At 38.8% G+C, this 72,089-nt stretch overlaps 3 protein-coding genes, 2 long non-coding RNA genes and 2 pseudogenes across 5 annotated transcripts; 4 read left to right on the top strand and 3 right to left on the bottom strand.

The window, feature by feature from the left end:
* Positions 1-3,977: 3,977 nt before the first annotated feature.
* On the bottom strand, positions 3,978-7,508 carry LOC119986762 (annotated as a pseudogene).
* On the bottom strand, positions 7,508-14,734 carry LOC119986761. Its single transcript, XM_038831439.1, has 2 exons — positions 14,522-14,734; positions 7,508-11,316 (listed from the first exon to the last, which is right to left on the bottom strand). Exon 2 carries the CDS (start codon positions 10,903-10,905, stop codon positions 7,666-7,668), a length of 3,240 nt encoding a protein of 1,079 aa, XP_038687367.1. The 5' UTR covers positions 10,906-11,316; positions 14,522-14,734; the 3' UTR covers positions 7,508-7,665.
* A 2,717-nt stretch (positions 14,735-17,451) lies between these two features.
* Positions 17,452-19,042, top strand: LOC119987385. The gene is made up of 3 exons (XR_005465443.1): positions 17,452-17,635; positions 17,750-17,824; positions 18,760-19,042. It is a non-coding gene; the product is annotated as an uncharacterized LOC119987385 (long non-coding RNA).
* Positions 19,043-24,404: 5,362 nt separating this feature from the next.
* LOC119986755 lies at positions 24,405-27,507 on the top strand. The gene is made up of 2 exons (XR_005465339.1): positions 24,405-24,894; positions 27,049-27,507. It is a non-coding gene; the product is annotated as an uncharacterized LOC119986755 (long non-coding RNA).
* A 14,410-nt stretch (positions 27,508-41,917) lies between these two features.
* Positions 41,918-45,851, bottom strand: LOC119987455 (uncharacterized protein At5g41620-like). Its single transcript, XM_038832377.1, has 3 exons — positions 45,405-45,851; positions 44,485-44,610; positions 41,918-43,681 (listed from the first exon to the last, which is right to left on the bottom strand). The coding sequence occupies exons 1-3, from the start codon at positions 45,585-45,587 to the stop codon at positions 42,170-42,172; spliced, it is 1,821 nt and encodes a 606-aa protein (XP_038688305.1). The 5' UTR covers positions 45,588-45,851; the 3' UTR covers positions 41,918-42,169.
* Positions 45,852-52,977: 7,126 nt separating this feature from the next.
* Positions 52,978-53,698, top strand: LOC119987360 (annotated as a pseudogene).
* Positions 53,699-55,700: 2,002 nt separating this feature from the next.
* On the top strand, positions 55,701-59,030 carry LOC119986537. The gene is made up of 2 exons (XM_038831125.1): positions 55,701-57,774; positions 57,832-59,030. Exons 1-2 carry the CDS (start codon positions 55,701-55,703, stop codon positions 59,028-59,030), a joined length of 3,273 nt encoding a protein of 1,090 aa, XP_038687053.1.
* The last annotated feature ends 13,059 nt before the right edge of the window (positions 59,031-72,089 follow it).

Genomic DNA, 72,089 nt, shown 5'->3' with positions numbered 1-72,089 from the left:
ATATACACATACTGTACGCATATACACACACAAATACACATGCCATATATATATACATACACACCACACATATACATATATACGCATACTGTACATATATACACACACAGAGACACACATATATACCCACATGCTATATATACACCATATATATATATATATATATACACACCATATAATACACACACAAATCTATGCGTACACGCATAACATATATACTGACAAATGCATATATATACATACAACATATACATTCACACACAGACACCATATATGAATATAATATGCACTCAGACACGATATATATATATATATATATATATATATATATGCACCACACATACACACAAAAGAGATCAAAACAAACTCAAACAACATCTCAGTGGTTCATCATCAGTATAAACAGAATATAGGCGTATAAACACCTCTAAAAACATGAACAATATACACATATATAAACAGGAATGATCCATATAAACAGCTTGATATAAACAAGAGCTCATATAAACAGATCCAAAAGAGAGACAAAATCTCAATCACTCATTAACATATAACAGGCACATCAAACTCGAAATAGGAATCAAAGCATGGATCTAAAGACATGGATCAAAAAATGGATCTAAAGACATGGAGCATCGAGTACAAATGTGAATCCAAAGAACCAAAGTGTATATGGAATATTACCTTCTTAGAACAATAGAAAATCTCACTTTTCAAAGTTTTCCTTGAGTGACGAAAGACTCTCTCCTTCTTCTTCTATTTTCCTTTTTCTTCTCTCTTGGTTTCTCCTCCTCACCGTTTGCTCTCTTCTCCCCCCTACTTCCCCCATTGCCTCCTCTCTTTTTATTCTTTTTCTTCTCCTTTTCTCTACTAGTGTGCGACACCCCTCCCTCCACCAAAACATAGTCTTCTCTTATTTGTCTTTTTTCAAACATCACCGAAAGTCTTCTTATTTGTTCCTTTTTCCTTTCTTTTTTCTCAATTTGTGCCGCACCTTTCTCTATTGGTTCCCCACTTTCTCTCCCACCTTTTCTTCTTTTCTTTCTTTTTCATTTTTTTTTCACCTTCTCCTCTTTTGTCTTTTCTTTCTTTTTCTTTTGTCCTCCCACGATTTTCTTCCCTCTTTTTTGTCCCTTTTGACTTTTATTTTTCACACCACCTCCCTCTCCTATCATTGTCTTGTTTTTTCCTAACTTTATTTTATTTTATTTTTATGTTTTTTTGTTTTCTTTTATTCCTAAATATTTTCTAGAGTTATGATTCATTAGTGGGCTGGACCAAAATTTTGGGAACTTGTGGGCTTATGGATCAAAGAAATGGATTATGAATATTTGTGTGTTCATGGGCCAAAGAAATGAGTTTTATAGGCATGTGGGTACAAAAACGGGCTTTTGAATTTTTGTATTGTTTTTGGCCGGACGAAAATCGGTTACTACAGTTGCCCCCCTTTGTATGTCTTTTATGGAATAAAAGGCAAACAAAGGTGTAGTTAACCGAATTTCGTACGGAAAGGATAAGGAAAGATGCTCGGGATCACTGTAGCCATTCCCGGCTTGGCGAAAATCTGTGCTTGGGATCACTGTAGCCATTCCCAGCTTGGCTGATGGTGCTCGGGATCATTTGAAGCCATTCCCGGCTTGGCTATGCTTGAATGAAATCCCACTTGGAGCGGGTTTTAACAAGGTGTACGGGATCATAGGGCCATCCCCGGCTTGGCCAATGCTTGAATGAAATCCCACTTGGAGCGGGTTTTAACAAGGTGCACGGGATCATAGGGCCATCCCTGGCTTGGCCAATGCTTGAATGAAATCCCACTTGGAGTGGGTTTTGTAATTTGAAAAAACGGTGTGCACGGGATCATAGGGCCATCCCCGGCTTGGCCAATGCTTGAATGAAATCCCACTTGGAGCGGGTTTTGTAAATTGAAAAGACAATGTGCTCGGGATCATTGGGCCATCCCCGGCTTGGCCAATGCTTGAATGAAATCCCACTTGGAGCGGGTTTTAACAAGGTGCACGGGATCATAGGGCCATCCCCGGCTTGGCCAATGCTTGAATGAAATCCCACTTGGAGCGGGTTTTAACAAGGTGCACGGGATCATAGGGCCATCCCCGGCTTGGCCAATGCTTGAATGAAATCCCACTTGGAGTGGGTTTTGTAAATTGAAAAAGACAATGTGCACGGGATCGTAGGGGCCATTCCCGGCTTGGCCAACAATTTTGTTTGAAACCTCACTTGGAGTGGGTTTGGTAAATTTTAAAAAAGGTTTGCACGGGATCATTGGGGCCATCTCCGGCTTGGCCAAAAAAAAATTTTTTGTTTGAGAAAAAGTGATCGGGATCACTGTAGCCATTCCCGGCTTGGTTGAAAAGGATTTTTTTTGTTTTTTTTTTTTGAAGAAAAGGTGCTCGGGATCACTGTAGCCATTCCCGGCTTGGCTGAAAAGGGATTTTTTTGTTTTGTTTTGTTTTTTTTTTTGAAGAAAAGGTGCTCGGGATCATTTGAAGCCATTCCCGGTTTGGCTGAAAAAGGATTTTTTTTGTTTTTGTTTTTGTTGTTTTTTTCTCTCTTTTTTTTTTTTTTTTGAGAAAAGGTATTCGGGAGTTTTTGTAATCTCACCTTGACAGAAAGATGTTCCGAGCAGATGATATGCTTTGATTTGAGGAGAATGACTATGCCCAGGCTGTATCGTCTGCATAAACCTGTCATAATACAAAAAGGACAAACCATATGCAAAAATGATGCATGTAATGACCTATTTTGCTCAAATATGAATGTCTCATTACTGAGTGAATGCATGTTCTCTCAAGGCTTTGCCGTCCTCAAGCACGCGTACAGTTGCGAATTGCTAGAACAAATCTGCTTCTTTGTAGGGTTTGACTTTCTGACTCTGGATTTTCAATGCATCTTCTCTATGCTGATTAGCAAAAGCCTTCGCTCATTCCCAAACCCAACTCTTGAGCTATCTCTTTTCTTCTTCTATGCTTATTTGCATATGTGCCCACTTTTGAGTTCAAGGCTGCCAATTCATTTGGATTTATTTTCATTTCGTTGTGCATGTCATATGAATATGATCTTCTCTTTCCTACTAATGCTTACCTCGGCTTCAAGTCTTTCACTCAAATCTTTTCCAGCTCAGGATGCCAAAATCTAATCAAATTCCTATCAAGAGTAATGTCCTAATGCATATTCCACATTTCCTGTCAAAACTTTATCAGTGATAAATTCAATAGTATAGCCATGCATGTCAATTAATGAATGCAGGTGATAAACTTTTTGGAACATGGATTGAGAATGGAGTTGGGGTATGAAAAAAAAGATGCCATAAGTGACAAACTACAGAAATGAATTTCTTCACTATTTTTATTGAAAAGGATGGGTGCCAATTGACAAAGGTATGTACAAGAATGTAGAGAAGTCAAAAGAAGAAGGGACAAACCCAACTTCTCCAAGATGAAATATGTAATAATTCAAAGATTCCACCAAAACTGCCCCAGTTTTGGTGTGCACCCAATTAACAATGATCAAATCTGACTCGTCTGAGACTGTCTCTGAGTCCTCCATTTCTGCCAACAAACTTCTCATTCTGTTTAACGAACGAACAAATGATAGCATAAAGAGCATCCCGAGAACTGCCCCAGTTTTGGGTACTTGCCCAAATAACTGTCCTCCAATCTGGCAACGACGAGGTCGATTCTGTACTCCGCACCAATGTCAATGCAAGACAAGTTAACAACCAACAGACTCATGTCTCAACCTCCTTTCTTCAAACAATCTGCAATCGAAATTTGCAGCCATAATTAAAGTACCCGTGAGGGTTTTCACTTCAATAAAATTTCTTATTGTCCCTAATTTTTGCCTAGAGCACCCTTTCAGGTTTTCACTCTAGTGGGATTTTTTCTTATTTTGTCCCTAATTTTTGCCTAGAGCGCCCTTTCGGGTTTTCACTCTAGCGGGTTTTTTTTTTTTTTTTTTTTTTAAGCATAATACCGCCTGAGAACATCAACATTTACTGGGTGAGGCAAATCATCTCCATCCATCCTTGTCAAAATTACCGCTCCACCAGAGAATGCTTTCTTCACCACATATGGTCCCTCGTAGGTAGGAGTCCATTTTCCACGGTGATCCTTTTGAGGTGGCTGAATCATCTTTAGTACCAAATCCCCTTCTCTGAAACAACGAGGGTGCACCCTCTTGTGATGTGCTATTATCATTCGCCTTTGATAAAGTTGTCCTCTACAAAGTGCCCCTAATCTTCTCTCCTCAATAAAATTTAGATGTTCATAACGGGTTCGGACCCACTCAGTCTCGTCCAAATTGGCCTCCACCACTACTCTTATTGAGGGGATCTCTACTTCAATGGGAAGAACAGCCTCTGTCCCGTATACTAAAGCAAAAGGACTTTCACCAGTGGATGTACGTACAGAAGTCCGGTACCCATATAAGGCGAAGGGAAGCTTTTCATGCCAATCTTTGTAATTCTCTGTCATCTTCTGGATGATTTTCTTGATATTTTTGTTAGCTGCCTCAACAGCCCCATTCATCTTGGGACGATAAGGAGATGAATTATGATGCTTGATCTTGAACTGCTCGCATAAATCATTCACTATCTTGCTGTTGAAATTCGTGCCATTATCAGTAATAATCCTTTCGGGAACCCCATAGCGACATACAATATCTTTTTTCAAGAATCGAGCGATAACGTTACTTGTCACTTTAGTATAAGAATTTGCTTCCACCCACTTTGTAAAATAATCAATTGCAACCAGGATGAAACGATGTCCGTTGGAAGCTTTGGGCTCGATAGGACCAATAACATCGATACCCCACATTGAAAAGGGCCAAGGTGCTGCTAATACCCGTAGAGGGTTCACTGGGACATGAGTTTTATCAGCATAAATCTGGCACTTATGGCATCTGATCGCATATCTAATACAATCTCTTTCCATGGCAAGCCAATAGTAACCGGCTCGCAATATCTTCCTTGCCATTGAATATCCACTCGAATGAGTACCACATATTCCTTCATGAATCTCTTCCATAATCTGCTTGGCTTCATCAGTATCCATGCATCGAAGAAGCACAAATCCCGAGCTTCTCTTATACAATACATTTTTATCCAAGAAGAAAGAGCTTGAGAGCCTTCGGATGGTGCGTTTGTCATTATCTGAGGCCTCTGGAGGGTATTCTCCTTTCTCCAAATACTGCTTCACATCATAATACCAGGGTTTACCATCAGGTTCTGCTACTACATTCAAACAATGTGCCTGAATTTCACGTTTCTCAATCTTGATAACCTCCACTTCTCCTCGAGGGTCCAAACCAAACATGGCTGCCAAAGTGGCCAAAGCATCTGCCATCTGGTTTTCTTCTCTTGGAATATGATCAAATTCCACACAGTCAAAAAATTTGATCAACTCTTTGATGTGTTGATAATACGGGACTAACTTGGCATCCCTGGTTTCCCATTCGTCACACAATTGCCTGATCACCAATTGAGAGTCACCATAAACCTGAAGCTTTTTAATCCCAACATCAATAGCAGCTTGAATTCCCATGGCACAGGCCTCATACTCAGACACATTATTGGTACAGTTGAAATAAAGCTTAGCAGTAAACGGGGTAACTTTTCCCTCTGGAGAAATAAGCATAGCCCCAATCCCATTACCAATGATATTAGAAGCGCCATCAAACAACATAACCCATCCGTCCATATCTTTCCGACTCTCCATTTCTAAGGACAAGATTTCTCCATCTGGGAACCTTGGATTCATAGGCAGAGAGTCATCAATCGCCTGCTCTGCTAAGTAATCTGCTATTGTACTTCCCTTCACTGCCTTCTGGACAACATACAAAATATCATATTCTGACAATAGCATCTGCCATTTTGCAATCCTCCCCGAAAGAGATGGTTTTTCAAAAATATACTTGATCGGATCCATCCTCGAGATCAACCAAGTAGTGTGATAAAGCATATATTGCCTGAGCCTATGCGTAGCCCATGCCAATGAACAACAAGTTTTCTCCAACATGGAGTAGTTTGCCTCACAACTGGTGAATTTCTTGCTCAAGTAGTAGATCGCATGCTCTATCCTCCCTGATGAATCGTGTTGCCCTAACATACACCCCATCGAATTGTCCGATATAGTTAGGTAGAGAATAAGTGGTTTCCCAACAACCGGAGGCATCAAGACCGGTGGATTTTGTAAATACTGTTTAATTCTCTCAAAGGCACTTTGACATTCATCATTCCATTCTGATGGGTTATTCTTCCGAAGTAACTTAAAAATTGGCTCACACGTAGTTGTCAACTGTGAAATGAATCTTGCAATGTAATTGAGTTTCCCTAAGAAACCTCTGACTTCTTTCTCGGTGCGAGGGGCCGGCATCTCTATAATCGCCTTCGCTTTATCCGGGTCTACTTCAATACCTCTCCTATTGACAATAAAACCCAACAACTTTCCTGAGGTTGCCCCAAATGTGCATTTCGAGGGATTCAACTTCAATTGGTGCCTTCTCAACCTCTTGAACAACTTCTCCAGGTTAATCACGTGATCTTCATCCTCCTTTGACTTAGCAATCATGTCGTCCACGTACACCTCAATCTCTTTATGCATCATATCATGAAACAGAGTAACCATTGCTCGCTGATAAGTAGCTCCCGCATTTTTGAGACCAAATGGCATGACTTTGTAACAAAAGGTACCCTATAAAGTGATGAAAGTAGTTTTCTCCTGATCTTCCGGTGCCATCTTGATCTGGTTATATCCTGAGAATCCATCCATGAAGGAGAACGCAAAATGTTTAGCAGTATTGTCTACTAATATGTCAATTTGGGGTAAAGGAAAGTCATCCTTCGGGCTCGCCCGATTAAGATCCCTGTAATCCACGCACATCCGAACCTTACCATCTTTCTTTGGGACTGGTACGATATTTGCAACCCACTCGGGGTATTTTGCCACAGCGAGGAATCCTGCATCAAACTGCTTTTTTACTTCATCTCTAATCTTCAAAAGCATCTCCGGCTTCAATCTTCTCAACTTTTGCTTCACTGGCAGACAATCTGGTTTTAATGGCAATTTATGGACCACTATGTTTGTATCAAGTCCTGGCATATCCTGATATGACCATGCAAAAACATCCTGATATTCATGTAGCAAACCTATCAATTTGTCTCTATCTCCTCCTTCAAAAGCTGCACCAATCCTAACTTCCTTTTTCTGATCTTCAGTTCCCAAGTTAACAACCTCAGTAATTTCTTGGTGTGGCTGAATTATCTTTTCTTCTTGATTAACTTGTCTCAACATTTCTGGCGATATCTCAAATTCATCCTCAGAGTCATAGTCAAATTCAACATTGTTAATGGGTGCCCCAAAATCTGGTTCATTAGGTTCATCCTCTTCATTATCATCAATTTCAGTCCTGTTAAAATGGAATGTGTGAAATTTGGAATTTTGGGAGTGGTAGATGAAATGAAGTGAATAGACGTGAGAATTGTGAACAAAGATTTTTATTTATGATAAGCATAGCAGAATCATCTGAAACATGAGAACATACTAAGGCCATACTATGCGAATTCATCAAAAGACAAAGTAAAGACATGCTCATCACAAAAACCCAATCAGTGGCCGTGAGCTAGACCACAGATTATAGTGCATATGGAGATTACTCTTGAAGGTTGTTGATAGAGACTGGCAATTCGAAACTGGTCCAGTTGTTGAGCTCAAAACCTGGAGGCCGAGGGACAACATAATAAGACTTAGCAGCAAAGTTCTGATCCTCCTCTATAACAGCGACATGAAAATCTTCAAACTGCTCACACAGCTCTCCAAAATTTGCCCCAGTTCGACTCGTTTCCACTTGATCAACAGGAAGATTAAGGATCAATTTCCCTGGAATTGCCCCTGCATTGAGAGGATTGACCTTTTCCAAGAAGTCTCCAAACACGAAACTGTCATATAGCCAGGGGATTGAATTTTTCGGAACATCCTGCTCTCGACCCTCAAAATGAGCGATCCGTTTTGCCTGTTTCTCAGCCTGGATCTGTATCTTATCAGCTCTACTTGGCTTATACCCAAGACCCCAGCGCTCAGCTTGTTTCAATGCAACTATTGGCTTCTTTATCCCCTGCTCCTCTTTGCCTAAACCTCCCCCTGGTCGGAATCCCATCTTCAACATAATTCTTCCAATAAACTTAGCCACTTTTGATAAACGGGGCTGCACCAGAAACTGCTCTTCCTTCACAAAACTAGCAGTAGCAATCTCAAAGGATTGAAATGAGCTTTCAATCCCCTGCAGGGCCGCATCAATATGGAGTGAGTTTGAAACGCTAGCCACCATCCATTCCGACTGGCCTTTAACAATGTAGACTCTTCCTCCGTGAGCAAATTTGAGATTCTGATGTAAAGACGATGGTACAGCACCAGCAGTATGGATCCACGACCTACCTAATAGGCAACTGTAAGTCGGCGATATATCCATCACCATAAAGGGGACATTGAATGTAACATTTACGATCTCCAAAGGGACCTCGATCTCCCCCATTATCTCCTTCTTGGTTCCATCAAAGGCTTTAGCCACCACTAGTACTTGCTTCAAATATGATCTGTCAATTGGCAGCCTATCAAAAGTCTCCTTTGGTAGGATATTCAACGACGATCCATTGTCTATCAAAATACTTGCCACTTCAAAACCCCTACACATGGCCGAAATATGCAACGCTTTGTTATGGCCCATCCCCTCATCTGGAATCTCCTCTTCAGTAAATGATAATAAGTGAGTTGCGAGCACATTTCCGACAATCCCGTCAAAAGATTCTATCGGTATCTTTTCTGACACATAGGCCTGATTCAACATTCTCAACAACACTTTACGGTGTGGCTCCGAACTCATGATTAATTCTAAAATGGAAATCTTTGCCGGGGTCTTTTTCAATTGGTCTACAATCATATACTCGCTTTGACGGATAATCTTCAGAAACTCCTGAATTTCTACATCAGTCACTGCTTTCTTAATTTCCTCACATACAATATGATCTTTCTTCAAATCTTTCAAATTCTCTTCCGCTCTTACAACGTCCTTTCCCTTCCTTTTCCTTTCAGCTTCCGCTCCTGACATTGGGTCACCTGACTCCTCGCGAGAATAAACCCGTCCAGTTCGGGTTATCCTACTCACCCCTGAGATGTTATCCACAGCAACCTCAAGATCATTTTTCTCATATACCCACGGAACAACCTTATCATTCACGTAAGAAGGCTTTGAAGGATGTGGACTTTTGACAAACGGTTGATCTTCTAAAAAGTACTGCAAAACAATTGGCTTCGTCCTCCCACCAGGCCTTGGTCCTTTATAGAATTCATCCCCAATAGCATTGACTGCATTCAGGCACCCTGACTTCACACCAAATACTACTTTCTTGCTATCAATCAAATCCTGCACCTTTGCTTGAAATTGAAAACAATTCTCCAGAGAATGTCCCTCAACTCCTTTGTGAAATTCACAAGTCTTCAACTCATCATAACCATCGTATCTCAACGTCAAGTCCAACTCCTCTCTTTTAATAAGTCCTTCATTTTCCAAAGCACCCAACACCAAACTCAAAGACATAGTTACCTCTGCAATTTTCCTCCTAAACTCGCCTGAACCCTCAACAGCATTGGTACCTTCATTGCCATGATCCGGCAAAGGGTTAGTGGTCACATCGGGCTTCCTGATCCCATCAAAATTCAACCATCCAGAATTGACCATATTTTGCACAATTCTCTTGAAGGTCAGACAATTTTCAATTGAATGTCCAGGCGAATCCCCGTGATAGGCACACGTCACCTCAGGGTTGTACCAATGAGGATAAGGTGGATTCTGGGGTCCTCCTCCCGGGATAGGTGCAATAGCTGAATTAGACAATAACTTGTCATAACACTGGGCATAAGTCATGGGTATCGGAGCGAACTGCTCTATCTGCCTTCGGGGTCTAGGGTTATTTTCAAAGTTTTGGTAATTTTGGCGGGGTGGTTGGTAAGCTTGCTGAGGTGGCTGGTAATTTTGCTGAGGTGGTCGATAAGCTTGCTGAGGTGGTTGGTAAGTCTGTTGAGGTGGTCGATAAGAATGCTGAGGTGGCGGGTGGGAATTTGAGTTTAGGTGGTGGTTATATGAACTAGACAGCCTGGGAGCATTGCTTCGCGGCCTGTAATCAGAAGTGGGAGACCCATAAGTGGGATTGCTGCTATAATTAACGGTATGCACCTCGTTTTCCTTCTTTTTCATCTTCCCTCCCTTCTGATACTCTGGCTTCTCAAGCATGGGGACGCTAATGCTAATATTTCCTCTTTGCATGCATCTCTCAATACGTTCCCCTGCTCGGATCATTTCTCCTAAACCTGCATGCCCCCCTCCAGCAATTTTTGAAGTATAAGGCTCTCGAAGTGCGTCAATGAATGCATTAACCAGATCTTGTTCCGCCAACGGAGGGTGCATCTGGGATGCTAAGTCTCTCCATCTATGGGCCCAATCCCGAAAACTTTCTCCTTCCTTCATGACAGTACACTGAAGATCATAGATGGTGGGGACCTTCTCCATGTTATGCTCGTACTTTTTAAGGAATAAATTAGCCAGATCCTCCCAGGTCTCAACAGAAGACGGATCTAAGCTTGTAAACCACCGAGTTGCGCTCCCCGTCAAACTTTCCTGGAAAAAGTGAATCAATATCTTTTCATCATGAACATATGGCTGCATCCTCCGACAATACATGGTCAGATGATCTAGAGGGATTCTAGTACCATCAAAGAGAGTAAAAGCCGGAAGCTTGAAATCAGGAGGAATGATCAAATCCTTCACCAGACATAACTTATGGGGACTTAAAGCGCCAACAAGCCCAAATCCTTCAATTGAACTCATCCATTTTTCCATCTTTTTCTACTACTCTACAGTAAGACCCCTTCCTCCTTCCTCTTTAATCTCTACAGGCATGACATACGTTTTCTGCTGGGAATCCAGTGATGGAAATCCACCATCCCGGGCTGGCCCAACTACCGGCGCACTTCCTGAGAAGTTTATTGTCGCGTTGTCATAAAGCTGAAGCATGGGCTCTCCTTTTTGTGCTGAACTTTCTGCAACCGCTTTTCCTTTCATAAGCTGTGACATCTGAGTAATCAACATAGCCATTTGTTCTTTCAGATCTGTAATTTCCTGGCTCTGCTTCTGGATCAGTTCTTTCTGCTGTTCGTTCTCCATTGTCCTAGCAATTCGTAACTGTAATCTGGTGCGATAAGGATGACGGTGATATGAATGAACTGATGCTTTTTCTTTTTTACGTGCCACCTAATGATGAAAGAAATTTTATTAATTGATCAGTTTCATTATTTATGCTTATGCATGATGGTGGATTTATGTGTTCACTAATGCGTATGAAAGTAGATGTGGTCAAGTATGGATAATAAACAAGTGTACAAGTATATATGAACAGGTATGGATGATTAGCAGATGTACAAGTATATATGAACAGGTATGGATGATTAACAGATGTACAAGTATATATGGACATGTATGAATAATTAGCAAATGTACAAGTATCATAACCTAGGCTAACGTATACATTGCAAATGTATAAAAGATGTACAAGTGTGTTTTGATGGATATACACATACAGGTATGTATCAAGTACATATAAACATGTAAATGAGGAATAAAGGTATATGGTATTTAAATGTATAGAAAATAAATAGAGTTAAGGATAGGAGAATCCCCCATTGTTCCTAACAAAATCAGGTTCCTACCAATTTCTGAAGGTCTCGAACCGGATCTAGGGTTATGTAATGTGCATATGGGTGGCATATCTAACTATAACGCGGCTACGCGAGAGGCCACTGGATCAGGTTAGTTCACACCCCATATCTGGAAGTGGAACCCATCCCCCAATATCTTGAAGGGACGTCAATCCAGGAGGATGTCTTTCCTTGCTTACGTGAGGACAAAATCCATCAAAAGCAAAGATCAACCCTCACTAATCACTAGTAGGACCCGGTTTTTATGGGTCATTTGTGTGCATGTGAATAGTGATGTGTGTGCGGGGGAATCATACCATATCCTCAACAAACCCTCAAATTTTATGAAACCAAAAACCTGTTATTTTATCTACAATCATGAACAAACACATTAGATTCTTCAAAAATGTTGAAAGAAACATGTACAACAAAATAAACAAATCAACCAAATAGAAAAACAATAAGACAACAAGGCCCGACCCCTTTGGTACAACAACCAGATTTCCCCAGTGAAGTCGCCAGCTGAAGCAACCGGCTTGAAAAACAATGAAGTCGCCACCAATTGATTTTTAGGATGCAATTAGACATCCGTTCTGGTCTACGAGAAAAATGGGCAAGGGGGTCTATTGAGCATGGGGAAGGTGTTAGGCACCCCACAACTCCCGAAAACGGTTACCTTTGAATGTTTTCCTATTTGGCTCTGATTTGTTTTTGAAAATCCCATTTTGATGGGTCTTATTGGAAGGTAATGAAAAAAACCCACTTGGAGTGGTTTGGACAACAAGGTGCACGGGATCATTGGGGTCATTCCCGGCTTGGCCAAGGATTGGAGAAAACACCACTTGGAGTGGGTTTGGATATTTGAAAAAAGGGGTTGCACGGGATCATTGGGGCCATTCCCGGCTTGGCCAAAGATTGGATAGGGTACCACTTGGAGTGGGTTTGGATATTTGGGGAAAAAGGATTTTTTGGGGACTTGGTTGATGTACCAAAAGGGCCCACAATCAAGAAATATTTAATTTAAGTCTTACTCACAATTATGTTCTTCATGAGAAAAGAAAGAATCCATTTATGGCTCATTGAATGGGTCAAATATCTTTAAACCCGCCGTTGAGTCCGTAAATAAATTCTCCTAATCCCTAAAAACACATTTGCTTTCCGGATCCACGAAATCCAAATGTTTTCAATGAATGCCAATGGAACCCCAATATCTTGAAGGCTCTTTGGTATTTAATCAAAACATAAGGATTCCATAATTTAATCTTGATGTGTTTTATTAATGTGAGACGGCTTGGATTAATCCAATGACTAACGCGTTGCATTTATTTTCATGACATTCAAATAATCCTAGCATACGTCTAAGCATCATGGCATGGTGTGAAAAATCAAAATCCTAAGCATGCATTCTAATGCAATCATCATTCACAAAATCATCTCCTAATGTTTATATGCTTCTAGCACCCTAACATATTTATGTATGTATTTCTATTTTACATCACTATTTTTATCCTATTACTAGGATTACTCTTTACAATTATGTACACAAGACAAATATAAAATATTATACAACAATTGGGGTGTTGCCCACGGGACCCATTGCTCAAATCCGGCCCAAATCCTCTAAGTTGCCCTCCGGCCCAAGCGTCACAAGCCCGATCCAAGCCCAACAAACACAAACACAAACACAAGAATGGTCAAATGGGATCCAACGTCATAAAAACTCAAATCAAATTAAGTCCATATACCTTATAAATATGCATACATAAACACAAATATACAAATATACAAACTGGAATATACCCATATACAAGCACATATACAATCTATATATATATATACACACGCTGTATGTACGCATGCACACACCCACCATATAATACACACACATGCTCACAATATATATATATGCAACACTGTATACATATATATATACATATATATATACACACCATCTGCACACAAATATACACACACCTATTGTACGCACATACCCACACACACACAACATATATATATACACTGTAGACCAAACACATAGATATATACCACAGTATATATACACATACTGTACGCATATACACACACAAATACACATGCCATATATATATACATACACACCACACATATACATATATATGCATACTGTACATATATACACACACAGAGACACACATATATACCCACACGCTATATATACACCATATATATATATATATATATACACACCATATAATACACACACAAATCTATGCGTACACGCATAACATATATACTGACAAATGCATATATATACATACAACATATACATTCACACACAGACACCATATATGAATATAATATGCACTCAGACATGATATATATATATATATATATATATATATATATATATATATATATATATATATATATGCACCACACATACACACAAAAGAGATCAAAACAAACTCAAACAACATCTCAGTGGTTCATCATCAGTATAAACAGAATATAGGCATATAAACACCTCTAAAAACATGAACAATATACACATATATAAACAGGAATGATCCATATAAACAGCTTGATATAAACAAGAGCTCATATAAACAGATCCAAAAGAGAGACAAAATCTCAATCACTCATTAACATATAACAGGCACATCAAACTCGAAATAGGAATCAAAGCATGGATCTAAAGACATGGATCAAAAAATGGATCTAAAGACATGGAGCATCGAGTACAAATGTGAATCCAAAGAACCAAAGTGTATATGGGATATTACCTTCTTAGAGCAATAGAAAATCTCCCTTTTCAAAGTTTTCCTTGAGTGACGAAAGACTCTCTCCTTCTTCTTCTATTTTCCTTTTTCTTCTCTCTTGGTTTCTCCTTCTCACCGTTTGCTCTCTTCTCCCCCCTACTTCCCCCATTGCCTCCTCTCTTTTTATTCTTTTTCTTCTCCTTTTCTCTACTAGTGTGCGACACCCCTCCCTCCACCAAAACATAGTCTTCTCTTATTTGTCTTTTTTCAAACATCACCGAAAGTCTTCTTATTTGTTCCTTTTTCCTTTCTTTTTTCTCAATTTGTGTTGCACCTTTCTCTATTGGTTCCCCACTTTCTCTCCCACCTTTTCTTCTTTTCTTTCTTTTTCATTTTTTTTTCACCTTCTCCTCTTTTGTCTTTTCTTTCTTTTTCTTTTGTCCCCCACGATTTTCTTCCCTCTTTTTTGTCCCTTTTGACTTTTATTTTTCACACCACCTCCCTCTCCTATCATTGTCTTGTTTTTTCCTAACTTTATTTTATTTTATTTTTATGTTTTTTTGTTTTCTTTTATTCCTAAATATTTTCTAGAGTTATGATTCATTAGTGGGCTGGACCAAAATTTTGGGAACTTGTGGGCTTATGGATCAAAGAAATGGATTATGAATATTTGTGTGTTCATGGGCCAAAGAAATGAGTTTTATAGGCATGTGGGTACAAAAACGGGCTTTTGAATTTTTGTATTGTTTTTGGCCGGACGAAAACCGCTTACTACACTTGGCACACCTGCAAATCATCATCACCTTGGGCCACTTTTTGGTGACAACAACCTTTTTTGGCACACCCGGTGGGACCAGAGAAGAAACATCTGAAAACTACCATGGCACCACGCTCTTGCTTGTCAGGAAAAGAAACAATCACTGGGGAGAATCCATAAGAGGAAAACCCACTGGTAGAAATGGAAGAGGCTGCCAATGATGGTAGCACTGAAGAAAAGCAAGAGCTCATTGAAAGACCAGCTGGCTTATCTAATAAAGCCGCCATTTGTTTGAACATTTGGTCAAAACCATCAAAAATCTGGAGGTACGTTCTAACCAAACAATTGAAGATGCCATGAAACAGATGGAGCGAAAGTTGGAGCAGAAGTTTGAAGATATGACTATGGGGGGGCAATTCCCATAATAGAAAGGAGCAAACTACCAGGCTGATGGTGGTTACAGCAAGTACACTCCTCCTCCAATGCGCTCTCCATTTGGTAATGGTTAGAATTTCAGGCCTATCACATATGGAAATACTAATCCTATGAACAATCGAACTGCCTATGCAACCACTGAACCTACTGGATTAGAAGGTAACGTTGCTGCAGGAGTGGGTACTGCTCGTAGGATTCAACCTATTATTCCACCGAAAACACCACCTGTTGATCTGGAGACTCTCAGACAGTTAGTTCAAGATCTATATGGCCACGACCTTAGACAGGTTGGTCGGCCAGAATATCACAAACCCTATCCAGCTGCTGTGGATAGAGAGAATCCTTATCCAAAAGGATTTAGAGTACCTGATTTCACTTTATTCTCTAGAGAAGAAGGGCTGTCCACCATGGACCATATCGGTCGTTTCACTATGCAATGTGGTGAATTGGCAAACTATGATAACTTTGACAACCTTCGTCTCAGGTTATTTCCAAACTCCTTGACGGGAGCTGCTTTTACTTGGTACTCCACCTTACCAAGAAATTCCATCAATACATGGTGGGAGATGGAACGGTCATTTCATACTCATTTCTTTAGAGCTGAACCAGAGGTGTCTGTGGCTGAACTATCCAGATTGGTGCAGAAGGCAAGAGAAACCACCAATGCTTATATTGCTCGTTTTAAAAGGCTGAGGAATAGATGCCGCATCTATCTGCCTGAGTCAGAATTTGTCAAAATGGCCCAGCGAGGATTGGACATTAAATTGCACAAAAAAATCCAAGGTATGGAATTTTATGACTTTTATGAGATGGCAGCAAAGGTAGCAGAGTATGAAGAATTGTTGAAAGAAGAAAGTAGGAGAAAGAAGTCTTCTATGGGAACTTACTACCAGGAGATGGAGATGGCTTCTCCAGAGGTGACTTCAGAAAAGAAAGTGTGGGTCTGTCCCGCATTATCCAAATCAAAAGCAACTGAGCCAGCAAAGAAACAACCCATGGGTGGTTACATCAATTATACTTTTGATGTTACCAAAACGGAGGAGATTTTTGACTTTTTATGGCAGGAAAAGTTTGTCACATTTCCAGCTGGACACAAAATACCATCTCAAGAGGATATGAAAGGGAAGGAATATTGCAAATACCATGACCTATGGTCTCATACCACCAACAACTGCTGGACACTGAAGAACATGATTCAGGAGAAAATAAACAAGGGTGTCTTACGATTCCCTGATAAGGAGTCCATGCTGGTAGATGAAGATCCATTTCCTCCAGTGGCGACCACTATGCATGCAATTGATGTAGATCTTCGTGACTACCTGGAGCTTAAAAGGAAATTGAAGGAGAAATCTCAGGTATGGGAACCAAAAGCTCATAATTTTAAAAATTCTCAGGTCCACAAGGAAAAGAAGGGATGGAAACCGCGCTACATGCAACCACCAGCCAGCACCATTACCAACAGATGGCAGTTGGTGAAGCATAAGAAGTTTCCAGCACCTCTAACTAGAACTCAATTGAGACGAAAGCAGAGGCAGTATGCTGCCTATATGAGGAGTTACTATGTGGAAAATAATAAAAGTTGTGAGATGAAGTTAGAATGTTATAAGGGTTTAAAGAATAGTTGAATTAAAGTTAGGGTCAAATAAGCAAAAGAATAAAAAGTAATGGAAAAATAATAATAATAATAATAACATAAATAAACAAAACAAAACCAAAATAAATAAATAAATAATAAAAAAAAAGTAAAATGGGTGAAGGCACAGATGCCTTCACCCGAGTAACATTCAATTAAAAAAAAAAAAAGAGGTTGCTTTGTTTCTTCTCAAACCACACCACGGCAGCTCCATTTCCGGCGAATTTCCAGCGAAGCTCCGGCAGATGAGGGCGCTCCAAGCTTGAAACCTACACCCACACTCCATTGGGTTAAAGAAAAGAGAAGGATTAAGGTAAATTCTTGGTTCTAGGGTTAGGAGTTAAATAGGTTTTGGGGATTTTGATTCAAAGAGAGTTTTCTTTGTTCAATAACTTGAAATTAGGCTCTAATCTTCCTATATTATTAGGTTCAAGTGTGGTTCTTGAACCAATTCAAGTGGAGACTTTGCTTTCTTGATTTGGTGAAACTAACAAGTTTCAAGGTAAGATTTCTTGACTCAAATTGTTCCAATTAAAATTGGGTTAGGATGAAAATAATATTGTGATGGAATTTTAATGGTTTAACCTTGAAAAATTAAGGTAGAATGTGAATATTTAGAAATGGGTTGGATTGTAGAATATGGAAAGTGAGAGTTGAATGGGTTGAGGAATATAGAAATTTAATGAAGCTTATTTTATTGAATAGGTTAGTGAATTTATGTGGAGAATACATTGCGGTTGTGGTAAGAACTTGCAATTCGCTTTGAGGTAAGGAAATTCCACCCTTTGCTATTCTCTTTGAATATGTCTCCTATTAAAAACATTATCGTTTCTCATTGTTCATTATGATTCGTTCTTGCCCTAATTGCACCTAAGGGAGAGCAACCCCACTTTGTGATTTCTTCGTTGTATGATTTGAGTTATATTGCATACCGTACTTGTTCAATCTTCCATTGAGCATGAATTATTCTTGAACATGCATCATGTAGTGTATATATATGTAGGTTGTATGTATATCCTATTGCATCGCCATGTTGGACACGCATTGTAGTTGCATGGTAGATGTCGGGTATAGACCCGTATATCTCCTAGGTTTGAGTGATGTGAAATATGGAATGTCGGTGGGCCGTTCAGGGTTCCTATGAGTACGGGAATGCCGATGGACTGAGTTAGGATTCCATATATGCTCGAAGCACCATACGATGATGTCATTAGGCTATTCAAGATCCCGATATGTATAGGGATGTCGGTGGGCCAAGTTAGGATCTCGTATGGTGTGGCATCTACTACTTGTGTTGGTGTACATGATGTTAGCTATCATATTGTTTCATTTGTGCCTTTCTTTATTATTTCAGCCTTATATTATTCACTTACTCTTTATTATTCCCTATTGAGCCTTTCGCTCACCCTTTTCCTTTTCTTTATTCCCTCCTTGCAGGTGAGTCTAGTTCTGGTACCAGGGTTGCGGATCAGGAGGAGCGTGCGTGACATGGATAGGCCCCTAGAGAGTAATAGGACTAGATGGTTCTAGAATTTGATTACGTTACTAGTATTTTGTCATACTTGTTTTTCTTGTTTGAGACATGTTGTGTGATACCTCAATTCGATGGTGGATGGACGGTTGGAAGGGTGCTCCGTGTGATCGGGACTCCCGAATCGAATTTGTGGACTTCGTGTCCTGATAATTGATTATGCATGCAGAATTGCTCTTTACATTGGTTGTTTGATTATACATGTTAGTGTGTGTGGAAATTTATATGTGATTGTTAGGTGGCCTGAGGCCCTGCTTAGATTTGAGAATTTATGAATGATATGATTTATTAGGTGGCCTGAGGCCCTGCTTAGATTTGAGAATTTATTGATGATATGATTTGGTAGGTGGCCTTAGGCCCTGCTTAGATTAGAGAATTTATTTGTGATATGAATTGTTAGATGGCCTAAGGCCCTGCCTAGTATTGGGAATGTAATTGTGATATTTGCTACGCATTGACTCCAGGTTGGCATCCTCCGTAATAGGGGAGGTGCTGTCGAAATTTTTGGTGACTTAATGATTGAATTAATTAGGATATTGATTAAGATGATACTAAAAGTAACGCATTCTGGGTCGAGACGTTACAGACGACAAGGAATATGATAGGCTTGCGTGTCCACCACAAGATGTACACAGCGGCACTAATATTTGTCTTTAGTCTCGCAGTCCTCATCGAGGGTTTCTCTCACTACGATCTCGTCAAGCCCAACGTGAACCGCATGGCCAATGTTGTTTGAGGTAGGGATGTGTGGCATTCCTGCCTTACAGTCCTTCAATGGCAGCTTTTGGGCACGGGGTGGGGCAGGTGCTTTTCGAGGGTTGGGTTTTGAAAATCTAGGTTTAGTGGAATTGGGATTTCAAGAACTGATGGGAAAACAACTACCGGGCTTTTCAATTAGGGATGCTTTAAATATGCTCTTGATTTGATTTTGGGGTTTGGTTCTTCATAGGGTTTTGCCAAAAATGGAGTGTTATCATTGGAGGCAGAGCATGAACATGTTTGGAGATTTTTTTAAAAGTAGCAATGTGTCACCATTTGATAGGTTACATCCACATGTATACCACATCAGAAATGAAGAAAAAAATGCACTTAACTACGAAATCAACATTTTTAACAGAAATTTAACAAAAGGGGTAACTTGATCCATTTTGTAAGTGCAAGGATTTTGTTGATCCAAAAAAAAGATTAAGGGCTTTTTTGATTCAAAGAACAAAGTACAGGGGCTAATTCCGTACTTACCTCTTTTATTGCATTGAAGAATGGTCTGCATTTGTCGCCAAGCCTAGCTAGAAATCGTCTTAAGGCTGCTACTCGACCAATAAGTTGATGTACTTCTTTTGTTACGCGGCGCTTGCATATTGATGATTACTTCCACTTTTTCTAGGTTAGCCTTGATTCCCCCTTTTTGAGACAAGGAAATCGACGAAACCTCAAAGGCGTATTTTTCAAAGTTGACCTTCATGTTGAATTTATTTAAGATGTTGAACACTGCTCGTAAGTCAGATGGATGGTCTTTAACATTTTTGCTCATAATGAAATTTTCATCTGCATATGCCTCCACAGTCTTACCAAGGGGACTAGCAAAAATTTTCTTTATTGGCCTCTGGCAATGCTCTTGTTTTCTTGAGTCCAAAAGGCATCACCTGATAACAATAGGGTATGTTTCTCATTGGATGGGTTCATCTTGATATGATGATAACTAGAATATACATCTACAAATCTTAGTAGGCTTTTTCTCAAGGTAGCATCTACAAGTTGGTCAATTTTTGGTAGAGGATAGCTGTTTTTTGGAAGGTTTTATTAAAATCTATGAAATCCACATACTTATGTCATTTGCCATTGGGTTTGATGATCATAGTCACGTTGGCAAGCCATTTAGGATATTAGACTTCTTAGATGCAATGAGTTTTGAGGAGTTTGTTTACTTCTTCCTTGATAGCATCTTGACAAATTGGAGCAAGGTTTTTTTTTCTATTCTACTGGCTCCCCGCCTTGATGCTAAAGTGATGCATAATAACATTAGCACTTATTTCGGGCATCTCTTACTCATCCCAAGAAAATGTCTTAATATTTGATAGAAGCAAACTAGTTAACTCTCTAGTGAGCAGTTTGGGTAGCTCAGACCTGATGTAGAGTCTTTTTTTTGTTTCTTCTTCGATGATAATTGGGATCAACTCTTCGGTAGGAGTAGGTTTTGGATGTGTGATTTCTCTGACGTCCAAGTTGGCGAACGGGATAGAGGATTTCTTCTTTTCATTTAATTCTTTGATATAAGCCTACCGATGAAGCTTTTGGTCGCCTCTCATTTCCCCTATCCTATGATAATCAGTTGAAAATTAAACCTTTAAGTGGTAGGTAGATGCTCAATCCCAATTGAGCAACGATCTTCCAGTGAGTGCATTATATGGAGTTTTAAAATCGACTACTAGAAAGTCACAATAGAATAATTTTAACTTAGTGTGTGTACCCAAAAGTGACCATAAGTGTTATTACCCTAGGAGCTAGAACATGTTCTTTGATAAATCCATATGATGAGGATAAGAAAGGCTTTTGGTTCTCCTTTCAGATGTTCATTTCTTTGAAGACGTGATAAAATAGGATATTCGATGCACTACCATGGTCAATTAGAGATGTTTGACTGTATAATTCGCTATGATTGCCTCAACTATTAACACATCATCGTGAGGGATATTGATGTCATTAGTGTCTTTCTCGGAGAAAGTAATTGTTTCCTCATCCTTTCTCTGTTTTCTCCTTTTATCAACAACCTAGTAGACTATCAAGGCATAGGCCCATCCTTAGGAAGAACTTTCTCATCCTGATGCTTACCATCCAACAATTACGTTGATGGTTCAAACTGTACCTTAATTCTGCCTTTGGGGTAAATCTCCTCTCTTCTTTTTTGGACGTCATTCATCATCCTAATCATCGTCACGTCTTCTTGTTTCCATAGTTGTGTCAGTCAAATTTTTGAGGTATCCTTGTCGGATGAGTCTTTTTATCTCCTGTTTGAGGTGTCTGCATTTGTTAGTGTCATTACTCAATCCTTTTTGAAATTTGCAGTATTTATCATTAGTTTTTTAGCCATGTATTACCTTCACTTTGGTGGCTACTTGAGGAGATCTCGGTCTTGAATTTCCATTAGGACTTTTCTCATTGATGTATTCAAGGGAGTATAGGTCCTGTACCGAGGAGGTGGAGCAAAATCTCTCTTTTGACAATTATCGGAAGTATCCTTTTGTCATTTTTATCCCGGTTGTTTGAATTTTTCTTTTTGGATGTTGATCCGTATGGGTCACTTTCGGCTTCTCCTAAGATTTCATCAGCAATGATGCACTTCTCGACTCGCTCCAAGAATATTGTCATATCCTTTGGTGACTTCTTGGAAAGTGATTATTTCAAGATTAGGTGTCTAATTGCTCGAACAAGTGTCATTGTTGCTACCGAGATAGCTAGATTAGTCACTTCCAAGCACTCTTGGTTGAATCTAGCGATGAATACTTGGAGTGATTCATCTTTCCTTTGCTTGATGTTCATCAGGGTAATGTTGGTTTTCGTCAACTTTGTGGCACTAGCGCAGTGCATGGTGAACTTATGAGTCAATTCTTCGAAACTAAAGATACTCTCCTAAGGAAAACTTTGGAACCATGTCCTTACGACCATTGTAAGAGAGACGGAAAAAATTTTACAGCATACTTCCTCGGATTCTTCATAGAAATCCATCATAGTTTTAAAACTAAGGACATGATGCTTTGGATCTCATTTTCCTTCATACTTTTCTATGCTCGTGACTTTGAAATTTTTTGACATCTGAGTGCTTTGTATCTTCAGTGTCAGAGGTGTTAAAGTCTTAACCCTAGCAAAGTCCAAGATTGGACCCGCTTTTCTTACAACTTTTTGATCCACCATATGTTTAATTCGCTTGCATTCTTCCTCCTTGGTGGTAGTACTGTTTCTTCGTCTGCTCTCAACGGGGATATTTTCTCGATTCCGAGGTCTAGATTTCTCAGTACAAGTCTTGTGGAACCTCTTTGTTGATGTTAGCTGGATTGGGAGTGGCGTTTTGCAGAGGTGGCAGTTGGAGCATGTCAAGCCTCTCCAAATAAGTCTACATTTGTTGTTACATGTATTTTAGGATAGTAATAAATTGCTCGGAGGTGAAGGTAATGCCTTGTGGCTTGGTCGTTGGCCAATTTGCAACATTTTTTTCATGTTGCTCTATGATAGGTGGATTTGGAGGTGCTGGAGGATTGTTAAGTTGGTAAGGGTTTTCTCCTGGGTGACCATAAACTCTGATTCATTAAGCGTGTGTTGACCTAGTTTGAACCATGATTAAAATGAGAAGTATGTCCTTTCCACAAACAGTGCCAATTTGATGACATACAAATATGACTTGGCTTGTAAAGCACCAGATCAGTTCAAACTAGACTTCTTCAGGTGCTACTAGCTGATAAATGTTGTTCTTCTATGAGACGAGTAAACGTAAAAGCTAGGAAGTTTCCCAAGTTGTGTTTCTTAGGATAGAACTTCGATACTTAAGTTAGAGTGTGAGGAAGCAAAAGATTAAAAACTTCATAAGTCGGAGCTCTTGGGAAGAAAATATGAAAAATTTTGAATGAATATTTTACCTAACTAGAGGTGCCTTTTATAGTATTTAAAGAAGTCCTACTCCGTTATGGAGTGTGATTCTTGTTTTGAGAAATTTGTAGTTTAATTAGGAGATATCTTTCCCTCAGTCTTAGAATAGGAGTATGAGTCCTTTTAAAGAATCCTACCTTGCTTCGAATTCTGGAGTTTAGTTGTGTTGTTTCTGGGCTTAACTCGAGATAACCTATGTTGGTACTGAGATGGAATTTACTGAGATACATCTTTTGAAGTGTGGTGTTGGGATGCCAAATGTTCAATTTTGATTGAGTGATGAAATTGATATTATCACTTGCCTTGGCAGAAAGTCATCAAGTGATGACTGACCTCGCATTAGAGGGGGCTGACCAAGAGATGAAGTGATGATTGACCTCAAATTAGAGGAGGTCGACCAAGTAATGGTTGACCTTTACCTTTAGCGTACGAGCGAATAGCTTGACTTTAATATAGAGCCTCAACTTTAGATATTGGGGAATACCATGACTTTTATGTGTGCACAAGATGTATGTGGAAAACTCTAAATTGGAGAAAAAACCACGGGTGTTGCCAAAGAGAACCAGATAAACTTTCACTATATGAAATTGTTACAATCATATTCTCAGTGACCTTTCTCTACCCAAGAAAACCCAAGAACCCTAGAGATTGTCCATAAGCCCCAATTCAGCCTATCCCCTCTAGGATTCTACATCTTGAACTTCTTACAGTCTCACACCCTTGAACCCATATTCGAACCCCCATGAAATACACCGAGAGATAAACCACAAGGATTCCCCCACCCTTGCTCTCTCTCTCTCCCTCTTAATCGTCTCTCTAAACCCAGAGACATAAACAATAAGAAGCTTTGATGATATGGTGCAAGCTCTAAATTGTAAATTATGGTGGGAACACCACCTCTCTGGACACCCAGTGGGGCTTGTCCAGAAAGTACACAAGAAATAGCATCGCAATCCAAAGTTTGATAGGAGAAGATACACATTATATTATGGATGGCGGTTTTACCGTGGTTATCCAATGTATTTAATAGTGTTGATTGTGTTATCTCAAGTTCAATTTCTCTTTGGTTTGTTGATAGTTTTGTAGCACTCGAGTGCCCTGTAGAGAAGATAGATCATCTCAGGCGCTGTTTGGACATCCTTCTAGGGGTGTTTGGACGGGAGGTGTCCTGACAGCAGGCGCATAGTAAGCTACTTAAGTTGTCTTTTTGGGACTTTTTTTTGTAACATATATTTTTGGGATTCTTTTTAGGGTTTTAGAGAGAGACAAAATGGATTGATATTTCTTGTGAGATTCTTGAGAGGTGTGATCAAAGCTTGGTGTAGCAAACTTGGAGGTCATCCAATGGGCTCGATTTTCTTCATCTAGTGGATTACTTGCGCAACTCCTTGGACATAAACCTGGTATAGCCAAACCACGTAAATCTTGGTGTTTTTCTTTCCTTTCTACTTGATTTACTTTCATTATGTGTGCAGTCATTGCTTGAAGTAGTTCTATCTTTATAACGATTGAGTTATTGCCGGTCATGATCTAGTGTGTATTTACTCAAGATTTGTTTGGCTTAGTTGAAAGGTTTAGTTGTGGCACACAAGGTGTTTGATAAAATTCCTCAAAGATAGTTTTCAGTGAATTGGGTTTTTTCAAAGGTTGGGATGGCTTCTAGGATAGTAAGGTGCATGTAGGGAAGTATGAATTAGAGAAATTTTGAGAGTATTATTACTTTGACACTTTCATAATGCATTTGTAATTCAAATACCACCTTACATAGGACCAACTAAATTCATTGTGTTAATGGGTTTGAGCCCATTATCAAAATGGTTGACAATGAATAGATTCAGTTAAGTGACCCAAGTATTCGGGACTTTATGCAGAGTCTAAGGTATATGATGATACATAATTCATTTGCAATCAAAAACGACATATGGCACCCTCAGAATAAGTATTAGATGACATACCTCAGTAAACCTTATCAAAGCCTAGCCTAGAAGTCCATAGAATGGAAAAATACAAAACCTTACATATATCTCGTCCCCAAGATACATATCTCGCCTTAAGTCAGTGTCAAAGAAGTCTCTAAAAAACATGACAGTAATCCTTGGAAGAAGACTCCTAACTCAACTCGAAGAACAAAGGTGAACATCTTCTAGTTCCCATAAAAGACCAGACTCCGATTCTTAATTTTCTCTTCTTGCTTTTCTTACTTAAGCATCGTACTGTCTTTCTTAAGAAAAACACCTTGGAGAGACACTTTAATTTATTTTTGATCATCTTTAAGTCTAAAAATTTTCACTAGCAGCACTGCATTCAGCCTTGTTTGGATCAACTTGATACGTTTGCAAGGCAAGCAAGATTTGCACGTCATCATATTGGCACCGTCTGTAGGAAGAACAATTAACTTCACAAAATCAAAATCATGGTTCAAACTAGAGCTATGAATGCACAAGGATCTGGGGTCGAGGGCCGCCAGGGAGATTCCCAAGAGCAGCATAATGACCCTTTGGCTTCACTCAATCTGCCAGTCATAGATTTACCTATAGCCAATCCATAAACCACTAATAATGAGGTGGTTACATCTGATCAACTTACTATCCTTCTACAATAGATGCCATGACTAATCCAACAGCAGATTCAGGATCATATGCAAACTTTAACATAGAAGTTGGACATACTCCAACCATCACCTCTACAAGATGCTACTTCACCATAGGTAAATAATAACCAAGAAAACTCACAAAATTCTAGAATCAGGGAGACTAGGCCTCTGAACCGAGAAAAAAATCCTGGTAGAGAGCTATAGAAAAATCAATACCGATGTCTTGAAAGATGAGTGCGAATGAATTGTAGACCAGGTAGATTGAAAAATTACTATGGCAAAAGAAGGCCCAACTATGGATCAGTCTGGGTTAAAAATCTAACCCCATTGACACGGGAAATTCAGAATACTCAGGTGCTTAAGAATTTCAAAGTCTCAAGCAACGAAAATTATGAAGGAAAGGGAGATTCGATTGACTATGTCCTTAGATTCATGATAGTGATGGATTTTCAGGAAGTTACTGAAGAAGCATGCTTTAAAATCTTCCCAATTTCTCTTACAATAACTGCGAGAAGATGATTTCTAAGTCTTCCTCGGAAGACTGTGTGAAGTTTTGATGAGCTATCTCACAAGTTCACTATACACTTCTATTGGGGTTTTTAACCCTTCTTACAGTGATAGGTTTAGTACTCAAGTGAAGAAGATTAACTTCTTATTTTATCTGTGTGAATATGTTTTCTATGTGCAGCCACATATCCTTAAATAGCCTACTCTAATAGACAGATTCAAGTATCTAGATGTAGCTTTGGGTCAGATTTCACACAGATCTAGTATTCAAGCTCAACAATTATGACTTATGGATTATTTGGTTTATGGGCTTTTGGGACATTTGTCGAAAACAAGTTATCTATTATTAGAAACTTTTTGTCTAGGTTTGTTTTAAAGGAATACTTGTATTTTACGTTTCCTAGTTATGAGTTAATGAAACTTCTGTTAATCGAGTTGGTGATTGATTCCAACTTAGGAAACTAGAATCATGAGGGATTTGAAGTCTTAAGCAATTAGGGTTCTTAAGAAACTATATATACTTGTCGTCCAAGACTCTCAAACCTATCGAAGTACGAGCTCAAAATGCAAGGCAGATTCCTATCAAGCTTCGGAGTTTTTCTTTTCATGTTTTCTTGGTGGAGTGCATTACTCATTGGTGGTGTACCAAACAGTATATCCTCAATAGTGATACTTCGGTTGCAGCCAAAGTCTGTCCAGCTAACATACTTGTTGGGGTTTAGAAAACACATGTTGAATACTTGATGTACTAAGATATCTTAGGTTAGATCCTGTGTAATCTTTATTCATATTGTAGATTGTTTTCAAGGTTGATCGCTTGATAGACTCGAGGTTTTTCCCTACTGGGTTTTCCTCGTTATTCTGGTGTGTTTTGATTGTTGTTTAAATATTCTGCAAGTTCCATTAGTTTGACTAATTGTTCTTGAACTATAACAAACTTTCTATTGGTATCGGAGCAGGTAGTCAATATGGAATAGAAAAACAATCAAGTTCCGCACTATAATGGATTGAACTAGTCAAATTGGAAAGCTCGTATGAGAGCATATCTGAAGTCCATAGATGAACTTGTGTGGGTATATGTTGTACAAGGGTACAAACCTCCAATGATTGATGGCACAGATGGTAAAAAGATTCTTAAACCTCTTGATACTTGGGTTAAAGTTGACTTATAAACGGGTTGGAATAGCAAAGCCATGAACTCTCTATTTGCTGCACTTTCCTTAGATGAGTTTAGAAGGATTTTTCACTGTGAGATTGCTAAAAAAGCATGATATCTTGTGGAAATTACCCATGAAAGAACTACGTCAGTAAAGCTATCTAAACTGCCATGCCTCACCACACAGTTTGAAACTATCAGAATGGAAGAAGGTGAAAATTTCAATGAATTATATTCAAAGCTGAGTGATATAGTTAATAGTATTAATGATAAGAAGAAAAGGCAGAAAAGAGACGAGGAGCCTATATCTTTCAACGAGAAAGATGCTGATGACATCAACACCCCCATGATGATGCACTGGTAGTCGAAGCAATTATTTCCATTTATACTGTCAAAAGGATATTGGTTAACAATGAGAGTGCAGGTGACATCCTTTTCTATCATGCGTTAAAGGAGATGAACATCCTAAAAGAAAACTTGGAAACTTTCTCGTCTCACTTATATGAATTTGCTGTAGACCAAGTCTTACCTCTCGGGATATTAACTCTCATGGTCACTTTGGGAACACATCCCAAGAAAGAAAAACTATTCTCATGTGATTTCCATGTATTGGACATTAAAAATCCTTACAACGCACTCATCAGGAGATCATTGCTCATCCGAGTTAGGGAAGTGGAGATGAAAGAAAATCAAAAACTTTCTAGACAAGTGTATTTAAATGATCTAAAAACGAAGCAAAAATCTTCAATATCGATGGCAAGCCTGGATATCAAGGAGAGTATAAATCCAAAGCCTATGCCAGTCGAGGAACTAGTCCCAATAATTACTGAAGAAGGGTCCAACAGAAAACTTCATGTGGGTTCTGAGTTGACCAAGGAAATTTCTAAAAGACTGAATGGCTTGTTGTTATCAAACATCAATACATTTTCATAGGATGCCGAGGAGATGCCTGGAATCTATGTAGAAGTTATAACTCATCACTCAACATTAAGGCAGTAAGTAAATTGATAAAATAGAAGAAAATAAATTTTGCGCTAGTTCAACAACAAGCTATCAGAGAATAGGTGAGCGAACTCCTTGAGGTAAGGTTTATCTGAGAAGTTCAATATCCAGAAAGTTTGACAATGGGGTAATGGTAATAAAACCTAATGGCAAGTGGAGAATGTGTGTGGACTTCACAGATTTGAATAAAGCCTGACCAAAAGATAGATATACTATACGAAAAATATATCAACTTATAGATGGTACTTTAGGCAAGGGCCTCAATCAGCTTTCTGAATGCCTACTCAAGATATCACCAAATCAAAATGAATCCATTTGATGAAGAATACACCTCATTTATAACTCCAGAAGGTACTACTGCTACCAAATAATGCCTTTCGAACTTAAGAATGCAGGGACTACTTACCAAAGGTTACTGAATAAATTTTTTTTCCTACTCTTCTCGGCAATACAGTAGAGGCATATGTCCATAATTGTAAAAAGTAAGAATTATGAAGATCATTCATCTTATTTACGAGTTGTATTTGATGTCCTCCATAAGTTTAATATGAAGTTAAATTTCAAGAAGTGTGCTTTTGGAGTGTCCTTGGGTAATTTCCTCATCTCAAAGAGAGGAATAGAAGCTAACTCGAAAAAAGTGGAGGAAATCATCAACATGCAAACCCCACGAAATAAAAAAGAAGTTCAACAACTTACTGGCCGTGCAGCATCTTTGAGCAAATTTGTGGCCAAGTTATCCACGTCCGAGAAAGAAGAAATCCTCTTCCCCTACTTGGCCATATCTGAACATGCAATCATTGCAGTATTGATAAGAGAGGAAGAAAGAATTCAAAAACCAGTCTACTACATGAGTAAAGTCTTGGTGAGAACAGAAACAAGATACAATCGGGCTGAGAAACTAGCACTATCACTAGTCACAATAGCTCGCAAATTATGTCATTACTTTCAAGTCCATATTATGATTGTATTGACAGCTCAACCATTGAAAATTATTTTGTAAAGACCCAATACCTCAGGTAGACTGGTGAAATGGTCTATTGAACATAACAAATTTGACATTTAGTATCAATCGATATTGGCCATAAAAGCACAAGCTTTGGCTGACTTTGTCACAGAATGTCGACACTTAGAAGAAAGAATCCAAGAAATACATGAGCTATGGGAGGTCCATGTAAATAGGTCATCTAACCAAGAAAGAACCGGGGCTGGCATTCTACTTCTCAGACCAAGGGCATACATACCAAACATGGCTCTCTTAGTAGGACTAAGACTCACTATGGAATTAGAGGTGAAAAACCTGGTCATCAACATCGATTCGAAGTTTGTTACCGACCTAGTAAAAGGAGAATATGAGGCCAAATGATCAAACATGATTAAATACCTTGAAAAGGTTAGGGAGTTAAAGGAAAAAATCCCTAAAATTGAGCTCAAAAGAGTGGCCCAAGAAGAGATCAATAGGTTGATGTACCAACAAGGCTAGCCATAACAAGCAGCTCAGACAAGGCTATCTTGGTCAACTTGGAAATACTACAAAAACCAAGTATCCAAAACAAAGTAGTTCTCGGGATATAGATAGAACCTTTTTGGATAGATCCTTTCCATGAATAGTTGGTAAAAGAAAAACTTCTCGAGGACAAGAATGAAGCGAGGAATATCCGAGCTAGAGTAGCAAGATATTCCATCATCCAAAATCAGTTGTATAGGAGGTCATACACATTTGCTTATCTAAAGTGCCTTTCTCCTCTCGAAGCCGAATATGCTCTCAAAGATTTCCACGAAGGAATTTGTGGTAGTCATGTGGGAGCAAGAACTTTAGCGAACAAAGTTCTCTGATATGGCTACTATTGGTCCACATGAAAAAGGATGTTGTGCAGTTAGTTCGAAAATGTGACAAGTGCCAGAGACATTCAAATGTCCCACACTTACCTCCAGCTTAGATGACCACTATTCAAAATTCTTGTCCTTTTATAAAGTAGGGATTAGATTTGCTCGAGCCATTTCCCCAAGCAATCGCTCAAAGGAAGTTCCAAATTGGTGATTTGATTATTTTGCTAAGTGGGTGGAAGCTGAGCCATTCGCAACTATCACCAACCATAAGGTAAAAGACTCCATTTGAAAAAGTATTATCTGTAGATTTGGGATCCCTCAAATCCTAATTATGAAAAATGGAAGACAATTCGTAAGTAATTCCATCAAAAAATTCAATGAAGAACTAGACATTAATCTCCGAATTACATGTGTAGCCCATCCACAAGCAAATGGACAAGTCAAAAGTGACCAACAGAATAATCTTTCAAGGCGTTAAAACCCGACTCGACAAAACCAAAGGACTATGGGTGGAACAGTTACCATATGTGCTTTGGTCTTACAGAACAACTCCTCGAACATCAACAGGGGAAACTCTTTTTTCTCTAACATTTGGATTAGAAGTTGTGGTTCTAGTTGAGATCGGGTACCTACACCTCGGGTTGAAAACTTTGTTGAACAAGAAAATAACGAACTTCTGTTGAACAACTTAGACTTGTTGGAAGAAGCCAGGATTAGAACCGCGGCCTACAAGCGAAGAACTACTCGGTACTACAACAAAATAGTTCAAGAAAGAAGATTCAATATTGGAAACTAGTACTTCAATAAGCCGAAGTGGTTGAAAAACATCCAAGCAAACTCGGAGAAATATGGGAAGGTCCATATCAAGCAGACTCGTCCTCCATCAGCTTCTTATGCCTCTCTATCTCATCCTCGTGAGTAGCTACCTTAACCTTCCGATTATCCTCCTGTTAGGTCAGATGACTCACCTTGGATCTAGCCTTCTTCGAATTCTCCTCAGCCAGCACTTTCGCATCCTCCAACAATCAAAACTTCTCCTTAGTCGTCTTCTTCGAGGCTACCAAATAGGCAACATCAAAAGACAAACTACTGAGATAAGAAGCCAGGTGACGTAGCTCCACCAGGGATCGCCTTGCCTAGGATTAGATGTGAATCTTGCTCTCGTCTAAGCGCTTCAACTTTTGTCGATCGCAAACGAAGGATGGCCAGGCTCTGGTTCCCAGGGTTAGAGTATTCCCTATTATGAGCCTACTACGAACATAAAAAGATTTAGTTTTCACGAAAACAAAACAAAGATTTTATCTAAGATAAAAGATGTACCTCCATATATCTCATTGAGATGTGAGATAGCTTAGCCTCAGTAGGGAACTAGGCAGCTCAATACATGTCAGTAGGGCTGGAAAGATTGTTCAATATGTTGGAGGCTACCTGAGGATTGGAAGAGTTGTCCAAGAAAATGACCCATTACTTTGGCACGTGTTTATCTACCATACGGGCAGAGCAACCTTCTTTAGAGCATGAAATGGAGGAGGAAGACTGGCCAATGCCTGAATCTCAAACACAACAGACATGGTGACCTCTAGAGCCAAGGAAGAAGTTTCAGGTCAAGAAGAAGCAAGTTTTTACTTTCACCTCGACCCTTTTTGCTCGGCCTAACACCAAAAGTATTGGACTTCCTCTTCGGCCCCTGAGGCTGTGGAATCTGCATGTCCATATACTCATGAAAACTTGTCATGTCTGCAAGAGTAAAGTAAAGTTAGAAAATTGAGAAGAAAGAAACGACAATGAGTAATTATATGCTAATCATCTTTGGCAGCTCTCTCACATTGAGAAGGCTAGTTAAAATCTTCAAAAGAACATATTGGGGGAATGGATGGTTTTAAAAAATGCTCTCTCAAAACAGTGTAATAGTCAACATTATGAGGAGTCATCTTGGGTCACCGGGTAAACTTGATATTTTAGGGAGACTCCAGTTTGTTCAGAAAGGAAGGAATTCATCGGCCTCAATGAGCACATGAATAATAGTAGACAAAAAATGAATATTATACGATCACAAATAAACAAAATGGTACAAAGAAAAACACGAGTTGGAAGCAATAATAGCAGGGTTAATATCGTAGATTCGAAAAAAGCTAGTTAACGCATATTGAAAGGGAATCTAAGCACCGTACCGATGTATAGGGACCGAGATAGCAAATTCTCCATGATTGGGATTAGAGGGAGACACCCCATTAGGGACAGGCCTAATAGGTTCAGCTCGACATAGGTCTGAGGGGCATATGATGATACCAAATTCACCTACAAACAAAAATTGACATGTGGCACACTTAGAATAAATATTTGATGACATACCTCGGTAAGCCTTATCACGGTTCATCCTAGAAGTCCATAGAATGAAAAAAATTCAAAACTTTACACACATCTCGACCTCAAGATACCCACCTCGGTGTCGAGATACATATGTCCGATAGGAATAGTATGCTAAAGGCCATTATTTTATATAATATTCAAACTCGATTTATTTATTTGAATAAAATATATTTAGCATTCAAAATGAGAAAGGACATATTGACATCAGTGTCTTTTATTCTATATGGTATATGAATTGGTGTGTAGAGTCTAAGCTTACACACGGAAGATCAATTCAAGTTCCTATCGAATATAAGTAAGCGATCATAGCTAAGACGGAATTGGACAAACCATCGGCTTGGCTGTGGTACAGTATTTCAGTGTACCTGTCTTGGTTATGGAGAGCGGCAAAGCTTGAACTTACTATACCAGTACACTTGGAGTGTATTGATCAGGACTACGTGTGAGTCAATTTTTCCAGTCTGACTATATGGAAAATTGTACACTCACACAAGACGTTATAGAATTGTTCATATTCTTAATTTATTAAAGATTATTAGTGCATGTGCATTTAATGTACGGGACTTTGATTTACTAAAGGGTGAGGTCTTTTTGTACAGGCCAACAAACACCAAGTGAGTTGGGTCACCGCATTAATTGTACGATGGAAAATAATCTATTAATAAAATTCACGTCCAATTATGGATTGATGATACCCTCTTGAGAATGCTTATAGGATTTGAGATTGTGTCAAAACCCTTTAGGTGGATTTTAATTAATCCGACACATTCAAATAAGTTAAGCGGTAAGATCAAGGAAATATTTAAAGATGTCAATTAAATATTATATGTCAGTGGCATATTTAATTGACGGGTATCTGTAACTTAACGTAAGGAATTTTATGAACAAGTATAACGAAAGCTCAGATTTAATTAGAGATAAAACGGGGAGTGCAATTATAATATTTTAGTGGAATATATTATAATTTATGAATTATAATTATGTCCATGGGTTTGGGCTGATAATTAAATTCATAGGAAGCCCAAGTTTTATTTTTCCTAGTTGGTCCCCACTGTAGCCCAGAACCCCAATATTAGAAAATACAAGAAAACCAAAACGGACTGAAATTAGGAGAAGGAGGGGCTTAGAGGCCGGCCCACCTAGGGAGAAAACCCTAGGTGTGGTCGACCCTATAAATACACACATAGTGTGTGTTTTGTTAACAAAAGTTTTGAGACACCAGTTGGCCTCTCTACTCTCTAATCATTTCCACTAGTTTTGGTTTGTGTTCTTCAGGTTCTCCGCCTAAAACCGAGATTCGTTACGGATTCTCTCCATGAAGTGAAACCGTTATCGCTACACCATAGGTTTTCAATTTAACGATTAACAAATCTAGCAACCAGGTCGTTCCCAGGAAAGAGGGGGCTTTCCAAAAAACGGCGCGCAATTTAGTAACCTCAATCCTCGGCAGAACTTTCTAGACATTGCATTGTTAATCATAAATTAGAATACTTAAATGCATGGGTCGGAATTACACACTTTGGTTCCGAAAAGAATCTTAAGTTAAAAACGGATTTTCCCAAAATAATACCGTAGTCATATTTAATATATCAACTTTCCGAATTTTATTATTACATATTTTCTTTGAACCAATGATGGAGACCGTAGGGTGATGTGTAACCCTTCTCCCACTTAATATTTTATTTTTTTGGGTGATTAGTATTTTATTTTCCGTGTTTGGATAACATCCATAAATAAATAGGAATCCTAATCTAGCATGGCATTTAATTACAATCATAAATGCAATTAAAATAGGAGACATAGTTAAAATAGGAAACCAAATCAATCAAGAGTCCTAGCTATCATGGTCTTCAATCAAGCTCGAATCTCAACTTGATTAGGAATCCCTGTTTGAAAACCGCTCGAAATATTGCTGCCCGAACTGCCCTGCACCCACTGCCCGATCTGCCCCTTGCCTCCCACATTTTTTCGGCAGCTTCCGGCGGTGACCGCCGGCTGCCGGATGCGCTACAGCAGCTGCTGGCTGCAGCCAGCACTTGCTGCCTGCACTGGCAGTAGCTGCCTGTGATGGCAGCAGCTGTCTGTGCTGGCAGCAATAGCAGGCAGCGGCAGCAGGCTGTCGGTGCCCTTCATCTCTTCATTTCTTCGTCTGTTTTTACAAAAAAAAATCCTAGCCTCCTTCAAACCGGAGTTCACAATCTAAAAATTTGATTTACAAAAATTTCTACTCCTTTATTCGAGGTGAACAATTCTAAAATCAGAATTAAAAAAAAAAAAAAAAAAACTAGACCATGATAGCCAGAATTTCAGCCTGCAAAAACAAGTTAGCAATAACACCGAAAAACATAGATTATGCTAACAAATTAAATTTGATAAATTTTTTATTTTGTTTAGCATCGATTACGTATCTTTGACCGCCTTTGATACCAAAATGCGTAAATTCCAGTCAATGCATTTTTTAAGATATCTCAATTTCAGGAGTTTTGGAATTACGGAAATATTTTTTAAGTTTGGATTATTGGTAAGAAAATTTAATAGAGATGTAATTGAAAATATGTGTTGGCTTAGACCTTCCTCCCTATCGAAAATTTTCGATTACAGATATCTCAGATTATTAGTTTTATGGATAGTCATAATGGGTAGTCATTTATTATAAAATTATTTCCCCATCGGAATAAATTTTATGAAGTTGGTGAGATTATGATCAAGTGATGGTTATACACTTAACTATAAATTATGGAAATATTTCCCATCGAAATCAATACCATTAGTTATAGGACCAAAGAAAGTTAACTAATTAAATTTACATTTGACACGGCGTGTTGTCTAGACAATGAAATTTAATGTGAACTAAATTGCATGGAATTTATTCTCCCATCGAGATAGGAAATTTCATGCTAAGGTGTTTTGATTGTTAACGAATTATATGATTGATTATGGGTGCAATCTAAGATAATTCGAATCATGTATACCATAAATTAATTTCTGAATATGTCATTTTTTAGTTTTTCAAAATGTCTTCATTCAACCCATTATCTGTTATACTGAAAGACCATAAGTTGGATGGAACAAACTATGTCAACTGGAAAAGAAATTTGGATATTGTGCTCACCTTTGAAGAGTACAAATTTGTGTTGACTGAAGTATGCCCTGAATTGCCTGAGGAGGGTGCCACTGATGAGCAAATCAATGCTCACAAGAAGTGGAAGAAGGCTGATGAAATGGCTGATGCTACATGTTAGCATCAATGTCAGACGTGTTGCAAACACAACACCAGAATATGACAAGTGCCTATGATGGTCTTTTGAATGAGCTCGAAGTATTGGTGCTGATATTGATGGTGAAAGCCAGATCGATATCGTACTTCAATCTCTTTCTGATAGCTATGAGAATTTTTGGCTGAACTATAACATGAACAAAAGGCTTTATACCTTGTCAGAACTTCTCATTGAGCTTAAAGGAGCAGAAAAACTTCAACCTAAGCAAACTAAGGTCAATCTGAATGAGAAAGGATCTTCTACTATACCGAAAGGTAAGAAGAAGAAAAAGACTCAAAAGAAGAATACGTCAGTCAACTCCAAGGGTATTCAAGGTGGAGTGAAAATGCCGAAAGGCAAGTGTTTTCACTGTGGCCAGAAGGGACATTGGAAAAAGCAATGTCAGACATGGCTAAGCAAGAATACTCAAGGTAACTTTCTTTTATTTGTTATCGAAACACAATTAGCGGTTATGTCTACTGGATCTTTGTGTGTAGACACTAGAGCCACTAATTATGTTTGCAATTCGTTGCAGGGGTTCCAAGAAACCAGACGACCAAATAAAGAAGAGAGTTATGTGTTTTTGGGAGATGCAACAAAACTAAGAGTAGAAACAGTAGGCGTTTTTCATTTGAGTTTTAGTAGTGATAAGACTTTAATTTTGAACGATTGTCTTTACGTACCAGCTATGAGACGAAATTTACTTTCAGTTCCATCTTTAGCTTTGAATGGATATTGTTTTGAGTTTGATAACTCTATTGTTATCAGGTACAATAAACGTTTTATCTATTCTGGTACTTTGGTAGATAATCTTTACATTACAAGTCCAAATTCTGCTAAATATAATGAATTGAATAACTCAACAATTTTGCCATCTAAAAGAAATGAACCTTCGAAACCAAATCAAACTTATATTTGGCATCTACGCTTAGGTCATATAAATCTAAACAGGATTACTAGACTGGTACGAGATGTACCTTTGAGTTCATTAGAAGTTGAGGACTGTGAATCATGTTTGGAAGGTAAGATGACTAAGAGGCCATTTTGGCCAAGGGGTATAGAGCCAAAGAATGTTTGGAGTTGGTACATTATGATGTGTGTGGTCCAATGACTATTCAAGCAAGAGGAGGTTATGAGTACTTCATCACTTTCATAGACGACTACTCAAGGTATCGATACATTTTTTCTAATGCACCGTAAGTATAAAACTTTTGAGATGTTCAAAAGCTATAAGGCAGTTACAGAGAAGCGTTTAAGAAAAAGTATCAAATCACTATGATCTGATCGTGGTGGTGAATACCTCTCGGGAGAGTTTATGGAATACTTAAATGCAGAGGGGATTTCATCCCAGCTGACTGTGCCAGGCACACCACAACAAAATGGTGTGGCAAAAAGAAGGAATAAGACTCTTATGGAAATGGTAAGATCGATGATGAGTTTTTCTGAGTTGCCTAATTTCTTCTGGGGCTATGCCCTAGAAACAGCGGCCTAAATTCTGAACTTAGTTCCTTCTAAGTCAGTACCAACTACTCCTACTGAATTATGGATAGGGCGAAAGCCCAGCTTGGCCCATATACGGATATGGGGTAGTCCGGTCCATGTGCTGGTAGGGAACACTGGGAAGTTGGAATCAAGAACAGAAATATGTTTTTTTCGTTGGATACCCTCGAGGTAAAAAAGGTGGTTTGTTTTATAGTCCTAATGATCAGAAGGTCATTGTCAGCACCAATGCCCGATTCTTAGAAGAAGACTATATGATGAATCACAAACCCAAAAGTAAGATTGTTCTTGAGGAATTAAGAGGAGAAACACAAGGAAACCAAACAACTCAAGAAACACCAATTGAGGATAACGATCCAGTACCACATAACAGTGGGAGAATTATGGAATCCCAAACTGATTCTCTTCAAAGGGATGATCAGGACATGCTGGGGAATCAACCAGATGAGTATGAAGATCCTGATACAAATCGAATAGAATCATCACACCAAAATACTCCAAACGAACAAGCAGGGTCTCGTCGTAGTGGGAGGGTAACTAGATTACCTAGTCGGTATGCTCTATTGGGTGAAGTGTATGAAATGATCCCAACTGAACAAGATACTGATCCCAGTAACTACAAAAAAGCTCTCCAAGATAAAGATGCAATATCTTGGAAGAAAGCTATGAAATCTGAGATGGAGTCCATGTACTCAAATCAAGTCTGGGAACTTGTAGAACCACCGAATGGTGTAAAACCCATTGGTGGATCTACAAGAGCAAGAAGGGGGTGGATGGGGAAGGTTGAAACCTTCAAAGCTAGGCTTGTTGTGAAAGGATGCACTCAGAAAGAAGGGATCGATTATGAGGAAACCTTTTTCGTCAGTAACCATGCTTAAATCTATCCGGATACTTTTATCCATTGCAACATATTATGATTATGAAATATGGCAAATGGATGTTAAGACAACTTTCCTAAATGGAAGTCTTGACGAAAGCATCTATATGGTGCAACCAGATGGATTTGTAGCGAGAAACCAAGAGCACCTATTGTGCAAGCTTAAGAGATCCATTTATGGACTCAAGCAGGCATCTAGGTCTTGGAATATAAGATTTGACCAATCCATAAAATCCTATGGATTTGAGCAATGTCCTGATGAACCTTGTGTCTATCGGAGGAGCAATGGAAGTGTGATGGTATTCTTAGTACTTTATGTAGATGATATATTACTCATCGGAAACGATGTAGCTATATTATCTACTGTTAAAGTCTGGTTGAGCAGTCAATTCGAAATGAAAGATTTGGGAGAAGCCGGCCACATTCTTGGGATCAAACTACTAAGAAATCGGAAACAAAGAATGTTGGGCCTATCTCAGGGAGTCTACATTGACACCATCGTGGCAAGATTCTGCATGAAAGATTCCAGGAAAGGATTTCTTCCTTAGAGATATGGAATCACATTATCTCGAGATCAGTGTCCTAAGGATGTTGATGAGATAAAGAAAATGAGTCAAGTACCATATGCTTTGGCAGTGGGAAACCTCATGTATGCCATGATGTGTACTAGACTGGACATATGTTATATGGTTGGTCTAGTTAGCAGATATCAGTCTAATCTAGGTATGGAACATTTGATTGCTGTAAAGCACATACTCAAGTACCTAAGGAGAACGAGAGATTATGTGCTGGTTTACAAGTCTGATGAGCTTATACACACTGGTATACAGATTCAGATTTTCAGTCAAACAAAGATTCCAGGAAATCAACTTCAGGGTATGTTTTCACATTGGGAGTTGGAGTCATTAGTAGGAGAAGTGTCAAGCAATCTTGTATTGCTAACTCCACTATGGAAGCTGAATAGGTAGCAGCCTCTGAGGCAGCTAAAGAATCAGTGTGGCTCCAGAACTTTTTTATAGACTTGAATGTGGTGCCTACAGCTCTGTCGCCTATTACACTTTACTACTATGATAATAGCGGAGCAGTTGCAAATTCAAAGGAACCAAGGGCTCATTCAAAAGGAAAACATATTGAACGCAAGTATCACTTGATACGAGAGATCGTACAGAGAGGTGACGTCGTCATGGCCTTGAGCAGAAGTGGGAGATTGATAGGAATAGTATGCTAAAGGCCATTATTTTATGTAATATTCAAACTCGATTTATTTATTTGAATAAAATATATTTAGTATTCAAAATGAGAAAAGACATATTGGCATCAATGTCTTTTATTCTGTATGGTATATGAATTGGTGTGTAGAGTCTAAGCTTACACACGGAAGATCAATTCATAAGTTCCTATCGAATATAAGTAAGCGATCACAGCTAAGACGGAATTGGACAAACCGTCGGCTTGGTTGTGGTATAGTATTTTAGTATACCTATCTTGGTTACGGAGAGCGGCAAAGCTTGAACTTACTATACCAGTACACTTGGAGTGTATTGATCAGGACTTAGTCTGAGTCAATTTTCGCAGTCTGACTATATGGAAAATTGTACACTCACACAAGACGTTATAGAATTGTTCATATTCTTAATTTATTAAAGATTATTAGTACATGTGCATTTAATGTACGGGACTTTGATTTACTAAAGGGTGAGGTCTTTTTGTACGGGCCAACAAACACCGAGTAAGTTGAGTCACCGCATTAATTGTACGATGAAAAATAATCTGTTAATAAAATTCACGTCCAATTATGGATTGATGATACCCTCTTGAGAATGCTTATAGGATTTGAGATTATGTCAAAACCCTACAGGTGGATTTTAATTAATCCGACACATTCAAATAAGTTAAGCGGTAAGATCAATGAAATATTTAAAGATGTCAATTAAATATTATATGTCAGTGGCATATTTAATTGACGGGTATCTGTAACATAACGTGAGGAATTTTATGAACAAGTATAACGAAAGGCTCAGATTTAATTTGAGATAAAACGGGGAGTGCAATTATAATATTTTAGTGGAATATATTATAATTTATGAATTATAATTATGTCCATGGGTTTAGGCTGATAATTAAATTCATAGGAAGCCCATGTTTTATTTTTTCTAGTTGGTCCTCACTGTAGCCCAGAAGCCCAATGCTAGAAGATATAAGAAAACCAAAACGGATCGGAATTAGGAGAGGGAGAGGCTTAGGGGCCGGCCCACCTAGGGAGAAAACCCTAGGTGTGGCCGAACCCTTTAAATACAAACATAGTGTGTGTTTTGTTAACACAAGTTTTGGGACACCAGTTGGCCTCTCTACTCTCTAATCGTTTCCACTAGTTTTGGTTTGTGTTATTCAGGTTCTTGGAGAAAAGAGATCACCCTCTCAATCCAAGTTTGGGAATTGGTGCATACGATGGAAGATCCGCAGGTTTGAGCTTAGTATCAAACTCGCTGACTCCATCATTCGTTCCTGATTATTAGAGATCAAATCAGAGAGATCTCATGGTATATAATCTACTTGCAATTCATTGATATATGGTTTATGCTGTGGTGATTAGTATTTGATAAGAAATTTTTGAAACTTGTCTAGCTATCGTTTATGTCTATGAGGTCCTTATACGCTTCCGCGAGTTGCATGTTTCCAACAATGTCAGCTTAAGTCATTGACAAAGTGACAAAGCAGTCTCTGAAAAACATTACATGAATCCTTAGAAGAAGACTCCTAACTCAACTCGAAGAACAAAGGTGAACGTCTTCTAGTTCCCATAAAAGACGAGACTCCGTTTTCAGTATGAATTAGAATTAGTTTGCTACTATAAAAAAGGCACCACAGTCAAGTAAAAGATTCATTCACAACTTTCATACCTTTTATTTAAGAGTTCTGATCCCCAAAATTCTTAGTTTTCTCTTTTTGCTTTTCTGGCTTAAGTATCAAAGTGTATTTCCCAAGAAAAACACCTTGGGAAGACTCTTTAGCTCATGTTTGTTCATCTTTCAGTTTAGAAATCTTCATGAGCAGCACTGCAATTAGCCTAGTTTGGGTTAACCTGAGACATCTACAAGCCAAGCCAAATTTGCACATCATCAATATTCAATTATCTTTTTTATTAAAAATAAAAAAAATACCCAAATGAGTTGACTGCATTCTAGACATACCCAATATGCGGTTGAATTAGTACAAATTAGTGCATCCTTAAAAGAGTTATTATTCCAATTCCATCAATAGCTTTGCTGCTGTATAGACTTCCAGTCTACATGTTAGAAAATTACAACCATTTTTTTGTGTTCTGAGATGATAAACGTCACTAAAACAAAAATACTTTTGCCTAATCCCCAAACCATGCAATGCAGATATACTATACTAATATACAAACTTAAATTCCAAAATTACAGAATATGAGGCATGTAGACGGTCCAATCTAACCCCTACATGGTACAGCCATTGTCACCATAATGAATATACAGAGCTGAAATTTCCAATGGCCATCAAGCCAGAAGCATCAACACATTAAGGATAACCTGAATTTTTATCCATGTCAGATCCTCCCAATAGTCTAGGAAGAACCCTTGAATATTTTTAAACGTGACCGCCCCTTTGTCCTAGCTTCAAGAAGCTTTGCCCTTAAAGTATTCTCCTTCGTGCCTGGAGGTTGTTTGGAAGATGATTCAGAAATGTCGAGATCAGGGACTGTTAGTTTCGACATCCACGGTCGAACTGGGCTGGCTTGATTTCTCCTTACAGGATAGCTGCAGGAAGCCTCACCACTATCAATCTCGGAATGCAGAAGCCCTCCTTGAGACAACGATATATGACTTCTCATCAAGTTATCAATCACATAATTTGAGTTTGATGCACCCATCTGTTCAAGTTTATTCTCCCTTTCATGAACACCTCCTTCAGCAGCATCGAAAGCATCACCCTTTTGTGAAATGCTTTTTTCAATTAGATTCCCTTCACTTGTTTTTGCATGTTCCATATCCAACAACTGGGGCTTCTTATTTCCATTCGATGACAAGGCATGAGCCATTTGTTCTTTGACCTGCACACTGGAAGGATTCCGATCTCTTATCCTTTCCCGAGATGCAGGGGTTTTCTTTGCTTGATTGGATCCTACAGTTTTATCAATCTGATGATCCACGGCATCATCAACGTTTGATTTAAAGTCACCATGGGATGTTTTATTTAGTTCGAAACAATTTGAATCACTGGCTGCAGAGTCCTCTTCATCTCCTACATATTGAGGAGCACTAACAGCCTCATTCAGAGGGGCAGATTCCAGTGAATTCCGTCGCTCTCTACGGAGATTCTTATCTGCACTCTTAAGACTACTCATTCGTTTGGCTTGAAGAAAGGTCTCTATTTCAAAGCCTAATTTCTCCATTACTGAGATGTCTTCAGAAAACCCATGCTGAGCTTCTTCCACCTTTATCTGCATCCGTGCATCAAGCCATGATTCAGATATATGGAGAATCAAACGGTCAAGATCAGTCCTGCCATCCCAATCATTGTCAAATTTTTGTTTAAGGGCATGCACCTCCGTTTCATAGTCTTTTATTCCCTTGGCAAACTCATCACCCAAGTCTTCGAACAACTTTCTTGCCTTCTTCTCTCTTTCCCTGTCTTTCAAAGCGTCCAACATAGAAGATTTCATCTCAGTAAGCTCCCGCGCTAATTTCCTGTGCAGAGATTCAGATCGTTTTCTTAGTTTCCTTTCATCTTCTAGTTCATCCCTCACAGACTGCAAAGTAGCATATAACTTGTCCCGTTCCATGCTCTTCTGAACTAGTTTCTCTTCTGCAATTTGCTTTATCAAGTCATCTATCTCATGTCGATCTGCTTGCTGATCCCGAAGCAACTCTTTGATCCTGGCACGGGAATGATCCAGCTCTGTTTTCATGGCTTTTATCAATGATATATGAGATACATGCTGTTCTTCCAGACTCCAAATGCGATTTAATACTTTCAGTAGTTCAGTTGATGTTTTAAGATTATAACGCGACTCGTCCATCCTTCCCTGTAAGTCTAAGGAGCTTGTAGGAGTGGCTGCAGGGTTATAAGGTGCCACCTACAAGAGAAACAATGAGATTATGGTGCAGCCAGCATCACAAATTAATGACAGATCGTACAATGAACCTCAACGAGGGAGGTTGCCAAGAAAATATTTAAATATTTAAAATGCTAAGGCACCCCAACACCAGAAAATAATAATTTCCCATTCACAGCTGACAAGCCCAACTCAACTAGGGTGCATTGGGAAGGTTGTCATGAAATAGAATTCTAGTTGTCTACCAAAAATTCACAGGTACAACCATTTGACAGATTCGAAACACTAAGAGAAGAAAGAAGTAAGAAAAGGAGCCATCATCCACAATGCATCACCCTGTGCAATAAAAAACAGCAAAAAAAAAAGTTCTTCATGATGCCAGAAAAAAAAAAGAGCTAAAATACAATTATCAAATGGAAATGGATATGTTAGGAAGACCGAATATATATGTTTTAAAGAACAACCGATTAAAATTGCCACAGAATGCCCTTTCAAATCAAACATTGTAGCCCTCGTACTACACAATTTGCAATCAAGATATAGCCTGCAGCCGGAGATTCAATTGGTATATTACATCCAGTGCGAAGCACTATGGTCCAACATGTTAACAACTTGAATAAAAATTAGCTTAACCATACAATGCCAGCTCATTTCACTCTAAGTAACTTCACTGCAATCCTTCCTTTACTCTACTAAAAGCAACAAACTTTGTAGAGCCAGAAAAACCAATTTCTTACTCTTTAATTCACCTTTCAATGTAGTCTATGCAGCGGAAGGAACAAAAGGTTATCTAGGAAAAGGGGAAGAAAGGAATTGGGGCTTACCTCCATAGAACTACCATAACTTGCAGGAGATACTGGCTGTAGAGCGCGGTTGCTTCTTTCTATTGCCTGATGACGCTGCATCAGCGAAGCAGCAATATGCCTTCTCAAACCACTTGCACTCTCCGGCTGGTATGGGGAATAGTAGAGATCAGTAGCAGAAGTGCACACTTTAAGCTTATAAGCATTAGTCATCCTTTGAAAACAACTGAAAATTGCTATTTTTCTTGTCCTTATAACATGAACACAGTACAACAGAGCATTTATTGGGAGTGCTCACAAATTTCTTCATCAAGTAGGCAACACTGAAATGTCCAGTGCTCTTTTAGTACATTAAAATTTTAATCTGAACACATCTTGGAAAAATTCAGGCAGCATAGAGTTCTGCTAACCCATAGGTGTCTGGAAGAGAAATCAATTATTTAAAATCAATCTTGGAGGAGTAGTCCATTACTTCTTGCAAGAAAAGATTTATCAGTGGACAAAGCAAGAGGAGGCTTCTCAACTTATAACGAAAGCAATCTGATAAACTAGCCACAGTGGAAACAAGTTGGACAAACATTCATCAAATCAACAAACTACATCACATTTTCTTTAAGAATAAATTTTCGACATTACAATTTGAACAGTTAAGATTTCTTTATTCAAACACTCTTATGAACCACTCCAACATCAAAACTTTACAAATCAGTGCCTGTCTGCCTGAGTATAGGAAAAGGCAGTGAAGAAAAAGGAGTCTTCATCAGTCAATATTACTCAACACAAGAAATTCACAAATCACAGAGAAGTAACAGAACGATCCATTAACACTACTAAGTAAAAATCCCAACTCGCCCCTAACAATTAAGCAGAGAAAAAACCCAAATCCCCAATTAATCGTATTCAAAAGAAAACAAAAAAACCTAAGAAAGAAAGAAATGTGCCTGATCAGCGGAGCTAGGCGAAGGATCAGGCAATAAGTGGGAGAGCTCAAATGCCTTATCCCTGAACCGATGCTGTTGTTGTTGTTGATTGTGGTGGTGGTGGTGGTGGTGGTGGTTGCGGCGGCGCAGTCTAGAATCAGCGGGAGGTGCTCCATTAGAGATATCATTAACACCGCGATGCATTTTAGAGAGGGGAAGTAGGTAGTAGTGAAACTCCCAAAGAGCAGCGCCTAGCTTTCTAGCAGAGACAGCAAGAGGCGGAGGAGAGCTTGCAATGATGCCATCATGCGCGTTGGGTGGCCAAAAGCATGGCCTTACTGGAATAGAAGGGCCCGTTTTCTTGAATAATACCCCCCCCTCTCCCTAACTTTTCTCTTATTCTTTCCTCCTTTTCTGCTGACTGCTGCCCCATCCGCCCTTTTTTCCTCTCTTTTCATCCCTCACTTTCTCTCTCTAGACCCCCCTCTCCATCTCTCTCCTTCCCATATTTATTTTTCCTTTTGAGAAGCTCCTTCCCATAATTTTATTTTCTTGGTTTTTTGGGTTTTTAATTTTACATGTTTGGGTTGGACGCTACGTACTCTATGGCCTATGGTTGCTGGAGTTTTTTGTTAATATAATTTTTGTACAATAAATTTTTTCAAAATTTCAATTTAATCACCCAAAAATAGAGAAAGTTAAAAAAATGACCCATGCACTATTCACAGAGTGCCCAAGTCATTTAAAACCCGAAAATTGATCCTATAAAATTTGGAAACGGAATTAGTTTTAATTTTCAAAATCATCACGGTTTTAGGTTGGTTTTAGTTTTTGATACCAGGTTTAGTATACCCGCACCGTTTAATAAATAAATTTAATTATACTTAGTAAAATATAGTAATATACTATAAAAATATATTATAAAATACTAGTGAATTATATTAATAATATTCTATATCATATCATATAATCGTATACTATTATAATTGTAAATTATAACCTGATAAATCATTTTAAATAAAACAATAGAATAGAATGATAGATCTTACTTTAATAACATGATAAATAATATTATATTACAAAAATGAATTGATGTATACATTTTGGTTTGTAACACATTATATTGTTTTGTTGGTGATTCTAACTTAGATTTTGTTGAGTAGTTGTAGATTTGTTTGATATCTTAATTTTATGTAAATTTATTTTATATTATTGATTATGTTATTTTGTTATATTTTTAATGCATGATTATGATTTTGAGTTCAAATTTGTGACGGGTTAGGATTCAGATTTATGGATTTGGAAATAGTTATTCGACTGTTTGTGAAAAGAAATAAAAATACTAGAAGTAATGGTTAATAGGTATACCGGTGGTAAACAGTTCCGATTTTAGAAATTTAATTAGTTTTTTGTACAGTTTTGGTATAGGATACCTTAATGAAAACGATTTTGGTATTTTTCAATTGGAAGGGTATCCGACCCGTCACCATCTGTAACGAAAGCATCCACTAGTTCCTGAAAGTAGGAGACAAGTTTGTAAGATTGAGATGGGCACTGTGCTAAATCTCAGTAGTACCAAGAATAATTCCCAAGCGGCCAACCGCCTGGTCAGGTGAAGGTTATTGGGCCTCGTGTGCGGGTCTAAATCACTCTCTGGTTAAAAAGTAGCCGATCAACTGCTGTTGGTGCTTCTAGCCTCGCATACAGAATTGGATCACGATCGGGATATATGGAAGGTTTGCTGCTAGTGGTGCCCCTGCCTTTGCTTCAGGTGGATCAACTGTCTATGCTACCTTTATTGCTGGTTGTTATCCTGAGTGAATTCGGTAAAATATGAAAAGTGAGATGAGAGGAAGCAATATAGAATATTTGATTTTCTTTTTTGAGATGGAAGAAAAATGAGGTGGAATTTGTATTACTTTTTGAATTTATTTTTTCTATAATTACACATAATCGTATTTTTTTTATAAAAAAAACAATTGTTTGATTCTTAAAAACGATTTCGGCATTGTTGACTTTCTAAAACTGAGTAAATCTGTCCGAGTTACTAATTTGAAACAATTTTCAATTTTGGCTTCTTACTTAATTTTTCTGTGATTGAATTGACATTTTGAAAATCTTTCAATAACCACAAATTATATTAACCCGGTTTCTCGGTATAGTGCGTTTTCTTCATTTGAGTCGGTTTCTCTTACAAAAAGTGCATACAAATTGGATATACAAATTAACAACTTCTTTTTTCTTATACAAATTTACTTTATTACCAAATCAAAGGAGTTATACTAATTTATTTGTTTTAAAACTTAAAATTGTTGAAAATATTGGATGAGAGATAGCATGATCAAACTTCTTGAAGTCAAACATCATTCTTCAAATTATTAGAAACAGCAATCCCAGTTGTACTCCACAATCTTTGGACCCAATTAAACAAGATCCCTTCATACGGAGAGAGGAATTTAAAATGTAAAAAATAAAATATTCTTTAAATAAAAGTCACTGTTCTGGATGGGTACAGTAGAAAGAAGCATTCAACATTCAAGGACTTGACAAAGGTTATAGAGAAGATCGAGAATGAGAGGGATATATAATAGTAATAGAACATAGGATGTGATTGATTGTATGGATTCTTTCCGTGTCGTGTTGGGCTTTTTGTGTAAATACTTCAAACAAATAAGCATATGGCCATATGGGTTTCATGATACATACTTCCACCGCCTTGGATCCTGTTTTGAAAAAATCTTGTTTCCACCTGAACACAAAACAGACAAACATATGAGAATGGGACTATGGGAGATAGCCTGGTTGGTCAGGTTGTCTGCCCAGGACCTTGAGGTTCAGGGTTCTATTCTCACCAGGAGATTTGGGATTTGGATAGTTTTTCATCCGCTGTGGTGGCCTTCATGCCTCTCGAGCAAGGCTTAGCGTGTGTGTGGCCTGTGGGCCTTTCAAAAAAAAAAAAAAAAAAGACAAACATATATGTCGGAAAAATACATTTTTCTTGTAGTCAATTCTACACTGGCTGGTTGCTCCAAATGCATTGATAGTTAGACGGGGTACCGCAATTCCCTGTAACACCGTCGGATCTGTTTTTGAATTTTAAAAAACAGTGTAGATCCTACATTATCAAACAGATCTAAAGGCCTTACACAAAACTGCAAGGATGACCTACAGTTTCTATTGCAAGGACCTCGAACTGATCGATAGTTTAATACACAAGTGTTGATTTCTTCTTTCCACGTGCATCTGAGTTCTTCATTCGGTGTGATTAAGATAGTTCAAATCTAGTGAACTTCTTCTAAGTTGGGCCTCGAAGATGAAGAAAGGCCCAAGAGGGAAGAGGTCTCTAGTGGGCTAGTTATTGTGCTTGGTCCATTTAAAGAATAGAAAAGCCCTACGATATATATAGTTGAAAGACGATTATGCCCTTGGTAAAGTGGCCTTTTTTTATTTGGTGAGTCCTTGGTAAAGTGACCTCTAGTCACTTGATGTCACATGGCGGCATCGAGTCCTCTAATGATTATTCTCTTCCAATCACCAGTGAACATGCGGCGAGGGCAATAAGATTTCACTAAAATGTTAGCACTTTTTTAAGAGAGAGTTCTCCGTGGCTTAAACAACTTTGATTTGAGTAAAGATCCTTAAGGGTAGAGCACTGCACAACTTAAACAGCTCATTTTTTACTAGTTATTAGGTAGGGGCTCATTTGAGAGGCTAGGGTCAAACCATGCCTATAACTAAGCTAAGAAACCCTGGGCCCGTTGGCTTAATATAGTCTAGGTGAAATCCCTAATTGCCTCCAAGTAAAGTTCCTCACTCAAATCCTTACGCCGAAGAAAGGAAACAAAAAGCACTTTTGGATGTAAAGACCCACTGCCTGTTCACTTTGCTACTTGCTTCGGTGACTAACCTACCAAACGTACCCAATCATACGGAGCTCCTTCGTCCCTTTCGTCTGTTTCAACCCATTTGTGAAGCTAGTGGATAAGGATATATCCTTGTTCGGGTAGCGATGCTTTCCCTTAGCTCATCTTATTCATTCTTGCCCAAAGTGTTGCTCACTCGACGGTCCACGAGAACTTGTTCCACTTCCCTTTCTGGCATGACATTCACGTGAGGCGATGGTCGTGTAGAAGTGTGTAGTAACCGGTTTTCGTCCGGCCAAAAAAAAAATACAAAAATAAAAAAATAAAAAAAATAAAAAATATATTAAAAAATAACAGAAAATAACAAAAAATAAAAAAATATAAAGTGGTCGAAAGTGGCCGAAAGTGGAAAAGCAAAAGGAGGAAATGGCGTGAGAAAAGGGGGAAAGGAGAGGAGAAAAAGGAAGAAAAAAAAAGGAAGAGGAGGGAAGCAGCCGCGGGGAAAAAGAGGGAGGAAGGTCCGAGAGGAGGGCCGCAAGGGAGAAAAAATAAAAAGGAGAGGTTTGGGGGCTGCGGCAGGGGGAGAGAAAAATAGAGAGAAAGAAAGTTTGCACAAGAAATCGGGCGGGATCGGAATCAGAGCATTGACAGATTCGTGAGATAAGAAAAGGAGAGGTAATAATCGACAATTTCTGTGTTATTTTTCGATATTGTTTCTAGTTTGATTTCCGGTTTTGTATCTTTGAATCTTATGGTTCATGTTCTGGGATTTCTTCCAGATTTTGGTTTATGGATGTGATGTTCTGGGTTTCGGGTGCTGGTTTTGTGATGTTCTTGGTTGAATTGTTTGTTATTCTAATATCAGGTGATGGGGTCCTTAGCATGAGCTTTGTTGGCTTGCTATTTGAGTCTTGATTTATATATACATAGTGTGTGTATATATGGGTGCAATATATTGTGTATATATATATATATATATCTGTATGTGCGTATATATATATGTGTGTGGTGTATATATAGATATGTACAGTGCGTGTATATATATATGGGATGTGTATATATGTATGGTATATACAGTGTTGTGTATATATATATTGTGAGCATGTATATGTGTATTATATGGTGAGTGTGTGCATGCGTGCATACAGCGTGTGTGTATATATATAGATTGTGTATGTGTGTGTATATATATATAGATTGTATATGTGTTCGTATATGTATATATTCTAGTTTGTATATTTGTATATATGTGTTTATGTATGCATATTTATAATGTATATGGACTTAATTTGATTTGAGTTTTTATGACGTTGGATCCCATTTGACCATTCTTGTGTTTGTGTTTGTGTTTGTTGGGCTTGGATCGGGCTTGGTGACCGCTTGGGCCGGAGGGCAACTTAGAGGATTTGGGCCGGATTTGAGCGATGGGTCCCGTGGGCAACATCCCAATTGTTGTATAATATTTTATATTTGTCTTGTGTACATAATTGTAAAGAGTAATCCTTGTAATAGGATAAAAATAGTGGATGTAAAATATAAATACATACATAAATATGTTAGGGTGCTAGAAGCATATAGATATTAGGAGTTGATTTTGTGAATGATGTTTGCATTAGAATGCATGCTTAGGACTTTGATTTCTTACATTATGCCATGATGCCTTAGACGTATGCTAGGATTATTTGAATGTCATGAAAATAAATGCAACGCGTTAGTCATTGGATTAATCCAAGCCGTCTCACATTAATAAAACACATCAAGATTAAATTATGGAATCCTTATGTTTTGATTAAATACCAAAGAGCCTTCAAGATATTGGGGTTCCATTGGCATTCATTGAAAACATTTGGATTTCGTGGATCCGGAAAGCAAATGTGTTTTTAGGGATTAGGAGAATTTATTTACGGATTCAACGGTGGGTTTAAAGATATTTGGCCCATTCAATGAGCCATAAATCGATTCTTTCTTTTCTCATGGAAAACATAATTGTGAGTAAGGCTTTGAATTGAACATTACTCTTTGATTGTGGGCCCTTTTGGTACATCAACCAAGTCCCCAAAAAATCCTTTTTCCCCAAATATCCAAACCCACTCCAAGTGGTACCTTATCCAACCTTTGGCCAAGCCGGGAATGGCCTCAATGATCCCGTGCAACCCCTTTTTTCAAATATCCAAACCCACTCCAAGTGGTGTTTTCTCCAATCCTTGGCCAAGCCGGGAATGGCCCCAATGATCCCGTGCACCTTGTTCTCCAAACCACTCCAAGTGGATTTTTCATTTACATCCCAATAAAACCCATCAAAATGGGATTTTCAAAAACAAATCAGAGCCAAATAGGAAAACATTCAAAGGTAACCGTTTTCGGGAGTTGTGGGGTGCCTAACACCTTCCCCATGCTCAATAGACCCCCTTGCCCATTTTTCTCGTAGACCAGAATGGATGTCCAATTGCATCCTAAAAATCAATTGGTGGCGACTTCATTGTTTTTCAAGCCGGTTGCTTCAGCTGGCGACTTCACTGGGGAATGCTTTCTTCACCAAAGGGGTCGGGCCTTGTTGTCTCGGTGTTTTCCTATTTGGTTGATATGTTTATTTTGTTGTACATGTTTTTTCCAACATTTTGAGGAATCTAATGTGTTTGTTCATGATTGTAGATAAAATAACAGGTTTTTGGTTTGATAAAATTTGAGTGTTTATTGAGGATATGGTATGATTCCCTCGCACACACATCACTATTCACATGCACACAAATGGCCCATAAAAACCGGGTCCTACTAGTGATTAGTGAGGGTTGATCTTTGCTTTTGATGGATTTTGTCCTCACGTAAGCAAGGAAAGACATCCTCCTGGATTGACGTCCCTTCAAGATATTGGGGGATGGGTTCCACTTCCAGATATGGGGTGTGAACTAACCTGATCCAGTGGCCTCTCGCGTAGCCGCGTTATAGTTAGATATGCCACCCATATGCACATTACATAACCCTAGATCCGGTTCGAGACCTTCAGAAATTGGTAGGAACCTGATTTTGTTAGGAACAATGGGGGATTCTCCTATCCTTAACTCTATTTATTTCCTGTACATTTAAATACCATGTACCTTTATTCCTCATTTACATGTTTATATGTACTTGATACATACCTGTGTATATACATTCATTGAACCATACATGTACATCCTTTATACATTTGTCATATATGTTAGCCTAGGTTATGATCATGCACAAGCATAATGGCCCATACATGTCCATATATACTTGAATACTCATATATGCCCATATATACTTGTACATCTGCTAATTATCCATACTTGTCCATATGTACTTGTACATCTGTTAATCGTCCATACATGTCCATATATACTTGTACATCTGTTAATCGTCCATACATGTCCATATATACTTGCATGATTGTTAATCACTCATACATGTTTATACACATCTTACACTCGTTCTTTTAATACTACCATGCATTCACTACACACATTTTTTGCATTTTGACAAACTAATAAGTTCATAGTCATGCATGAAAAAAAAAACAAAAAGAAAAAAAAAAAAAAAAAAAAAAGAAAAAAAGAAAAAAAAAAAAAAAGAAACCATTTCACTCATGTCATTGCCATCCTTATTACACAAGATTACAGTTGTGCATTGCTCAAACAATGAAAAATTAACAGCAAAAAATACTGGTGCAGTTTTTGAGGAAATTGACTCTTAATTTTCTTGTTGATGGAGTGGGAATGGATCATTCTTTGTCTGATTCTGAAGAGATTCATGTTTTGGCTATCGATGACAGCCTTGTTGATAGAATAGTTTGGTCAAGATTACTTCCTGTAAAGTGACTGCGGTGGATAGTGGAATAAGAGTACTTCAGTTTCTGGGTTTAAACGAGGAGAATAATTGTTCTGTTGGGTTTGATAGTTTGAAGGTGGATCTGATCATCACCAACTACTGTATGCCTGGAGTGACAAGATATGAGTTGTTGAAGAAAATCAAGGGATCGTTTGCCTTGAGAGAGATTCCGGTGTTAATCATGTCATCTGAGAGTAATCATGTCATCTGAGATCGTAGTGACTCGAATTGACAGATGCTTGGGAGGAGGAGCAAAGGAATCTATTGTAAAGCCAGTGAAGTTGTCAGATATGAAGCGCTTGAAAGATTACATGACCAAAGACGGAAACCAAGAGGGATGCATCAACAACAAGAGAGAGCTTCCAGAGACTTGTGATCTATGTTCATCATCACCGTCATCTTCTACTCTCAGCTCTCCGCCCCCATAGCTGTCAGATTCTCCGTCACTACCATCATCACCATCAGAGCCGTGTTCTCTACCACTGTTGGAATCTCCTATCAGACGGTTTAAAAGATCCTACTTGGATTAGGTCTTGACCGTCCGTTATGTACCCTGTCTCATTGTGCAAATATTCATAATTTCTCGGGGAGTGCGAAAGAAAGAAAAAAGTTTGTATCAGTTTTGTTTTTTATTATTATCTATTTGAAAAAAAAAAAAAAAAAAAAAGTTTGTCCTCAAGCGGGAAATAAACAGTTGAGTGTGACAGTTTTGTTTTTTATTATCTATTTGAAAAAAAAAAAGAAAGAAAAAAGTTTGTCCTCAAGCGGGAAATAAACAGTTGAGTGTGACAGCTTTGTTTTTTATTATCTATTTGAAAAAAAAAAAAGAAAGAAAAAAGTTTGTCCTCAAGCGGGAAAATAACAGTGGATGGTGACAGTAAAGTAAGTACTGATGTGACAGGCACCGCAAATGTCTTCGTATATGCAGAGCCATTTCCGTCTTCATCTCCATCTCAATTGCAAAAGTGTGTTTTCTCTCTGAGCTATCTTCATCTCCATCTTCATCTCAATCATTCCTGACAAAAGTGTGTTCTCTCACAAAGATCAAGAGCTATGCCGAGACGCTCGCGCACCATCGCCTCAAGATTACAGTCCAGGCTTGCGTTGTTCAACAAAGCTGAAATTATTCCTGAATGTAGAATCGACGAAACGGTACAGCGAGAAGCACTCAACAAATGGGCGATGCGCTACTTGAGGGAGCATTCCTTGCTGTTTCTAGTAGACCCAGATCCAGAAAATGACTTACTGGTGTATCCTCAGATCGTTCGCTCCTTCTATCACACTCTCATCGAGCTACCACGAAGTGAGCGGACTAGGAATCAACTGGTTTATCAGGTCATTCTAGGTGGTATAAAAGTTCAATTCACGACAGCAGATCTGTGTTGCTGCTTGGGATATCCACCAGTAGATGATAAGCCCACTGGATCTCGACAACCGATCTGTGCGTCAAAGCAGAAAATTGTTGATGATATGTGTGGAGGAAAAAAGAATAGGCACAGCAACGCTACACGTCGTGCTTACTTGCCTTCAAAGATGTGGTTGCTGGATGATGCTGTCAGGAAAAATCTGTGCCCTATTAGCCATGAGCAAGAACGACGAGGAACATTCTTGTCAGTCTTATACTCTATGTATAAAGGGCAGTGGTTTGATATTGGGAAGATCTATCTGGCCATTATCTTCAAAGCCAAAGATTTTGTCGAGACAAAGCCAACAAAGGCGGGGAAGTTATTTTTCCCACGGCTTATCACAAGGTTGCTTTTGTTCAAAAGCATTCGACCTCCTCGGCCTCAAGCATCTTTGGGATATCAGGTCACCATGCTAGAAAGAAGGACATGGCTTCAGAGCATCAACCATTTGAAAACAACTTCTGCTGGAAAGAAGCAGACCCAAGAGGGTCCCTCAGCATCACCACCTGGTGATTCCTCATCAGTAATTGCAGCATCTCCACAATCAGATCGCATGCGTGCAGCGATAGCCCGGCTAGAGATGGGGCTACAAACACTAGAAGATGGACAGCACAGGCTGGAGCACATGTTGGTAGCAGTCATGGATATGATACGGAAGTGAAAACATAGCAATCCAACAGTCAGAAATTTTGGGGAGTTATGTGAGCAGTTTGAGGAATTCCATGTTGCTATTATGGGGAATGATCAAAACTTTGCTGTTAAGCCTTGCCACGGCCTCCAGGCTTTGAGCTCAACAACTGGACCAGTTTTGAACTGCCAGTCTCGATCAACAGCCTTCAAGAGTAATCTCCATATGCACTATGATCTGTGGTCTAGCTCACGGCCACTGATTGGGTTTTTGTAATGAGCATGTCTTTACTTTATCTTTTGATGAATTCGCATAGTATGGCCTTTGCATGTTCTCATGTTTCTGATGATTCTGCTATGCTTATCATAAATAAAAATCTTTGCTCAAAATTCTCACATCTATTCACCTTATCTCACACATCACTTCTAACAAATCCAAATCTCACACATTCCATTTTAACAGGACTGAAATTGATGATAATAAAAAAGATGAACCGAATGGACCAGATTTTGGGGCACCCATTAACAATGTTGAATCTGATTCCGACATTGAGGATGAATTTGAGATGTCGCCAGAAATGTTAAGGCAAGTTAACCAAGAGGAGAAGATAGTTCAGCCGCATAAAGAAATAACTGAGGTTGTTAACTTGGGAACTGAAGATCAGAAAAAGGAGGTTAGGATTGGTGCAGCTTTTGAAGGAGGAGATAGAAAAAGATTGATAGGTTTGCTACATGAATATCAGGACGTTTTTGCATGGTCATATCAAGATATGCCAGGACTTGATACCAACATAGTGGTCCATAAATTGCCATTAAAACCAGATTGTCTGCCAGTGAAGCAAAAGTTGAGAAGATTGAAGCCGGAAATGCTTTTGAAGATTAGAGATGAAGTAAAAAAGCAATTTGATGCAGGATTCCTTGCTGTAGCAAAATACCCTGATTGGGTTGCAAATATCGTACCAGTCCCGAAGAAAGACGGTAAGGTTCGGATGTGCGTGGATTACAGGGATCTTAATCGGGCGAGCCCGAAAGATGACTTTCCTTTACCCCAAATTGACATATTAGTAGACAATACTGCTAAACATTTTGCGTTCTCCTTCATGGATGGATTCTCAGGATATAACCAGATTAAGATGGCACCGGAAGATCAGGAGAAAACTACTTTCATCACTTTATGGGGTACCTTTTGTTACAAAGTCATGCCATTTGGTCTCAAAAATGCGGGAGCTACTTATCAGCGAGCCATGGTTACTCTGTTTCATGATATGATGCATAAAGAGATTGAGGTGTATGTGGATGACATGATTGCTAAGTCAAAGGAGGATGAAGATCACGTGATTAACCTGGAGAAGTTGTTCAAGAGGTTGAGAAGGCACCAATTGAAGTTGAATCCCTCGAAATGCACATTTGGGGCAACCTCAGGGAAGTTGTTGGGTTTTATTGTCAGTAGGAGAGGTATTGAAGTAGACCCGGATAAAGTGAAGGCGATTATAGAGATGCCGGCCCCTCGCACCGAGAAAGAAGTCAGAGGTTTCTTAGGGAAACTCAATTACATTGCAAGGTTCATTTCACAGTTGACAACTACGTGTGAGCCAATTTTTAAGTTACTTCGGAAGAATAACCCATCAGAATGGAATGATGAATGTCAAAGTGCCTTTGAGAGAATTAAACAGTATTTACAAAATCCACCGGTCTTGATGCCTCCGATTGCTGGGAGCCCGCTTATTCTCTACTTGACTGTGTCGGACAATTCGATGGGGTGTATGTTAGGGCAACATGATTCATCCGGGAGGATAGAGCATGCAATCTACTACTTGAGCAAGAAATTCACTAGTTGTGAGGCAAACTACTCCATGTTGGAGAAAACTTGTTGTTCATTGGCATGGGCTGCGCATAGGCTCAGGCAATATATGCTTTATCACACTACTTGGTTGATCTCGAGGATGGATCCGATCAAGTATATTTTTGAAAAACCATCTCTTTCGGGGAGGATCGCAAAATGGCAGATGTTGTTGTCAGAATACGATATTTTGTATGTTGCTCAGAAGGCAGTGAAGGGAAGTGCAATAGCAGATTACTTAGCAGAACAGGCGATTGATGACTCTCAGCCTATGAATCCAGGGTTCCCAGATGGAGAAATCTTGTCCTTAGAAATGGAGAGCCGGAAAGATATGGACGGATGGGTTATGTTGTTTGATGGCGCTTCTAATATCGTTGGTAATGGGATTGGGGCTGTGCTTATTTCTCCAGAGGGAAAAGTTACCCCGTTTACTGCTAAGCTTTATTTCAACTGTACCAATAATGTGTCTGAGTATGAGGCCTGTGCCATGGGAATTCAAGCTGCTATTGATGTTGGGATTAAAAAGCTTCAGGTTTATGGTGACTCTCAATTGGTGATCAGGCAATTGTGTGACGAATGGGAAACCAGGGATGCCAAGTTAGTCCCGTATTATCAACACATCAAAAAGTTAATCAAATTTTTTGACTGTGTGGAATTTGATCATATTCCAAGAGAAGAAAACCAGATGGCAGATGCTTTGGCCACTTTGGCAGCCATGTTTGGTTTGGACCCTCGAGGAGAAGTGGAGGTTATCAAGATTGAGAAACGTGAAATTCAGGCACATTGTTTGAATATAGTAGCAGAACCTAATGGCAAACCCTGGTATTATGATGTAAAACAGTATTTGGAGAAAGGAGAATACCCTCCAGAGGCCTCAGATAATGACAAACGCACCATCCGAAGACTCTCAAGCTCTTTTTTCTTGGATAAAAATGTATTGTATAAGAGAAGCTCGGGATTTGTGCTTCTTCGATGCGTGGATATTGATGAAGCCAAGCAGATTATGGAAGAGATTCATGAAGGAATATGTGGTACTCATTCGAGTGGATATTCAATGGCAAGGAAGATATTGCGAGCCGGTTACTATTGGCTTACCATGGAAAGAGATTGTATTAGATATGCGATCAGATGCCATAAGTGCCAGATTTATGCTGATAAAACTCATGTCCCAGTGAACCCTCTGCGGGTATTAGCAGCACCTTGGCCTTTTTCAATGTGGGGTATCGATGTTATTGGCCCTATCGAGCCCAAAGCTTCCAACGGACATCGTTTCATCCTGGTTGCAATTGATTATTTTACAAAGTGGGTGGAAGCAAATTCTTATGCTAAAGTGACAAGTAACGTTATCGCCCGATTCTTGAGAAAAGATATTGTATGTCGCTATGGGGTTCCCGAAAGGATCATTACTGATAATGGCACGAATTTCAACAGCAAGATGGTGAACGATTTATGTGAGCAGTTCAAGATCAAGCATCATAATTCATCTCCTTATCGTCCCAAGATGAACGGGGCTGTTGAGGCAGCTAACAAAAATATCAAGAAAATCATCCAGAAGATGACAGAGAATTACAAAGATTGGCATGAAAAGCTTCCTTTCGCTTTATATGGGTACCGGACTTCTGTGCGTACATCCACTGGTGAAAGTCCTTTTGCTTTAGTATACGGGACAGAGGCTGTTCTTCCCATTGAAGTAGAGATCCCCTCGATAAGAGTAGTGGTGGAAGCCAATTTAGATGAGACGGAGTGGGTCCGAACTCGTTATGAACATCTAAATTTTATTGAAGAGAGAAGATTAGGGGCACTTTGTAGAGGACAGCTTTATCAAAGACGAATGATAAGAGCACATCACAAGAGGGTGCGCCCTCGTTGTTTCAGAGAAGGGGATTTAGTACTAAAGATGATTCAGCCACCTCAAAAAGATCACCGTGGGAAATGGACTCCTACCTACGAGGGACCATATGTGGTGAAGAAAGCATTCTCTGGTGGAGCAGTAATTTTGGCAAGGATGGATGGAGATGATTTGCCTCACCCAGTAAATGTTGATGTTCTCAGGCGTTATTATGCTTAAAAAAAAAAAAAAAAAAAAAAAAAAAAAAAAAAAAAAAAAAAACCCCGCTAGAGTGAAAACCCGAAAGGGCGCTCTAGGCAAAAATTAGGGACAAAATAAGAAAAATCCCGCTAGAGTGAAAGCCTGAAAAGGCGCTCTAGGCCAAAATTAGGGACAACAAGAAATTTTATTGGAGTGAAAACCCTCACGGGTACTCTAATTATGGCTGCAAGAAAGGAGGTCGAGACATGAGTCTGTTGGTTGTTAACTTGTCTTGCATTGACATTGGTGCGGAGTACAGAATCGACCTCGTAGTTGCCAGATTGGAGGACAGTTATTTGGGCAAACATCCAAAACTGGGGCAGTTCTCAGGATGCTCTTTATACTATCATTTGTTTGTTCGTTAAACAGAATGAGAAGTTTGTTAGCAGAAATGGAGGACTCAGAGACAGTCTCAGACGAGTCAGATTTGATCATTGTTAATTGGGTGCACACCAAAACTGGGGCAGTTTTGGTGGAATCTTTGAATTATTACATATTTCATCTTGAAGAAGTTGGGTTTGTCCCTTCTTCCTTTGACTTCTCTACATTCTTGTACATACCTTTGTCAATCGGCACTCGTCCTTTCAATAAAAATGGTGAAGAAATTCATTTCTATAGTTTTGTCACTTGTGACATCTTTTTCCATACCCAATTCCATTCTCAATCCATATTCCAAAGGTTTATCATTTGCATTCAGTAATTGACATGCATGGCTATACTATTGAATTTATCACTGACAAAGTTTTGACAGAAAATATGAAGAATGCATCAGGACATTACTTTTGACAGGAATTTGATCAGATTTTGGCATCCTAAGCTGGAAAGGATTTGAATAAAAGACTTGAAGCCGAGGTAAGCATTAGCAGGAAAGGGAAGATCATAATCATATGAAGCGCACAACCAAATGAAAAAATAAACCCAGATGAAATGGCAGCATTGAACTCAAAAGTGGGCACACGTGCAAATAAGCAAAGAAAAGGAAGAAAGATAGCTGAAGAGTTGGGTTTGGGGAATGAGCGAAGGCTTTTGCTAATCAGTATAGAGAAGATGCATCGAAAATCCAGAATCAAAAGGTCAAACCCTACAAAGAAGCAGATTTGTTCTAGCAATTCGCAACTGTACGCGTGACTGAGGACGGCACAGCCTTAAGAGAGCATACATTCACTCATTAATGAAACATTCATATTTGAACAAAATCGGTCATTACATGCATCATTGTTGCATATGGTTTGTCCTTTTTGTATTATGGCAGGTTTATGCAGAAGATACAGCTTGGACGTAGTCATTCTCCTCAAATCAAAGCATATCATCTGCTCGAAACATCTTTCTGTCAAGGTGAGATTACAAAAACTCCCGAGCAGCTTTTCTCAAAAAAAAAAAAAAAAAAAAAAAAAAAAATTTTGGCCAAGCCGGGAATGGCCCCAATGATCCCGAGCACCATCAGCCAAGCTGGGAATGGCTACAGTGATCCCAAGCACTTTTTTGGCCAAGCCGGGAATGGCCCCAATGATCCCGTGCAAACCTTTTTTAAAATTTACCAAACCCACTCCAAGTGGGATTTCATTCAAGCATTGGCCAAGCCGGGAATGGCCCCAATGATCCCGAGCACACGTTTTTTCAAATTACAAAACCCACTCCAAGTGGGATTTCATTCAAGCATTGGCCAAGCCGGGAATGGCCCCAATGATCCCGAGCACACTGTTTTTTCAATTTACAAAACCCACTCCAAGTGGGATTTCATTCAAGCATTGGCCAAGCCGGGAATGGCCCCAATGATCCCGAGCACACTGTTTTTTCAATTTACAAAACCCACCCCAAGTGGGATTTCATTCAAGCATTGGCCAAGCCGGGGATGGCCCTATGATCCCGTGCACATTGTCTTTTTCAATTTACAAAAACCCACTCCAAGTGGGATTTCATTCAAGCATTGGCCAAGCCGGGGATGGCCCTATGATCCCGTGCACATTGTCTTTTTCAATTTACAAAGCCCACTCCAAGTGGGATTTCATCCAAGCATTGGCCAAGCCGGGGATGGCCCTATGATCCCGTGCACATTGTCTTTTTCAATTTACAAAGCCCACTCCAAGTGGGATTTCATCCGAGCTTCTTTCCTTATCCTTTCCGTACGAAATTCGGTTAACTACACCTTTGTTTGCCTTTTATTCCATAAAAGACATACAAAGGGGGGCAGCTGTAGTAACCGGTTTTCGTCCGGCCAAAAAAAAAATACAAAAATAAAAAAATAAAAAAAATAAAAAATATATTAAAAAATAACAGAAAATAACAAAAAATAAAAAAATATAAAGTGGCCGAAAGTGGCCGAAAGTGGAAAAGCAAAAGGAGGAAATGGCGTGAGAAAAGGGGGAAAGGAGAGGAGAAAAAGGAAGAAAAAAAAAGGAAGAGGAGGGAAGCAGCCGCGGGGAAAAAGAGGGAGGAAGGTCCGAGAGGAGGGCCGCAAGGGAGAAAAAATAAAAAGGAGAGGTTTGGGGGCTGCGGCAGGGGGAGAGAAAAATAGAGAGAAAGAAAGTTTGCACAAGAAATCGGGCGGGATCGGAATCAGAGCATTGACAGATTCGTGAGATAAGAAAAGGAGAGGTAATAATCGACAATTTCTGTGTTATTTTTCGATATTGTTTCTAGTTTGATTTCCGGTTTTGTATCTTTGAATCTTATGGTTCATGTTCTGGGATTTCTTCCAGATTTTGGTTTATGGATGTGATGTTCTGGGTTTCGGGTGCTGGTTTTGTGATGTTCTTGGTTGAATTGTTTGTTATTCTAATATCAGGTGATGGGGTCCTTAGCATGAGCTTTGTTGGCTTGCTATTTGAGTCTTGATTTATATATACATAGTGTGTGTATATATGGGTGCAATATATTGTGTATATATATATATATATATATCTGTATGTGCGTATATATATATGTGTGTGGTGTATATATAGATATGTACAGTGCGTGTATATATATATGGGATGTGTATATATGTATGGTATATACAGTGTTGTGTATATATATATTGTGAGCATGTATATGTGTATTATATGGTGAGTGTGTGCATGCGTGCATACAGCGTGTGTGTATATATATAGATTGTGTATGTGTGTGTATATATATATAGATTGTATATGTGTTCGTATATGTATATATTCTAGTTTGTATATTTGTATATATGTGTTTATGTATGCATATTTATAATGTATATGGACTTAATTTGATTTGAGTTTTTATGACGTTGGATCCCATTTGACCATTCTTGTGTTTGTGTTTGTGTTTGTTGGGCTTGGATCGGGCTTGGTGACCGCTTGGGCCGGAGGGCAACTTAGAGGATTTGGGCCGGATTTGAGCGATGGGTCCCGTGGGCAACATCCCAATTGTTGTATAATATTTTATATTTGTCTTGTGTACATAATTGTAAAGAGTAATCCTTGTAATAGGATAAAAATAGTGGATGTAAAATATAAATACATACATAAATATGTTAGGGTGCTAGAAGCATATAGATATTAGGAGTTGATTTTGTGAATGATGTTTGCATTAGAATGCATGCTTAGGACTTTGATTTCTTACATTATGCCATGATGCCTTAGACGTATGCTAGGATTATTTGAATGTCATGAAAATAAATGCAACGCGTTAGTCATTGGATTAATCCAAGCCGTCTCACATTAATAAAACACATCAAGATTAAATTATGGAATCCTTATGTTTTGATTAAATACCAAAGAGCCTTCAAGATATTGGGGTTCCATTGGCATTCATTGAAAACATTTGGATTTCGTGGATCCGGAAAGCAAATGTGTTTTTAGGGATTAGGAGAATTTATTTACGGATTCAACGGTGGGTTTAAAGATATTTGGCCCATTCAATGAGCCATAAATCGATTCTTTCTTTTCTCATGGAAAACATAATTGTGAGTAAGGCTTTGAATTGAACATTACTCTTTGATTGTGGGCCCTTTTGGTACATCAACCAAGTCCCCAAAAAATCCTTTTTTCCCAAATATCCAAACCCACTCCAAGTGGTACCTTATCCAACCCTTGGCCAAGCCGGGAATGGCCTCAATGATCCCGTGCAACCCCTTTTTTCAAATATCCAAACCCACTCCAAGTGGTGTTTTCTCCAATCCTTGGCCAAGCCGGGAATGGCCCCAATGATCCCGTGCACCTTGTTCTCCAAACCACTCCAAGTGGATTTTTCATTTACATCCCAATAAAACCCATCAAAATGGGATTTTCAAAAACAAATCAGAGCCAAATAGGAAAACATTCAAAGGTAACCGTTTTCGGGAGTTGTGGGGTGCCTAACACCTTCCCCATGCTCAATAGACCCCCTTGCCCATTTTTCTCGTAGACCAGAATGGATGTCCAATTGCATCCTAAAAATCAATTGGTGGCGACTTCATTGTTTTTCAAGCCGGTTGCTTCAAAGTGCTTTGAGCGGGGTCCTCCTAATCTGTGTGGTAAGGCTTGAGACTGCTGGCATTCCAAACTGGGTGGATGTCGCGGAGCCAATGCAGTAACTGAAGCTTGTAGGAGACCTTTCCAAAGCGAGTGATGATGGGCATCGGTCCTTCGTATCGTCGTAGTAGTCCTTTGTATGCCCTTTGTACTCGGTTGAACCTTTGAAGTTTATTGGTCAAGCACTTAGTCTCCAAAATTAAATGGGTCTAGTCGTCTGCGCTCGTCAGCCCATGTCTTCATACGCTTGGACTGCCCACTGCTTCTTCTCTTTGAATACCGTGGCAATCCCCCTTTCAGGAGACTTAAGTGCCACCCACTTCTCTGCCGTCCTTCTTTGCTGCACCATAATCTCTTCAAAGAAGCTAGGCGTTCCCATAACCATTTTAATTATCTTGACCTCCTTTAGGCCTCTCCCTCTCCAGAATGGGTGCTTCATGCACTTTTCCTCCAGAACAGGGTCCGCCCATTAATCGAAGGGTAGCATCGGCTTTTTCTCAGCTTCGCGGGTCGGATCCCTATCTCTATCGACTAAGTTCGCAACGGAAAGAGTGATCCACGAAAACCATTGAAAGCAAGCTAGTTTACCAGTTAGACGAGCTACAGATGAAGTTTCTCATCCAGGCCAAAGATTATATAAGAGCGCAAGAGGCATATTTGATTGGCTTGGTGGAAACCAAAGTGAGGAGTGGAAAGGCGGCAAGAATTGGAAGATGCTTGGGAAAGGATTGTAGTAAAGCCATTACTGTGGAGAATGAAGCCGGGAACGGCATAATTTGGCTGATCTGGAATATAACTATTAAATTAACGAGATACAGAGATCTGATCAGGCTTTATCTTGTAGCTGCAAAGGAAAAATAATGTCATTCGCTTCTCCGAAAGCCTAGACCTAGAAGGTGCGAAACGATTCTTTTTCCCTTAAGCAAGTGAAGTGATTAAGGGATTCTGTGTTAAGCCTTGTTGCCAAATCTTGTTTAATCGAGGTAGCTCGAGTGATTTTTTTTTTTTTTTTTTTTTTTTCTGTTTGAACTCTTCTTCATTTGCTACTAGGAATTTTCTTTCTCGAGCCGAAAAATCACCTGACGCGAGGGTAGGTGTTATGGTTTCTATAGAGAGGTTGACCTTGGCTTTGGTTTACCTTGTGGCTACGGGCTTGCTTGCTTTAAGATGTTGATTGCTCAGCCACTACTTTCCATCCCATCGCCTCTCTTTATTCCAAATCCCTTCTTCCTTTCAATCTCGTCTTTCTTTTTTCAATGCTCCATCCTTCAATGTTGCGTACCAAACAAGATTCTTCCAAAGGGAAGATAAGAGTCAGTCAAGTTATCCCCGGGTAGATGCTGGTGGGGCATCTTGATGGGATAGAATCAGCACCCCCTAAATGGATTCAATAGGAAATTGTTGACAAGGGAAGACAAGTTCTTAGTTCAACATATCGTGAATGGTTTGTTGCCGATCAATCTCTCATTGGATGGGTAAATGCCACATTGACCAATTGAAGCAGCATAAAGAAAGGACCCATCTAACTTTACACATGGGGCTAGCCGCTTTCTTTATCTCGCTTGCCGTTAGTTCGTCTAGCACCTTTTGGTTCGGGTCCACCCCGGGGGTTAGTTAGACCGCTTAGGTTATATTTTATAGTCTCGAAGACAGTCAACGTGTCAGCCATTCTTCCCCATTAGACTTCCTTGTAACTCCTTTTTTTTGCTATTTTTCCTTCTCTCTTCTAGTTCTCTCCCTCTACTTTATTTGATAGGGGTGGAGAATACCACTATATCAATAACAATAAAAAAGTAGCAATTAAGTTTCAAATGGTTTGAGCTCAGAAGCAACCTACTATCTAACGATAGGCGAGAACAGACTATTATTGGCTTGACTGCTTCGCCTATCTATTCTATTATGACCAGCTTAGAGACATCAGAGGAAGACCATCATCTTTATCCGGGTATGATCATAACTTCATTCATTCGTTGAACCCTGGGGATAACCATTAGCATTGAGATCAATTACCACACCACCTCTATCATACATACGACATTAGGTGAATAGTAAGGCTTATGCCGAAGTGCATCGACTCCTTTCTTCACTCGAAAAGCGAAAAAGTACATTTTCCTCGCCCCTTCAAGATATGACTCCGCGACTACTAGATCTGCGATGATAATGTCATCGCCCAGTAGAGCATAATCAAAGAACTTCACCCTAGGGCGTACCCTCCATGTTAGCGCTTCTCTCTAGTGCCCATTGATCCAAGTCCCAAGCTTGGGAAATCATCCCACTTCATTGTCCTCTTTCGTCGAAAGGTCTAAAATCAACCTTAAGGCAAGCAAGTCTGAAATCGGATTCTCTCTACATCGTCTTTTATACCGCTCCAGCCTTCCCATGACTTTCCTCGAACTAATGAAATGACTTTGCGGCGTAAACGCTTGCTGCTCTTGCTTTTAAGGATGCCAACTATTATAACATAATAAAAGACTCCCAAAAAGGAAAGCCCAGTCGAGATGGCAATGGCCCGATTTGACATTTGAAATAGAAAGCGAGTCTTTGTATTAGAATCCTTTATAAAAGAGGCCTTGCGCACGATCCTTTAAAAAGTATACTATGATTCAAATGAAAGCAGAACTATTAATAATACAAGGTGACTAGCCTCTAAGAAAGAGGTACCGATTAAGGGAAAGTAGGACAAATCTCCTTCTCAAAGGGGAATTCATCCCACTTCTTCAGCCTTCTTCGTCGTCTTACCACTGGAATGTCTTCGATCGTAGCCTCATTCCTGATCTCCTCGTTAAGCTTTTCTTCTCTCTCAGGGTTCTCTTTCTTTGATTTTCTCTGCTTTTGAAATGGATTGCTTTCTTTTTTGATCTTCCCGATGGGCGGGACCTAGTCCGTTGATGGCCTGAAAGAAGTGCATTTAAAGCAAAAAATTCTTTTTCCTCTTTTGGTCATTTTGCAGGAAATCTAAGTTTATTTGAGATGAAATTTAGTAATCAGTTATTAGAAATCAGGATTGTCTGAAAGAGCTATGTCTGAAAAGGTTAATATCTAGGGATTTATTGTTAAAGTTATTTTATTCTAGTTTAAAATAGTTTGTTAGGTAAAGACTGAGATTTTAGATGGATAAGCGTAGAAGAGTTTCAGAAGATCAAGGAGTTTAAAGCCCTCGCATTCCTATTTTGTCTCAGAAAGATTCTCAACTGTTACACGACATGTAGAGACCAAAACTAATTTTCTTCTGCACTGTGAGGGTCAAGCCATTTTCCCACATTCATCAAACAAGAGAAGCCACGAATGACAACTGTCAGCCTTTATTCATCAATAGCAAGCATGAAGCCTACATTCCAGGGGAGTTAACTACCATGTTGAAGGTTAGCCAATCGACATAAGATCTCAATAGAAGCAATCAACACTACGTTGTGAACAACTCAATTCTAGTTCATATAATTACTCCTTCAGCTCATGTGCAAACCGCTCAGAATTCTGGAGCGCAAGAAAGAGGTTTTCAAGTAACATCTTCTCTTTACCTCTTTTTAACTACTGCTCCTATCATTGGTAGTATAGTTGCTCCTTTAGGAGCAAGACTGAAGTATAGAGGGATGTGAACGATTTCAACCAAAGGCTTCCTCAGGTTGTACCTCCTCCAGAACAATGGAAGAACCCTATATCTAATCACAATAGCAACATTATCAATCTTATCCTTAGAATGATTTGGGGGAGGGTAAGTATGACTATCAATAACCTTACCTTCCACAACAGCTGAACCAGAATCAACCTCGGTAGATTGTAAACAAGGATCAAGTTATGAACATTATTCAAGACATGTTGGGTCCTAGGCATTTGGGGAGACCTATGTACTGTAGACCCTTTATAGAGAGAGTATATCACATTTCACTTCCTAGAGAGTTCAGAACTCCAGTCTTCTCTCTTTTCTTAGGGAAAGACACTCAGTCAACTGTGTAGCACATAGCCGTTTCTCCATCTAATATGGAGATGTAGGCTTAGAAGACGACTATAAACTCAAGCTATTTGGAGACTCCCTCACTAGTATAACTTTCTCCAGATACATAAAGTTACCTACTAATTTCATTAACACTTTGACAGAGATGGATGAAGCTTTCCACAATCAATTTTACAAAGAAGCATCAGAAGTTACAGTAGCAAACTTGTCCAGGATCACTCAATTTTCAAGAGAGCCAATGGAGCCTTTCTTGAATAGGTTCAAAGAAGTCAAACTTTGGTGCAACACTAAAATACTAGAAGAGGAAGTGGTAACACTGATTGTAAAGGACATGCTTGTCCAATTTAGAAAGAAATTTGATGATTTAGATTTTCAAGATTTTTCTCATTTGACTACCAGGGTTGTTCGCTATGAAAAAGTCCTCACAAAAGGAGCAAGACATGGTCAATTCATCGAAGGAAACCTACTATAGAGACTCCAATTACATGACGGCCAATGTCGAAGATGAACCAATACATGAAGAATCTTTGATTGCCTCTGGGAAGATAAGATGATCAAGTTACCTTATGGGCATAAAATGCCTCCAGAAAAAATCCAGAGAAGGCCTACTATAAGTACCACAACTCTTGGAATCATTTTACTAATGATCATGTTGTTTTCAGAAATAAAATCTAAGCCATGATAGATAGAAGAGATTCCATTATTCCCGAACCAACAATAGGAGTAGATGCCAATCCATTCCCACTAGATATGGGAAAACATGTGATTTAAGTCAACTAAGGCCAAATGCCTAGATCCACACCAAGATAGAAGGTGATTCTAGAAGACATTAAGGAGGTCATACCTCTAGATAGATGCCAAAGACCTGCTATACTTACTCCTCTTACACCCAAGAAAGTCTTGAAGTTGTACATTTCAGTAGTAGAAGGATCTGTTGGTTGTCTTTTAACTCAAGCAGGGATGAAATTGGGTCAGGCTTTGATAGGCCCTAGGCTTGGCTCCTTGTTTTTATAGGAGGCCCGAGCTCAATAGGGCCTAAAAAGCCATGCTCAGGCTTGACTTGTGAAACAAAACCAAAGTCCGAGCCCAGCAATGTCGTTAATCTCTAACTATCTTTGAACATGTGGGTTAATTTCCCTATTGCATATAAAATATCTTGACTAGCTGGGACTCAATACATGATTGTGATAATCCTCGAACGAAGTAATCACCCATTTACCTTCACAAGATAATCGAGCACTAACCGAGCCTTGCATCCATTCTTCTAGCTCAAATGATGATTTATAAGATTCTTGGCCCGACTAATTAACCAACCTAATCATCCATGTGTAAAAGTACAATGTCAAATCAGTGATATGACTAATAAATTTCAACCATCCAAAATAATTCAGATATTCCATTTATTTAAAACACATATGCTCTACCACAAGTAAATGTCAAATATTTACACATGTCATCTTTGTCCTTGTTTGATGTTCTACGCTTCACAGGAAATCCATTTACCTCCCCATATTTCTTTTAGAAATCAAACATTTCCTCCTCACTTTCAAACACCATTCCACGCACAGGCATAGTGTCTTTATAGTCTTCTTCTACACTACACCAATGAGTACCAACAACCTCAGGGCTCTCGTAGTTGATATCAATAACTTCTTTATCTCTGAACTGACTATCTTGCTCGAAAGAAATGAAATCCATTATTTTCATATAGAGGCTATTCATTAGTCAAAAGACCAGGTTCAATGAAATGATATATTTCATTGATTTCAATCAATGAAATTCATGATTCAACCATTTAAAAACTAGACTACCTGATTCATATCTTCGACATCAATAGAATGGTAAGAAGAATCAATGACATAACAAAGTATCTGACACAATCAATGTAATAGCTATCACATTCGATTATAACATTGACTCCGCACTTTTCCAGTAAGTTTATCGTCCTCAAACTAACCTCGTTGAACAATAATATAGACCAAAAAACATACGAAAGGCAAAACCGTTACCTAAGCTCTCCATTATCCACCTCTAGTTCGAAACAAATTACAACGAAGTAGCCGGAGATCTTTTACGAGATTAACAACAATGATATGTGCCGAATACTTCTATCTTGGTTCGTTCCTACTTGAGGGGCGGAGCTGCTAAACAGAGGCGCTGGAATGGAGAAGACCTAATATTAAAGAGAAAAAAAATCAAAGTTGGATGAGAAGACATGCGCGCGAACCTCGAAAACCAAGAGAAAATTTTGAAATTTAAAAACTTTCCACATTGGCAGATGCATGGCACTGCCACATAGATTTGGGCTCTTTGGGCTACCAAATCTTTGGGTTCTTTGTCATTTTCCATAAAGGTATCTAAAATTAGTCAGTGAAGCAAGTGATGTATATGGTAATTATATAGGTACCCGAATGGTAGGATAGGCTCGAAAAATATTTATACAATTGTAAACATTATTCGAGACCTTTATCAAAACTCAATTTCTCAATTAACCATTCCTTTGAAGATATTTTTAAATTTTTTTAACACAAACAAGATCAAAGAAAATTTCCTAGTCGGTCAGTCAATTTACGTTTATGAGTTAGCCTTCCATTTCATCTTACCATCCGATCAAAATCATTAGTTGGATATTTCAGTTTTCTTAAAAGGTTATAGATTTGATTGTATTAAGTTATCCAAAAAATTAGGTAAATGAAATCCATAGATACTCATGTTGGACAGGAATTTTATTCTAGGGTATAAAGAACACTGTCTATTCCATCTGCAACAGATCCAAGTTGTACTGTGATCTCAGTGATTGCTTCGTGCAATTTATCTGGGTCATGAGTACTTGCTTGTCTGCCCCATGACATATATCGAACACCTTGTATGGCATACTTTGAAACCATAAGTTGCCTTTTGTAGTCTTGAACTTTGTCGGTTGCTTCTTTAAGTCTCCTTTTGGTTTCCCTCAAAGCTTCTTGTAGAGATTCGATGGTTTTCTGGGGATCGTCCTCGTATACGTCTTCCCTTATAGGGGAGAGGTTGAATCTGGGATCATTTCCAGCTTCATCTTCTTTAGAAGTAGAACCTTCATCAGTTCTAGACCTTTTTGCAGGTGGAGAGTTAGGAGTATCCATCCTTGAAGATTTCTTGAGGAAGATATTGGTTTCTGCTGATTCTTACTTTTGAATATTTATACGAATGGAATATGAAGAAAGTGTTGGACCAAGACTTACTGTCTAGGTCAACATTGTGTTTTTGATGATTGTGTATGATTGTATACTAAAATGTGTGTGAGCATGCTTGACTTGAATATATCCTAAAATGCTATAAAACATGCTTAAATGGTTATTTGGTTAATTGTTTAATATCTTAATTGTGCATATACACTTAAATGAAGGCTTATGCATATCTCTATGTGAATTTGATATCTATATATTTTTGAGATAGTGCTGGAAATTAAGTTTTGAAAACAAACATACATGGACTAAGTTAGGGCATTAATCTTCTAATGATCATAACTTATCTTAACCAACTTAGGTCCAAATTACTTGAAACTTGAACCACATGCACATGAAGGTTTAATATATGTTCTAGGACTATAATCATGAGAAATTAAGTGCATCACATATATATTTGGTCATATGCTTAAATTCCGCCAAAACTAGGTTTTACCTAATTTTGTGCATATGTGTTCTTTGTGAACGTGGTGAACCAAATGAACTCCGATTTAAATGAAATTTCGTGTGCATCTTAGTTTCATCACTATGAACATATTTTATTTAGTAAAGTTCAAGAGAAAAGGTCATTTACACTGAGTTTGCAAAATGACTTTGAATTTACACTTAGAATTTATCGGTTTCACTATTAGTGACCTAATTGCTTGGTTGAGTGACCAAACGATTTCCGATTGTTATGAAATTTTACCTGGACATTCTAATACATATAAAATGATTTATCATGCAGTAATATGAATTTTCTGGGTTGTTTTTCTAATGTAATTAACCTATGCGCTCCATATGAAGCTCTTTGAGCTTACATGCAATTGGGGAGTTCTACCTCCTATTTCTTTGTAGGTTAATCATCATTGTGGTCTCATATGACTCAGAATTCAGTATGCTCAAGTGAATTGAAGTCCGGTTTTCGAGTATGAGCTTGGATCTCTAGAAAACCAAGAAAAACCTATGTTCATCAACCTTCCACTAAGGCATTTTGATTGATGATTGGAACTAGCCTTAGGGCTGTATAATATGGATATATTGGTGCTGCCAAATTCAGAGTTCGAAGTCAAGATTGGAGGGACATGTTTGGTCATGTGAATGATCTCTTATCTTCATCAAACAAGATCTTGCACATGCTTCCTTTATTGAGGTCAATGATCAGATTTTTGTGAGAAGACAATTGATGAAGCTAAAGGACAAATGCAATGGTTGAAATTTGTAAGAGATGAGAAAGTATATTTTGCAACTAGACAAGACTTAGATTATGAAGATATTCTTGAAGACTACAAGCTCCAATGGTACACTAATCTATGGCTGAGATTGAATTGTTTTGAATTATGAATGGATCAGATTACAACAAGACTTGAAGGGTTAAGATGACCATTTAAAAGGTGAATCCAATGGTTGTGCATAAGACCATATTCTT

The sequence above is a fragment of the Tripterygium wilfordii genome, chromosome 20 (assembly GCF_013401445.1).
Source record: "Tripterygium wilfordii isolate XIE 37 chromosome 20, ASM1340144v1, whole genome shotgun sequence".
Taxonomy (NCBI): Eukaryota; Viridiplantae; Streptophyta; class Magnoliopsida; order Celastrales; family Celastraceae; genus Tripterygium; species Tripterygium wilfordii.
The sequence above is the reverse complement of the archived record's forward strand: the minus strand, read 5'-3'. Positions and strand labels throughout refer to the sequence as shown.

Bases quoted from the DNA above. Each gene is read 5' to 3' on its own strand.
- LOC119986537 (XM_038831125.1), top strand. From the start codon at position 55,701: ATGTTAAGGCAAGTTAACCAAGAGGAGAAGATAGTTCAGCCGCATAAA. The intron at 57,775-57,831 runs GCAAACCCTGGT...AATACCCTCCAG, and splicing joins TATAGTAGCAGAACCTAATG to AGGCCTCAGATAATGACAAA.
- LOC119987455 (XM_038832377.1), bottom strand. From the start codon at position 45,587: ATGCATCGCGGTGTTAATGATATCTCTAATGGAGCACCTCCCGCTGAT. The intron at 44,611-45,404 runs GCACATTTCTTT...TCCCCATACCAG, and splicing joins CGCCTAGCTCCGCTGATCAG to CCGGAGAGTGCAAGTGGTTT. The intron at 43,682-44,484 runs GTAAGCCCCAAT...TTTCTCTTGTAG, and splicing joins GTTATGGTAGTTCTATGGAG to GTGGCACCTTATAACCCTGC.
- LOC119986761 (XM_038831439.1), bottom strand. From the start codon at position 10,905: ATGGAAAAATGGATGAGTTCAATTGAAGGATTTGGGCTTGTTGGCGCT.